This window comes from Drosophila willistoni, chromosome 3R (genome assembly GCF_018902025.1).
Source record: "Drosophila willistoni isolate 14030-0811.24 chromosome 3R, UCI_dwil_1.1, whole genome shotgun sequence".
Taxonomy (NCBI): Eukaryota; Metazoa; Arthropoda; class Insecta; order Diptera; family Drosophilidae; genus Drosophila; species Drosophila willistoni.
Genome location: NC_061086.1, coordinates 9,327,035 through 9,397,855, shown reverse-complemented (window position 1 = coordinate 9,397,855; position 70,821 = coordinate 9,327,035). Strand labels below are relative to the sequence as shown.

At 36.8% G+C, this 70,821-nt stretch overlaps 8 protein-coding genes across 9 annotated transcripts; 4 read left to right on the top strand and 4 right to left on the bottom strand.

Moving 5' to 3' along the window:
* The first annotated feature begins 19,968 nt into the window (after positions 1-19,968).
* LOC6651354 (homeobox protein 5) lies at positions 19,969-22,797 on the top strand. Its single transcript, XM_047009354.1, has 2 exons — positions 19,969-20,546; positions 20,654-22,797. The coding sequence occupies exons 1-2, from the start codon at positions 20,055-20,057 to the stop codon at positions 22,691-22,693; spliced, it is 2,532 nt and encodes an 843-aa protein (XP_046865310.1). The 5' UTR covers positions 19,969-20,054; the 3' UTR covers positions 22,694-22,797.
* A 2,332-nt stretch (positions 22,798-25,129) lies between these two features.
* Positions 25,130-27,011, bottom strand: LOC6651353. Its single transcript, XM_002073385.3, has 2 exons — positions 26,547-27,011; positions 25,130-26,476 (listed from the first exon to the last, which is right to left on the bottom strand). Exons 1-2 carry the CDS (start codon positions 27,009-27,011, stop codon positions 25,130-25,132), a joined length of 1,812 nt encoding a protein of 603 aa, XP_002073421.3.
* Positions 27,012-27,498: 487 nt separating this feature from the next.
* Positions 27,499-28,626, bottom strand: LOC6650202. Its single transcript, XM_002073384.4, has one exon. It carries the CDS (start codon positions 28,624-28,626, stop codon positions 27,499-27,501), a length of 1,128 nt encoding a protein of 375 aa, XP_002073420.4.
* LOC6650201 (kunitz-type serine protease inhibitor A) lies at positions 27,523-29,570 on the top strand. Of its 2 annotated transcripts, none has more exons than XM_002073383.3 (2): positions 27,523-28,814; positions 29,032-29,570. In XM_002073383.3, the coding sequence occupies exons 1-2, from the start codon at positions 28,757-28,759 to the stop codon at positions 29,322-29,324; spliced, it is 351 nt and encodes a 116-aa protein (XP_002073419.2). In that variant the 5' UTR covers positions 27,523-28,756; the 3' UTR covers positions 29,325-29,570. The 2 variants fall into 2 exon arrangements, with proteins under 2 accessions (XP_002073419.2, XP_046865309.1); XM_047009353.1 differs by lacking the exon at positions 27,523-28,814 and adding an exon at positions 28,848-28,976.
* Positions 29,571-29,927: 357 nt separating this feature from the next.
* Positions 29,928-30,918, bottom strand: LOC6650200 (antigen 5 like allergen Cul n 1). The gene is made up of 3 exons (XM_002073382.4): positions 30,756-30,918; positions 30,314-30,705; positions 29,928-30,249 (listed from the first exon to the last, which is right to left on the bottom strand). Exons 1-3 carry the CDS (start codon positions 30,903-30,905, stop codon positions 29,973-29,975), a joined length of 819 nt encoding a protein of 272 aa, XP_002073418.4. The 5' UTR covers positions 30,906-30,918; the 3' UTR covers positions 29,928-29,972.
* A 15,743-nt stretch (positions 30,919-46,661) lies between these two features.
* Positions 46,662-47,898, top strand: LOC111519499 (kunitz-type serine protease inhibitor Hg1). The gene is made up of 3 exons (XM_023180694.2): positions 46,662-46,764; positions 46,824-46,923; positions 46,981-47,898. The coding sequence occupies exons 1-3, from the start codon at positions 46,668-46,670 to the stop codon at positions 47,159-47,161; spliced, it is 378 nt and encodes a 125-aa protein (XP_023036462.1). The 5' UTR covers positions 46,662-46,667; the 3' UTR covers positions 47,162-47,898.
* A 3,624-nt stretch (positions 47,899-51,522) lies between these two features.
* LOC6650199 (ankyrin repeat and SAM domain-containing protein 1A) lies at positions 51,523-59,029 on the top strand. Its single transcript, XM_002073381.4, has 11 exons — positions 51,523-51,592; positions 54,005-54,935; positions 54,996-55,775; positions 55,835-56,075; positions 56,138-57,179; positions 57,237-57,460; positions 57,522-57,842; positions 57,911-58,091; positions 58,150-58,308; positions 58,370-58,501; positions 58,563-59,029. The coding sequence occupies exons 2-11, from the start codon at positions 54,038-54,040 to the stop codon at positions 58,704-58,706; spliced, it is 4,122 nt and encodes a 1,373-aa protein (XP_002073417.1). The 5' UTR covers positions 51,523-51,592; positions 54,005-54,037; the 3' UTR covers positions 58,707-59,029.
* A 5,418-nt stretch (positions 59,030-64,447) lies between these two features.
* Positions 64,448-64,976, bottom strand: LOC6650198 (kunitz-type serine protease inhibitor 2). The gene is made up of 2 exons (XM_002073380.4): positions 64,834-64,976; positions 64,448-64,776 (listed from the first exon to the last, which is right to left on the bottom strand). Exons 1-2 carry the CDS (start codon positions 64,952-64,954, stop codon positions 64,574-64,576), a joined length of 324 nt encoding a protein of 107 aa, XP_002073416.4. The 5' UTR covers positions 64,955-64,976; the 3' UTR covers positions 64,448-64,573.
* Positions 64,977-70,821: the final 5,845 nt, after the last annotated feature.

The following is a 70,821-nucleotide window of genomic DNA, read 5'->3' as shown; positions in this document are numbered from 1 at the left end:
TAACTTTGAAACACACAAACAACATAATAATTCAAATAACTTGCAGAAAAAGCGGCCGCCAAAAACAATAAACAATAGAACAGTGTTGCAAAATTCAAAAAGTAGAAGTGATCAATTTAGAGGAAACCAGCTGAAACTCGCTAGACTTTGGCTTTTTAGCTAGTACTGGCAGCACTCAAACAAATAACGGATATAAAAGATTTCAAATTATTCTCAGCTGTTTTAAATAGCTAAGGAACTTTAAATTATCAATTAGGAAATCCTTGATAACTTTTTATTTGCAATTTTACCGCTTATTGAGATATAAATAAATTAACATTGTATGTCGTTTTTTATGAAACATATTTTTAAAGATTATGCCTTTTAAATTAGGTGGGAGGAACCAAAAAACTAGGATTAAAAACTATTTGGAATATTTGTTTACTAGAAAGAAGTTATAATTATATTTATAAAAGAGTATAAAAGTGTCAGAGTATAAATAAATGTATATTCCTCATAGCCAAACATTTTTATTATATTTTTTTTTACCAATGAAAGTGAAATTTAACAATTTCTATTTCAATATTTTATATCCATTCTAAATCTTTAACACAAAATTGTTTTCAATTTTCTGTAGCATTTTATTAGAAAATTGCCGGTTCTCTCATAGAAATTAGCACCTCATTTGTCTCATTAAGTTTAGTTAAAAGATTTTCCTCAATTAACGGCAAATATTTGCCTAAAAGACTGAAATAAAAAACGAAGCTGTTAATTTGTTGCCATTGGCTTCAATGTGAAATCTAAATTCATTGACTGATTGATTTCGTTTTAAGAGTTAGTGAGTTTTACTATGAGTCTGTTTGTGTGTAGTGTATATGTATATGTGTGAGCGTGTTTGTTGTTTATGTTTTTTTCCACAAAAAAAAAAAAATTTCATTTTCTAATGTTTAATATTAATAATTAAAACTTGATGCCCGTGTTAAAGTGCCAAAGGCATCACGTGAAGAGCTGCACAGATATGCAAATTTGATCTTTTGTGTTGTATTTTTTACTTTTTTTTTTAGTTATGTTCATAATTTTCTATGAAAAATGTTACCACTTGGCAGTTGGCAGTTGTTTGGTGTTGCTGTTGATGCTGTTGGTATTGGTGTTGGCGTTGTTGTTGTTTTCTCACATAAATTTAGCCAAAGGGGCAAAGAAAATTTCACTCAAATGAAACCGGAAGCATGGAATAGACCAAAAAGACTTGGCCTTTGCCTTCTCTAAGGGGTTCATTCGTTTAAGTTTTTTTTTTTTTGTTTTTTTTTGCGGGCGTTTAATTTTAATATACCTTCATCTACATATATGTATTTATTGTATATAGCAATGTGTGTATATAAAAAACACGCACACATTTTGCACAAAACATTTTTTTCTCACTTTCGCATGAGATTTTGTGTGTTTCCCTTTGATTTTTTGTATTCGTGTTTGGCTCATTTTTTGTTGTTGTTGTACCTATTCCACGCTCCTCATGTCAGACACTTTGTCAAAATAGCATTTGTTACGCTGTCAGTACCAGCCACCAACGCACTGGACAACAACAATAACAACAACAGCAACAACAACAACAACAACAACAACAACAACCATAGTAATAACGAGCGTTATCCAAGCATCATCATTATCAACTTTTAACCATCGGTTTATGTTGTTTGCCACCGAAATGATTTAATTTTGACAGACCTTTTTTCTTCAAGTCTCTTTCTCGACTTTTATGTGTGGGAGTTTTTGGCTTTTAATTTAAATTTTTTTCCTTTTTCTGTGTATGTGTGTGTTTGAGTGTGTGTGTGTGTGTGTGTCTGTTGTTGGTCGCCTATTTTTGGTCATAATTTTTGTCGTTGTCGTTGTTGGCACGCATTACTGCTGCTGTCGTTGTTGTTACTGTTGTTGGTTTAATTTTATTTGATATGCATTACCAGGTTGGCTTTCGTCTTTGTGTTATTTCTTCCTCTTCTTCTGCTTCTTCTACAACAACTTCTCCTCTTTTTTGGCATTAAGTGCTTGTAAATTGGGTCAGTGGGAAGTTACACTCAAGTCGTTGATCGTGGTGGTTGTCGTTGTTGTTGTTGTTGTTGTACTCCACATCATCGTCATGTGTCATAAATTCATTTGTTACCTTTATATGTAGCCGAGCATGCTGAGAATTTTTCACAGAACTCCATTTGATTTTCATTTCATGTTTATTTATTTATTTACCTTAAATTGCTTACATATAAAATTTTCCATCAGCATTTTTCTTGGTGTCTTGTCTTTACCAGATTGGAATGCAAAACATGATTACAATCAAAACACGTTGACAGAAATGCACTAGTTTTCTTTTTTTCTATTTGTTTCTCCAGTTTCCGGGTGAGAAATGCTAAACATTGTTTAACTTAGTTGATTCAGACAGATATCAGGTTAAACTTCCTCTTGTAATCATAATATAGAAATTTGAGGTCAATGTACAATAGTTCATAAATCGTCTTAATATAGGCAAGAAACTGTTTGCTTCATAATCATCATTTAAAAAATCTTTATTTAATTTCGAATGACCAATTTCAAATCTAATTTGGAACGAAATGTGTGCATTATTTAAACTTATAAGTTTTTAAACCTGTTGAGTTTGTTGGCATTGCAATAAATAAACCAAAATTGGTATTGTTTATAACTAAATAAGTCGTTTATATATAAGTTATACTGATCAATTAAGTTATCAAAAATGCAATTTAAAATTTGCAAAGCTAATAAAAATAAATTTCTTTGCCATTGCTTAATTCACATGTCAAATTGCATTTCATGGTTTTGTGTAACTTTTTAATCAATTTTTGTGTAAATAAATGTTTAATTTTTAATGTATTATTTGCATTAAAACCTATTCCTTATGTTGTTTTAAATACTTTGTTCCAATTTCAATTAATTAAACAAATACGTGTAAATCTTTTTTAATTACTTCTGGCGCAATTGCATTATCCACATACCTAGGATATATCCAACTGTGGCCCGTTTAAAACAAAAACAAAAAAACCCATAAACAAATTTATTTCAGTTCGATATAAACATTTCAACTTCTTCTTCAACTTTAGTTTTATATCTCTTGGTTTTGGCTCTCGGCATATTTGTAAGCTCCACAGGTTGCTTTTCATCCGTTTTCCATTTTCCATTTGATGTTGTTGTTGTTGCTGCTGCTGCTGCTGTTGTTGTTTTCCTTTGGCAGTCAGGAAGCAAATGCGCAATCTGAAGTGACTTTGGCTGTCTGCTGTCTAGACTCTAGACACTCTTAGATTTTGGCTTGCAATCGCAAACGCACACACAAACTAACAACAGCAACAACAACAACAACAAAAATAACCGACAGCTGCAACATCCATGATGTTGATGATGAGCAGAACAAGTGCAGCGAACAGCAGGCATCAGGTACTAGCCAAATGGATAAAAGTGGAGGCTGGAGAATAGAGGACAGAGGACAGAGAGGATGCCGATTCCACTGCCGATCGGATGGATCTTAGAGGGACTTGTGTGCATTTTGCGGTGCTTTGGCTTGATTTTTATTGACACAAGTCGTTGGCTGGTTGGTTGACTGTCTGACTGTCTGACTGCCTGGTTGGTTGGTTGGTTGGTTGTTTAGTTGTTTGGCATGGCCTGGCACACATTTTGCATATTTTATGAGTTCGTGTCGATGTCGTTTTGTGCAATGAGCTTTTCGTAGCTCTTTGCATAATTATTTGTGCTACGATTTTTTGTGTTTTGTGGATTTTGTTGTTTCCAAATTCTATGTACCTACTTACCTATTAGTAGTACAGGCCAAGAGGCAGCAGCTACTGTTGACTTAGAGCTCTGTTTATGATATTGCGCTTTGATTTTGTTGTGTTACCCATCTGTAAATATAATCCACTGTAAAGTGCATGCATACATCAAATATGTATATACATATACCCAAGGGACACCTGACCCACTTGCTATTGGTAAATGAAGAACAACCATTAATGTGGCAATATAAACAAATCAAAGACTACATCGATGATGGAGAGAATGAGAAGTTAGAGACCCCCTGCCAAATGGGTTTTTGAAAATGTTTAAATGAAGATTTCGCTTGTTAACATTAATAATAACTTGTAATTTGCAGTCGGCTCAACAAATGAGCGACTGAGATGGCATTAGTTGAGGAAGAAGAGAAAAAAACTAATTACAACATTTTTCACATATGTAAATATACATACAAAAAAAAATAATATTTTAAGAAACAACAACACACAGCCCGGACCCAGCATATTGTAAATGAGAAGGAAAATAGAAAAAAAAAGAAACTGAAAAGCACAAAAAAAAGAAGAAAAAAAAACATTCACACTTTGAAGATCTTCCGCTTGGCTTCTTCTCTCTGTGTGTTGTTAATTTTTGTTCATTAAGTTGGTAAATGGGCAAGTTTAATGCCTGAGTGTTTCATTGTGTGTGTGTGTGTGTGTGTGTGTGTGTGTGTGTGTGTGAAGGCACAAAAATTAATTAAACATTTATCAAAATCAACGCCGCATCTATACTACAAACTTGAAACTTGGATCTCTGTGATGACATTTAAGCATTTTTATGATTTCCATTGTTATACACTTGCCAAATGAAAAGGTATATGGATTTTTAGCCCAGGAGCAGTTAGCACTTCCGACTACTGCTATATATTGTTCCAATTTTCTATCTTTATCAACTTCGTCATTTAGTCATTGACTTGTCTTACTTATGTTGCCTTAGACTATAATGGATTTCGCTTGCAAATATCTAAGCCTATTTTATCTACGGTTTACTTAATATTATCAATGGATTTCAATTCAATTCAATACAATGTGTGCTTTATATCCAGTAATATAAATGTTTCATTAAAGCTCTTGTTTAAGTAAGGATGTGTAAGAACAGTGTTTTTAGGCATAGGCTTTCCATATGTGACATTCAAATGTCTGTTCGACTATTGACATGTTATTATATTAGTATCTAGATCCTAGAAATAAGCAAGTCTAAGGGAACATTTAAGGGTTTCTTTGCTTTTTCCTTTATAATAACATGTATCAACGGATTCCAAATTGATTTAAAGCCCTAAGTAATCTTACAATACTTAGGAACTAAATCGTTAATTTCCATTCTTTCTAATTTTAGATTCTCATCACTATTATATTTCTATAGTTTGATTTATATTTCTAACAAATCATTTGTCTATAAAGTTTACTATAGAGAAAGAGTATACATTTTGCGGTTTATTGTCAGTTAAGTTTTAATCGAGCCTGAGATTTTTTTTTCTTACTTTTTTAGTTATTTTAGCTTTATTTTTATTTCTGTCATTGTCATTGCACTTATTGCCTTATTAACTTGGTTTAGTCAAAGTGTGCCGAAAAATAACAAAAACCACAAAACAAAAAAATATATATACATATACGTACATACATATATGTATATGTATGTATACAATAAGTAAACTAAAAAAAACAAAAGCACAACTGACTCTGTACCGAAAATGATGCCACATACCAAGATTCGGACATCAGTTAACTGTCTTTTTGAAAAGAAAAATGTTCAAAATGGTGGGGGATCGGGGGGCAAAAGAGACACAAGAAGAGAGAGAGAGAGAGAGAGAGAGAGAAAGAGACAGAGTGGTAGAGAAACATATTGTGACGTTCTTTTTTACTTGAATCTTTCCTCCTCCCCCAACCTCTGTTGGCATCACTTTTGTTTTTGGTTTTTTTGACTTTTGTTGCTCGCCGTGTGAGTTGAGGGGAGGCCTCGTTTTTTGCCCGCCTTGGGATGCGATGAGATGGCTATGGTGGTTGGTCTTAAGTCTTGGCCCAGCACTTGAAATTGCACTTGAGTGTTGTAAATATTTTTTAAAGCTGCCTGCCTTCCACTCAAGTTGGAAACGAATCTCGAATGCCCTGGCCAAGGCAGATGAGGCAAATCTTTGCCGCTTGTCGCCTTATGGGATTGATAAGCAAGGCTTATTATAAAGACACCGGCGGTATAGTTGTTTTGATGTTGTTCAAGAGGGTGTTCGGGGTGGTCGTCATAAGCATATCAATGTACAATGTATAAGATATATAATTATGATGAAAAGGGTAACTTACTCATGAGAGAAAGAAAGGCAAGATCAGGTGAAACTCCAACGATTCTATATAATCCAATCAAATAGAAAACAATAAAATTGTAAGTTGATACTTATAAATTTAACTGTTGAATATCTCTGGTCTTTCTCAAGTTTTATCTCTGAGTCACTCTTACTTTTAGCTAATTTCCTTAGACACTCTGATCCTCTCCTTAATCAGGTTTATGCTTATTCTCCCAAAAGTTATCCTTGGTCACGTTTTAGCCTGGCTGACCATGGATCCCCGCTTGTTTAAAGAGCATTCCATCCTACCATCAAGAAAATGTTATGTATTCTTTGGTTTTACTTTTAACTGGACTGGTCTTTTTTGGGGTCTCTTTTTTTTTTTGTTTGGTTGGCTCTTGTTTCTGTTGTAACTCTTCTGCGATGTTTTTGGTTTTTATTTTTTGGCAATTTGGGTTACATTGGCTGCTGTCTGAAAAATTATCTGGCACTTATATTCACGCTTAATTGGCATTTTTTATGAAACTCGAGAGCGTGCTGAAAAGTCCAACATAAGATACATACATTCATGCACTTTTGGACTCCTCACTTGCCATCTATCTTAACCCCTCACCTCTCTCTTTGCCCTCTTTCACTGACACTCTGTCTCTGTCTTTTAATTTTTGTGGTCGACAATGACACTGGCACTCAAAATCAAGGGGAACACGGAAAAAAAAAACAAAAAGAAAAGATTTCATACATATAAAAAGGAAAAGAGAAAAATCAATTTAATGAGCAAAACATGTAATAAATTTTAATGCCAGACCAAAAAATGAATTATTCTTTTTGTATACCAAAGAAGAAGAAAAAAAAAACACAAAATTTGGGTCACATATTATTAATTTTTCTTTTTCGATCTTGATCAGGAAATAACTAAATGCAAAAAAAAAAGACAATGCTAATTTTAGGTTTATTAATTGAATTTTTATTAATACGATATCGAAGCAATTTATTTGGTATTCGATCTTTTTTGGCAAGGCGAAAACTGGTTTTTATCTCTCTTGACCTTTTCTTTGTTTTTTATGTTTGATTCTAAAAATGTTTTCCTTTTCGTTATTGAATTTGTTTACCCTGCACATACTTGATGATGGGGTGACAAAGGGGTATATTATTGTCAATAGATGAAAGAAATCAATCAAAACACACAAAAGGCGCCTTAATAGCAGACAATGCAAATTTAGTTAAAAGAAATTTAAATTTGTCGCAAAAATTTGTTTTTTTCCTTCTACAGGGTAACTGCAAATCGATGCCATAGAATAAGTTATAGCAAATATTTCTAACAACAAATAAAATGTAAGACCAATCAAAATAATAAATAAAGCAAAAGCCTAGTTAGCTCCGGTTTTGGTGTCTAATCAAAATGACTGATGAGCTTGCTCCATAAACTAGTTCGACTCGGCTTCAGATAAGCCATGAATGATGAACAGATACCAAGTGACAGGAGGGAGAGAGGGAGGGGTGGGGGTTGGTTATGTATGTGGGGGCGTCTTAGTAGCATTATAGGTAGAAAAACTTTTTTTTTTGTATTTAATTTTAAATGCAAATCGAATTTTTTGGTCGCGCCACAAAACTCGTATATTTAAATTAGACTAATACGTTGTCTGCCTCTTGCCTTTTGTTTTTAACTATTTTTTTTTGTTTTATTGATTTCTATTCGATGAGACGTAATTGTTGTTGTTGTGGCGAATGTGCAGATAACCCGTTCTTCTATATCAACACACACACACACATAGTTAGATAGATGTGATGCGCTTAAGAGTATACGACAGAAATTAATGAATGAGTTGCCCACCGATCACATTATGTGATATTATACATATACATACTAGAGTATAATATAAATACTTAAACCTATAAGTTGCTTGCATCATTGACAAATTGTTTGACAAAAAAACAAAAGTATGTGTATTTTGGTTTTTTTTTTCTTGTTTTTTTGAATGGTTTGTGGATGAGTTTTGGCTTTTTGTGTGATAAATGATTTTTGAATGGCAGTTCGATTATGCTACACGTACATCTGTTTAGAGTCAACACATGAGTTGAATGAATGACTTCCGGAATGAATGGATTTTGAATGATTATCGGAACAAAAACAAAACAACTGTTAGCTAACGATTTATAAAAAAATATATATTTAAAAATCAATTAAATAAAAGAATCAAATTAAGAGCAAATTAAATACAAAGAAATCCTTTGAAAGACATCAGAATTGACTCGATCAGTTGGAAGATATATTGGTACTACCAACTTTCAAGAATTTATTTACTATGATGGACTGTTATGACTTGTAAATCTATAAAAATTTTTGACAAAGTATTTTTGTATACCTTTTAATGTGTTTTTTTTTTTTTTTTTTTGGTTAAGGCCTTCACCTGAAACATTAACGAGATTCGTCTTGGTGCGTTGGCCAGTTAGCCAATGGCTCAATAAATTTTCACCAGTAGTACATAAAAATTTGTCACATAAATTACAATTTGCGTGTGCCCCTGTTGCCTGTCCAACAACGTGTTGCTTGTTGATGTTGCTACTACTGCTGCAGTTACTCGATGTTGTTGTTGGCATTTTGAAATGAATTTGTACAAACCGTCTGAACGTTTCGACCCTAATTGCCTTTGAGTGTGTTGTCCCGATCAAGAGAGGAACACTAATTGTGCGTACAAGTGGCAACTACAACTATGAATATCTCAATTTGCATGTGGAGGATGATGATGATGATGAGGAGGAGTTGCAGTTGGAATTGAAATTAGAGTTGGTGGTGGTTGGTTAGGAAGATGCTATCGATGCAGAGGCAGAGGGACACACACCGTTAGAGCATTTTGGCATTCTAGGCAATTAGCCTGGTAGCGTTCAATTCCATCGAAAAGACTTACAATTTTCGCGAAATGGAGCGCAAGCATAAATGTCAGCTTGAATTTGGCATGCAATTAAAGAAGCAAATCCAAATAAAACGACGAGCTGAAGGCTTGGGCAGACGACGATCAGACGTTCAGTTGGTCATAGAAACATGGTTGGTTGGACAGGCCAGGACATTTATGGGCTAACAGAGATCCGGAGAGGGAACAACTTTATTTACAGCTTAATTTGCAAGACTTGGAAGATGAATGACTTTAGCAGCTGCTTCGACGCGATAAGCGCTACGAAACGAATAGTGATAAAAGCCATAGAGTTGAAGGAAAGTAAAGTAGGCGACTTTCTAAATATCATAAAAGCCAAAAACAACATTCATCGAATGCAAATTTTTCTCGAGATCTCGCCTCTTATATAGATTTCGGTTTTTTCATTCTCAGCTAAATAGTTTTGCCTAATTAATCATTGTCATTTATTGATCAAATTCTGGAAGTAATAATTATTATACATAGAGACAGGATTATACCCAGCAGTTGAGTAACTTTTAATTGATAGAATTTCAGATATTCCAATATTTAATTTGCCTATTTTATTAAAAATTTAGTTAACAAATTTGCATTTCGTTACGAATTGGCAAACGTTAACAAAGGGTATTAAAAATATTGTCATAAAATGTGTGTGTACAGTTGCCTTTTCTGCTGCGGTAGCTTAAAAATTAACAAATTATGCAAAAAACTATATTTAAAAAAAACGAAAAAGAGTCAAAACTAATAGCAAAACCTAAAACTCATATTGGGTTTTATTTTGTTTCTTGTCTCGTATCTTTATGCCGCTCAGCCATTGGTCTACGTCTACTGAATGTTGGCTCATTAGCATGTTTGGCACACGCCCCACCGTAGCAACGGCAGCAGCACACGCCCCAGCTCCAACCCCAACAGGTTGAGAGAGTGAGATGGTGATGATGATGATGATGTTGATGATGATGATGATGATGACTATGATGATAATGATAATGGGCACAAACGTTAGGCATAGGCAAGTCTCAGTCTTTGAAAACAACAAACATAAAGTTACAAGAGAGTTACAACAACAAGCGATTGAGTTATCTTTTAAGCTAGATTACTGGTAGTCAGACTAACTGTCTAGTGGTCTTTGCTGTCTGGCCAGCTTTGGCAATAAATCAAAATTATTATCCACACATTTGACTTTTTAAGGCAGTGCATGCATTTCACCCATTTATGGCAATGGGTTCGTTCGTTCCTTTCCTGGTCGTTTTGGCTAAAGCAAAAGCTAACAAACGGCCTTTGAAAGAATGCCATAGTCAGAGAGACCAGAAGTTATATGTATACAGTGGCGCTGGCGTTGCAGCTTATCTAGCGAACGCGATCTCACTCATATGGAGAGTCCAACAACGATTTGGTGGAGTCAACACATTTGAATATGACGCACGAGTATGCTCCGCTTGGCCAGGCAAAACAGACCGGGTCTAGGGTGTGTTGGCCAGTGTCCAGCTTTGGTTATTTGCGGTTTTTGCTTTTGGTTTTTTTTTTAGCTTGAGCACGCTTGATTTTCGATGGGCGATGGGCGATAGATAAGAAATTTATAGTTTCGGTTTAAAAGGCATTAGAGTGTAATATATTTTGAGTTTGGCATCGTATCTAAACATATTCCTACTTACTCCAAGTCTCGTTTGGCACGTATTTATATCGACTATAAGGCATTGTTGTTGTTGTTGTTGTTGTTGTTGCTATGCCCGATCGGTCTCTAACTGCGCCTCATATCGCCGTGGGTGTGTAAATCTATATGCAAATATTTGCATGCCCAACGAAAGACTTAGGCAACGAACTGGCTCTGATCAGCCTCTAAAATGGGGTTGGAAACATAAAAACTACAACAAGAAAAGACAAAAAAAAATATATGTATAATAATAATAATCGTTGAACTGTCATAACGTTATGCTAGCCAGAAGACAGTGTCTTAGTCGTATGTTTAAGTAAAATATAAAAAAAAAAGGGTAAGCAACTAACTTAAACTGATTTATTTAATTAAAAACTGCTTAGCATTTCATTCTAGATGCAAGTTGCTTTTTGTTTTTGCAAGATTATTAAGCCAGTTAGGCAAATTGTGTTTAAAGGTATTATTAAAATATTTATTACAAGTAAACTTTCAAGTCTTTACTTTATATAGTGACATTAACCTAAAACAGAGAGCAACATTTTTACATTAACTTACATTAAATTTGATTGAATCCGTTGAAAGTGTAACATTTTCTCAATTTTTATAGTCTCGCTTTTAATTTTGGAAAGTCCAAATGATTGTTTTTTGAAAATATATTAATTATATGTATATTGGTACCTGCTTACTGTAAACTGCATAACTGTAAAAAGTTTACTATCATGTTTTCCATTATAGGAAAGGTTTTTTGTAATTTAAAATGCTCCAAGAACTTGTAGGCCGACCTAAAGTAAGGTCTTAAAATCTTTCACACACTTAAAAAATGTCCATAAGGAAACTACTTCCCATTTTAAAAGCCTCTTTAAAATGTTTACTTGGCCAAACATTTTCCTGTATAAATAATAGGGAAGCACTTGCTTTCCATGGCGTTGACTATTTTCTTTTTATAGACTTGTGTCTAATTACAGACAGCTCAAGATCTGGTAGATGTTCATTTCGGCAAATATTACATGGAAATGTGAAAAATTTACACTTCTCTGTTATAATCTCTAATTTACAAAAATATTCCCACACCCATGAGGATTACGATTACTATTAATCCGCTCAGTTCATAATAATTAGCTTTGGATCAACATTACATATAATATACATCTGCATATATATATATGTACATCTGACTGGCGCGACAAACTCTTGAAAATTCATTTCTATGCAAATTTCTTGTATCCATTTCTGTATTTTTTTTCTTTCTTGTTTTTGTATTTTTCTCTTCTTGAGTTTCACTTTCAATTTGTAGTTTTGTATACTTTTTTTTTTTTTGGTGCTTTTGTCGCGTTTGTTTGGTCTATTGTCTGACTATATATACTTATATACATGGTATGTATATGCTTTAGAGGAGTTTCTTTTGTCTAGGCAGCTGAAATTGTTTTATATGGTAAAATGCAATTTGTGCAACTTGTGCAAAAGCGACAAACAGCAATGGCAACAGCAACAGCAACAGCATCCTTTGCTATATATTGAAAGTGAAGTGAAGTCTCTTACAATATTTGTTGCTGTTGTTGTTGTTGCTTGACTCTGTGAAATTTGCATATTTCAGCGCAGCTGTTTGGTTTTTTTTTTCATACCCATACAAAAAGGGTATATTAATTTTGATCAAAAGTGTGCAACGCCTAGTTAAAATTTTTAGATAAGCCCATACATCTTTCTATTTGATAGCTAATGAAATCAAACTTGTTACTTAAGCTTTTTATTGCCCAATTGAGATAGAGTATGACAAGTGGATGGATCTGACCACTAGTGATGTAAAAAAACATCGATGTTCTCTTTCTCGATGTTTACCGATGTTTTTGTCAATGTCGATGTTCAGCGATGTATCGATGTTTCACCAAAACATCGGTTCTATTTGCCACGAAAAGGGGTTTTCACCGACTCACAAAATGTTAACAGATACAATAAATTCAATAAGCCCAAATCAGGTAAACGAAATTTTATTTCGGAAAGTAAAGCCCAAAAATACTTTATCAAACAGTTTTTGAATCATAAAGCAAACAATTAGACAAAATACCAACGGGTTTTAATATTTTATTAAGGTTCATTTTAAATACTATTATGAGATCTTTTAATTATTAGAAAACAGTAAACTTTATTTATTTAGAAACACATCAGACATACATCGATGTATCGAGATGTTTTAAACATCATCGATTACTAACATTGAAACCATCGATGAACATAGACACAGATGTTTTTATTAAAATTTTTATCACTACTGACCACTATAACATAAACAATTTTAGATTCGCTCTCACAGTAAGAGTATATGAAGTTCGATGCAATTAAAGCTAGCTTCTATGATATTGAGAAAATTCTTTTAATACATAAGAATACCCTACGAATATTGTAATATACATAGTTAAGAAGCCTTGAAAATTGTGAAGAGAAAATTTCTTAGAACTGTTAGTAGATGAAAATTATTGACCCGTCCTTCTGTTTGTTTCTTTCTTTTAGCTAGGCACTTGACAACGTTTTATATGGTAAAATTCAATTTGTGCAACTTGTGCAAAAGCGACAAACAGCAACAGCAACAGCAACATCCTTTGCTTTATATTGAAAGTGAAGTGAAGTCTCTTGGCATATTTGTTGCTGGTTGTTGTTTTACTCTGTGAAATTTGCATATTTGAGCGCAGCTGTTTTTTTTTCTACGTTTTTTTCCAGGCTTTTCTTCACTTGCCTACTTGTTTGTTTGTTGTTGTTGCTGCTGCTGTTGTTGTCTTCTATGGCATTAATTTTGGCTTCTGGTTGTTGTCGTCGTCATTGCTTGCTGCTACTGCTTCTGCACGGCAGCAACATGCTCTTTTCTTATATTGTTGCTGTTGTTGTTGTTGTTGTCGTTAATGTTGTGCAGCATTTGTCGTTGCTGCTGCTGCTGTTGTTGTTGTTGTTGTTGTTGCCACATTCTGCATCTCAAGCGGTTTGTAATTAATGGTTAATTAATTGAAACGAAGTAGCTGACAATCTTAATGATCCGTAATTTGTTATTATGGTAATTTATACAAGCAACACCAACACAATGAAGATTTTTCTGTTGCTGCTGTTACTGCTGCTGCTGCTGAGATTGCTCTTGTAAGACATATACAAATAAAAATTCATTAGCCTCTGATATTGACTGCGTTTCGTTGTCTAATTGCAGTCACGAGCAATTTATGTAGCTCAAGCTAAAGAATGAATTATTTAAAGATCAAATATCCATATATGTATACACGTATGATCCAACGCCCTCAGATGTTGGGCTATAATCATAAATTGTACTTACTTAATGTAGAATCAAAACAAAAATAAAAGAAAAGATGAAAAATGAAAAAAAGCAGACACCAGGCAGCAGCCTGACATCATCTTACCCCAAGAGCCCCGCAAAAACTCTTTTCTTCTACCAGGAAGATGCTGTTGCTCACGACACACAACCAACAAAATTTGCATCTTGACGAATTTAATGATGATGATGAAAAAAGCGAAGAAAACAAATGGTTTGGGCAACAAGGGTGGCAGGAGGATAGGAAGGGAGGTGGGAAGGCAGGTAGGTTGGTAGGTAGGTAGGGAAAGCATTTTGATCAAGCCAAAAACAGAAACCACTTCAAGAAGCCCACGGTAATATTGCTGTTGGGATGTGGGAGTGTTGCTGATGTGCAGCAACGGCAGCAACAATTTATGAAGATGCCTATTGGGTGGCATTGCGGAATGTTTGACGTTGCCTGTCTCCGGGTCTCATGTCAAGCACTGTATGTGCATAGGTTTGTATTTGCGTGTGTGTATGTGTGTGTGTGTGTGTGAGTATTGTCTATGTAAAGAGTGAAAATATTTTCATTGCACTTTGACATGACAGCAAAACAAATTGCTAAAAACATGACCGTTTAAATGCCTCTAATGAATGGCAGACTCAGCCTTCAAACCAAACAAAACCAAATAGCCAAAATCTATGTGTGTTTGTGTGTTTGTATGTTTGTATGTTTAAGGGAGCGTCCAAACTGCTTTTGTCTTGTGTCTTATTAGCCAGAATTCTTGATCTTTTGTTTGGCTGCCAAGTGGCGCCTGCAGCGATCACGTCACAGACAACAGCAACAGCAACAGTAACGGAAAAACGGCAAGAATAACAGCAACAGCAATCACGATTTCCTTGGTTTCAATGTCTTTCAGCTGCAAAATCAATAAAGTTATCATGATTTCTATGGCAGAGGCGTCACTCACTGAATGCTTTAATTTCTATATCACTCTCTAACAAAAAATGTTTGCTGTCAAAATTTATTTGACTGAGGTGAACGCCCACCAACAAAACTGAAATAAAAAAAATTAAACAAAAATATAAAGTAAAAAAATCTCAAAAACTCAATTAACATGTCACGCTTAGACAGCGAATGCAGTTCTATTTGTCGTATATATATATATGTATATATCAGTTATAATTGAAAGTACAACAACAATATAGATTGCCGAAAATTCGTGAGCTACTGTTTTTTCAAAAACCAAAAAAAAAACACCGCAAAATTAACTTGTTAAAATGCAAATTTTTGTTGGCTTGGGGTGGTTTATTTTGGCCTTGTTATTAGACAATTCCCTGAATTGATTTTGATAAATGACTAACGATTGTTAATAATGCCATATTTTTTTTTGTGATTTTTCTAATTTTTTGGGTTGGGTTCTGGCAATTGATGTTTGAGTTCTGTCTCATGTTAATTAACACATTAATCAATTTTATGTTGCTGCTGCCGTGAAAGTCATCCGCATTTGGTGTACAAACAAACACACACACACACACACACAAACATATATATATTTTCTCTTTGCTCCTGTCTTGAGCGTGGGCTGCCCCAGATGGACATGTTCTGATACAAGTTTCATAGCAAATTTGAAATTTATTGTGGCATGTTTGGTGCCGCACAAACCACGGGACAGTTGCAGCAGCAGCAGCAACAGCAGCATCATCAGTAACTGGCAGCAGCACCCACAAGCAAGGCCGTTAGCCAGGCCAACATGGCACTTTCTTGGCCTTATTTGGTGCACAAGTATTTATGCAGATTTTTGTCAGCCATGTGGGTGGCAACACTTTCTACTAGACACACACATTTTTATTTAGTTGCAAATTGCAAGAGTCTTCAACATTTTTTACTAGACTTTTGCGGAATTGACTAAATATTAATTGAATTTCAGTTTTACGTTTAGTTCAGCTTTAATGGCTTTATGATCTGTCGCCTGGCTTAATTTAATAATAGTTTTTTACGATACAAAACATAAAAATGCAAGTAAGTCGTTGCACCTACACCAGCAGCAGCAGCAGCAGCATCAATAACACCCAGCAACAATTGCAGTTAGACAGTTGACAACAGAAGACAACAGGCCAATCAGCAACATCTTCGTTTGCCGAGTTTGCTTTTATGGCTTTTTGTCATTAATCAAAATGGAATTGAAATGCTTGGCGTGTACATCACACAATGATGTTGTTCCTACCGTGGTTGTTGCCGTTGTAGAAGCAGCGCCCATTTGGAGTTTGCCAAAAGATCGTCTCCAGTTGATAAAACTCTGCTCAAACTCTAACTTTGACTCTGGCTATGGCCAAAATGATTAATACATCTTGATGCGATTTGGTTTGTAACACGGACGCAATAAAAAAAGAAAGAAAAAAAAACGTGCCTCCTTTGATTGACAATGCCAACAACAGCAACAACAGCAACAGCTAGGAGAAGAGGAAAACAGAGTCTCTAGATGCCCGCACGTTGATTACTTCATTAGGCGGGGTTTTTATTTTCCTTTAGATTTTATTTCTATACATTTTCTTTTGAGAAAGTTGCAGAACTGCAAAGACCACAAGCCATTTGATTCAATTATGCATTTGCATGCAATTGAAACATAAGCCAACAACATAAGTTGGTAAGCTGCAACGGCAGCTGCTGCAATTGCTTATCAGCCGCTTCAACAACTCAACTTTTGAGTTGAGGCTATTGGTCAATTGGTCAGCAGCCGTTTTGGCCATCCGGTTGGTCACTTGGTGGGCGATAATTATCTGGTTGAAAAATGATCGACTGGCTTATAGTTTGTTAACCTGTCTGCCTATAGAGCAGACATGGTCTCACTTCGCTAACGATGACAATTTGCAATAAAAGAGAAATATATACATACATCTATATGTATGCCTTTTTTCACTGCATTTATCTCCTTGCAGCTGCATGTTGCACTATTAGCTTCCGTGCGTTTCTGATGCGTTTTACGAGCTGTATTCAAATGTCTTTTCAAAATTGATTTATCTGACAAGAAATCGAAAGATTTAATGGCAAAGTGAAATGATTACGCTTTTGAAAATGAAAACTCAATTCATGCTATGTTTTGGCGAATTAAACAATTTCCTTACATAATTATCACATTGTTCGCAGTGTGGTCAGTGCGTATACGCAATATGCAAGAACGCCCCATCGTTTATCTTAATAAGTACCTATTATTATGATTATTACTTTATTTCATTTTTTTTTATCATGACAAACTGCCAGCACTTTCTCATCTCATTGATGGCTCCATTTTGGCCAATCGGGGCCAGAAAGCAATTTGATTGCTCCATGGCTACGTGAATAAAATGAATCTCAGACTAAGACTCTGAGACTCTCAGTCTGGCTCTACTTCAGGTTTTACCGCATTGTCGTCTTTTAGCTTCTTTCTTTCTTCCTCCCTCTCTTTTAAACAAAAAATTTCGCTACAATTGTTGAATTATTTTAATTGATTGAGTAAGAAAAATATATTGAGCAAGTGGGAGGGTGTGAGTGGTGACAGGGGATCGAGCCCACTACTGACTGGTTTTCATCTATAGCCTATTGGTAATTGAAACTTGTTAGTGAAGACATTAAAAAATCGTTTAGCACGGTATTTGGGTTAAAAATGCGTGGAAAATCGTGCAACAACAGCAACAACAAAAGTCAATTCAAGCCAGGAAAACTGAAAAATAGAAGAGATAGAGAGAAAAAAAAAGAAGCAACAACCACTCAAGCGTTAAAGCGTGTGATTTTCTCGAAAAAAAAAACAAACCAGGAGAGTTGAGTTTGAGTTTGGTTAAGGAAAATTGTGTAACCACAATATAAAAATTCCTGCACATAAACTAATCTTCAGTGATGATGACGATGGCAATACTAGCGGCACCTTTTGACTACCGAGTTGCATTTTCTTTTCAAGCACTCCCCGCCTCCTCCTGCCTATCTACTGTTGTTTAACACCCACCACATGAGAGAGGCCAAGCAATGAAACTATACTGAAAATTTCATAATTTCCTTGATTTTTTAAGAGAGAAATTTGCATAGAAATTTTGCATGCTTAGACCGCAGATAATGAATAAATAATTTCCATTTGGCTGCAAGGAAAGGCAAAAAAAAAACAAAACAAAACTTTTGTGGTAATTAAAAGAACACGATTGCAAAATTTAGATTTATGGCCTTTAAACAGGCTTCACCAAGCATATCTTTAAATAACCAATAATCCTTTACAAACCAAAGAAAAAAAACAAAGTTATGTGTTTTTCTTTTGGCTTCGTTTGCTTGGCTAAGATGATGCCGCCTCAAGCTGTTTGCATTGGTCAAAAAGCGCTAACAATTTCTACGATTACGATTGCGATTACCATAAAGAAATAAAATGCAGCCGCTTGTCCAATGCATCTTCATCTAAACCTTTGTATCTCTCTCTCTCTCTCTCTCTGTCTCTCTTGGTTTCTCTTTCGCTTGGGAAGAAGATGCATGTACTGGGCACATGCACACACGTCCATGATTGGCCTCCAGTTATATGAGCACGTCTCTGGCTCCAACTCCAACTCGAATATAAACTCCAACTGGCTGACTGGCTGGCTGGCTGGCTGGCTGGCTGACTGTCTACCTGCCCGCCTGGCAACTTTCTTTCCAAATCACAATAATCGTGGCCAAATTAGTCAATATTTGAGCACCAAAATGCTGCAAAACAAAAGCTTATTATTTTATTTCATATATTTATTTTTGATGTAGCACACAGAGGAGGTATAAAGTAATTTTTGTTTGTTACAAGTCTTTTTTTATTTTGTATTTGCGGTTGTTTTTGCATTTTAAACATGATGATTAAGTAAACTACTAGTCCGTAGTTGCCAGCGATTACGCAGAGTTTTATTTACTTCTTCTGGTTGTTTTTTTTTTTGGGTGAAATTTCATTGCCTTGGTTTTTGGTTGTGCCAGATGATTGGAGTCGATAGCGTACACTAGCCAAACGAGCTCACTTTAAGAGCCTTGAATTGCTGCCACAGATGCTGCCTCTAATGGCCTGCTGTTGCCGTTGTCTTCTTTCTTTGGCTGCCGCACTTTAATGTATTTTAGGTGATCAGGTGTTGCCTCCTTCTTTGCAGCAGCCCCATGACTTCTTTGCATTTCAAGTTTGATTTGTTTTTTAGATTGCAGCAGGCATCTCTTAAAAGTTTTCTAGTCTCTGAATCTAAAATATTTTCTCTCTCTTTTCTTTCTCATTTGCCCTTATCTAAAGTATGCAAACGGAGAAGAAGGGGGGAAGAACGAAAATTTCTTAGCACTAAAATTTGTTAAGTCATTCCTATTTGTGGTTCTCACGATTGCCACCTTAAATTCATATGCAATGAACCTCTAGGGTTCGGGCTATACGGTAGCTGAGAGAGTTGTTGTTGTTGTTGTTTAGCTATTCTAAATGCCCGGCTTGTTTTTCGGTATTGCCAAATCTATGCAAATGATATATAGTATTTGATATAGGTGTATATAGACAATAAAAAAAATAGAAGAAAACAAAAAACACAATCCATGGCAATGCCATGACAGGTTCTTGTCCGAGTCCGAGCAGTTAAAGTGTGTGTGTGCGTGTGTGTTTGTGTGTGTGCGCCTTGAAGAGATTTACGAGCCGAGCACGCCAAATGTGTTTACACTTTGTCACCCTTCTGTCAGTTTGATTTATTCATTTTGAGATAGAGCCAGGCCAAAAGCTAAAAAGCTGACCAAATTAAAATGCAAGTATGACTGGAATGCAGGTGGATGGATAGATGGATGGATGTATGGATGAAATGATATGAATGATTAAGTGATCGTGTGATTGACTTATGTGATCAGCAGACAACTTGATTGAAATAATTCGCAACGTTTGTTGCAAATGAAACTACTTATTAATCAGCAAAGCAAACGCGATATGAAAAAATAATAAACCTTTTGCCAATGCCAAGAGAGAAAGTCAGCTGGCCATAATAAACCTATAAAGATTGGATATTAGGGATAATATAACTTTGATTTTCGCTTTACTTATAAAGTTCTCTTTTCTCTATTTTTCAGATTTTTGTTCAGGACTCGAACCGTGAGAGATTTTACAATTTACGTGAAGCTTTTAAGGCGCTGCTCTGGCGCTGCATATACAACAACAACAAATGATTGGCACTGACGATATGTCCGCATCGGCTGGCATGGATATAAGTGAATCCTTTCGTGCCGAGGATCTCTCAAAGACAGACTTCTTTGATTTTGTCACAGCGCCCGATATGGGCATTGGCATTGGTGTGGGTGTTGGTGTTGGTGTCGGTGTGGGTGTCGATGTGGGCGTCAGTCTTCATCATCATCATCATCACCAGCAGCAGCAGCAACATCATCAGCAACAGGCACAGCACCCACAGACACAACTTAGTCACAATCATGGTCAAGTCACAACACAAAACCCGCAACAGGCTCTATGCGGAGTGGGTGGAGCAAGAACCACCAGCAGCATGATACATGATGGCGGAGGCGGTGGAGGCACCGCAGCTGGTGGTGGTGGTGGGGGAGGTGCTGCTGGGGTAGTTAACGGTAACGGAAATATACCAATGGCTAATCGAAATGGCAATAGTGCCAGCAATGGCAATGATCCCACACTACAAGGCTATGAGGTAAGTTAAGAAAGAGTGTGAAAGAGAGAGAGAGAGAGAAGGGGAGAGAGTTGTAATCTTCATTAATCCATTCTGAATTCTGTTTTTGCTTTGCTTTTTCATTGCAGTTTTGGCATCAAGACAAGGATAACAGCCGTTTAGATTCTAGTTCCATTTTCGAGGATCTGGATCGCTATTGTTGGCAGCAACAGCCAATTGGAACGAATGCCAGCACTCAGCCAAGTCGTACATCACCGCAGCATCAACAACAACAACAACAACAACAACATCAGGCTAATACCAATCCCAGCAATTCATCGGCTGCCTCAAGCGCGGCGGGCAGTAGCAGCGATACCATTAGCAGCCTGGATACCACCGATGGCCAGATCTATACCCTGACAGTATTAAACGGAGGCGAGCCCTGGCTAAAACGCACTGAGACGGAACAGTTGCCCAGCTCCCTCGACTTGGACAGTTTATTGGGCAGTTTTCCGGGCTACATTAAGTCTGAGTATCCCTACGATGACAGTGGCTTCAGCACCGATGGCAAAGATGTCAATGGCGTGGCAACAGGAGGTGGTGGTGGATCATCAGCTGGCCAAGATGGCGGCAACGGTGTTGCTGGTCTTAGCAGTATTTCCCAGGTCCAGGGACAAACACTGCCCTCGTTGGTCACTGCCATTTCAATAGCGGGTGGCAATGATTTGGGTCAGCAATTGGCTCAATTTCAAAACAACAACAACGATTGGCATATGGCCGATCACAATGCGGATGCGGAACAGAGTACGGCGGAATCTCTGCTACGCAGTGCTCTGCAAGGCAAGGGCTATGGCAAGGGTGTGAATATGGGCAATGGTCTGGTCATGCCAGTGGTCAAGGATGATGATATGAGGCGTCTGTTATCCTTTACACCCGATGATGCGGCTGATGCTTTGGGATTTGCCGATTCTACGCTAAATGCTGCACAAATGTTTGACGATGCTCAGGTGATGAGTGGTGGGAGTAGTCATTTAAGCACCAATCACAACCAGCAGCAGCAGCAGCAACAGCAACAGCAGCAGCAGCAACAACAACATAATGGCAATACCAGCATTATAGTTGACGATATGTTCCTAAGCCTGGAGAATGCTTTCAGTGATGATTTTGAGAAGATCAAACGCATAGCCAATGAGGTGCAACAGTTCTGCACAGCGACACCGACAGTCCCTGTCGGTGGAGGAGGCGGTGGTGGAGGTGGTGGAGGAGGAGGAGGAGTAGGAGACTATGCCAATGCCAATGATGCCAATGCAATAATGATGCAAATATCAACGAGTCCAGCTTTAGCAGTAGGAAGTACAAATCAATTGCAGCCGCCACCACCGCAGCCACTTAAGCCAGAGGTATCCACATCGACATCACCGACAGGACCTTGCATCAATAATAGTTCACGTCTTGGTGGTGTAACCAAACCCAAAAAGCAGTACAAACGCAACAGCAGCGGCAATAATTCAAGCAACAACAACAACAATAACTCGAATGCTGTCAATAACAACAACAACAACAGTGGTAACAGCGGGAGTAATGTCCTTGGCGTTGTCCTGCCCAGCGGCAGCAGTGGAGGCAGCTCATCATCCAGCGGCAGTGCCAGCAGTACCAGCAATAGTCCACCTGCCAATTCGAGCAGCAGCAGCAGCAGCGGCGGCGGCGGCGGAGGCAGTAGTTCCACTGGTGGTCAGCGTAAAGAACGTTCCCTGCACTATTGTTCCATCTGCTCGAAAGGTTTCAAGGACAAATATTCGGTCAATGTGCACATACGCACTCACACAGGTGAGAAGCCCTTTGCCTGCTCCCTATGTGGTAAGAGTTTCCGGCAAAAGGCCCACCTGGCCAAACACTATCAAACGCACATGACCCAAAAGAACAGTGGCAGCATGATCAAAGGCAGTTCCTCAAAGCAGCAACGCGGCAGTGGCAACGGCGGAGGTGGAGGCAGTGGAGCTGGAGCTGGTGGAGGATCATCAACATCTGTCCCATCATCGGCAACAACAGTGGGAGCCACTTTGGCACAACAACGACAGATGAACATTGGACCCCCCAGCCTGCCTGTGATGATAAGTAATCCGAATACACCACCCGGCATCGGTGGTGTTGTCCTACCACCGGCCAATGGTCTCCTAGCCAATCGGTAATGCAGGTTCACATTAACTCCAAAAAAACAAAAACAAAATATCCTAACTTCATAAACACAAATGAAAACAAAACCAACAACCAATAAACTATTTCTTGTTCCTTACTCACAAAAAAATGAAGAAAAAAAAACCATTTACAACCTTATGTTTACTACTCGAAATACTCTTTGGGTGGCCAACCCCCTGTACCATACAAGGACAGGTCAGCCACGCCCCCTCGAATTTATGTCATTGATGAATTCCTATTTCTACAGCTTTCTGTGCAATTCCTATATACATACATACAAACAAAACATACCATAATATCACAACGAAACTGTCTTTTTATATAAACAAATACTCAATTAATTGTACATTTAATAGCACACACACACACCAACACACACCCACACACACACACTCAAATTAATTTTAAATGTGCCAAATTTTATTAAAACATTTTCTATCCATATCATAAACGAAGCTAATGAAGCAAACTCTACGCGTGGTGATATCAAAATGAGGCCAAACGCTTCCTCTGTAAAACAAATGACAATATCAATTTTTTCTATAAGATATCTAGATATTAAATACTAAAAAAAAAGTTTATAGTATAGTATATTAAGTAAAATGTATATGTAAAAATGAATTTTTGCTACATTTTGTAATCCTTAAAAAGTATTTTGTTAATATCTTTTAATTAGATGCATTGCCCTACCGCGACTCCACAAAAATTAGTGTAAATCTGTTTATTTAGTGTATATACTTAACTATAGTATTAGTTCAAATGAAAACAAAAAAAACTTTACTAAGTTATCTAAACACTAGCCAATCTCTCTGCAGAGTTTCGAAAGTTTGTTCAAGTGAAAATAAATTCTCAATATCATCATCTCATAATCATTTTAAATAACTAGCTTAGCGGCAAGTATTTTCCGGTTTTTACTTTAGTTCTTAAAAAAAACAACAACAAAAAATTAGCATTAAAATCCATATCATCTATAAATCTAGAGTTCTGAAGTTGAAAATATGTTTTTGAATGCAACTTGCCATTAATTTTTTGTATTTGCTAAACAAAAAAAAAACAGAAAAGAAATGATAATTAAATAACTCTTAAGCTAAAACAAACTAATTAATTAGCTGGTAAATGTAATTTATAGTTAAACTGCCAATTACTTTTTGTGATAGTTTTTAATTGAAAATATATATGTATCTTCTATGGTGTTTGGGTTATAGAACTATATATACTATATATATATATATATATGTATAGTAAGTTGATTTGTTATATAAACTGTAGAATTTTTGCAATACGAGTATTTTCTAATTTATTGAATTTTTGATTTTAATTTAAGTAATATGTATATATAAAAAAAATGTTAAATTTAAGGCACATTCAAAAATCAGATTTTTAGTTAACTGTTTGTTAGTTATTATTTATGCACACACACTCAAAACACATACCCATTTGAAGTTAAGTTTTTTAATAATTTTATTTTTAATATTGCAACGCATTCAAAAGAAAAATGAAAAATAAATAAAAATACAAAAAATATAAAGAAGCTGAGATTATTGACAAAGTGACGGCCTTTTGGGTTAATTAGTTTGCTCGTTACTGGTTGAGGATGAGGATGAACGATGATCTCCACCTCGTCTTGGTCGTTGATGTTGTCGGGTGCATAGAAATAATTTTCTCCCATAAAGGAAGTGCATGAAAGCCCATGCAGCTGCTCATGTCAACAACAGCAGCAACAACAGAAGATGCAACAAGGCGGCACTTGTCAGTCAAAATCAAAGTGAACAGCAGCAACATCATTTGCCGTAGCTTAGGTCGGTGAGAGGATCAACAAATGCGGCACGCATGTGCCAAACGCCAGTAAAACTGGCCAACCAACCATCAGTGGAGATTAGAGAAAATTTTTCACTCGAAACGAATCGCGGCAAGCAAACTCAAGAGTGGATCTAGAGTCGGAGACGGAGTCAGAGTCGGCAAGTCATTTGAGATCGAAACATGTCGATTAGGGAATTTCAAGAGGCGCCAGTTGCCGTTGCACAGGTGGCTGTTGCGTCTGTTCATCGTGTCGTGGCACCTTGGGGGAGCCTGTTATGCTCCTACTGTTCAACAGAAAAAAAAACTGAAGCTAACCAAACAAGCACGCGTCTTAATTGCATTTGATGTTGAACTTTGAGCCACAAAGCCACAGAGCAAATATTTGCACAATGAAAATCGAAGAAAAACGCCAACAAAAAGAAAAGTCAACAGCCATCATACAATCATTTTTCTTATCCTCCTGATCTTCATTTCGTATGATTATGATTTGCGCAATGACAAGACAAGAGTTTAGTCATCATAACTAACATATGTACATATGCTAAAAATTTATATTCGTTTTAGATTTATTTATAGCATTTATTTAGCATATGTAGCACTTTAAGCACTTTAACATTAGTTGGTCTCTCTTAAAGTGGTTTTGTGAGCATTTTTAATTGCCATCTGCGTTTCAGACGATGCCACACAATCTCCATAAGCCATACGGAAGTGGAAAGTATTGCCATAAATGCAAAACCATACCAAATATATTGTAAATCCATTAATTGCATGGCCCGAAATTCTCGATGCGGACTTAGATCAACAAAAGCCAATTCACCCGACTTGATCAGTTCGGTGAAACCCATTTTACGCCAATGCGATGGCAAACCATTGGCATCTAATTCCATTATTAAATTCATTATCGGTTCCATATAAATCGAATTCTCATGGACTGGAAAACCAAATGGTATATTGTTGAAGAAACAGAAATCATTACGCAAACGAAAGAGGGGCTTGGTAAAGACCTTTTGCTGCTCATTGACAATCACCCATTTGGTGCTGGTCATCATATAACCGAAATTCGTATCGAATGAATCGCGAAATTTTAGATATCGACTAAAAATGGGCTCGACCAGAAACATATGTTCATATTTACGAAATTGCTGCAGCCGTCCAATCAATTCGCCATACTCGGGCTTCCACGCAAGAACTTTGATGTGGGCAGCCATTACATCATCATAGCTGTTATAGGGCATCTGTTTGGGGGCAGTTGTCACATAGGTGGAGAAATAGGAATTGTACCAAGCAGTGATCAGGATGCCCAATACACAGATTTGCAGATAAATGCCACGCACCAAAATGGGAGCTCTGAATACCTCACAAAACGATTGCCCCAAAACTCCACGCAGACAGGAATCGTGTAGAAAGAACTCATATTTGTACACCGGATAGCCATGAAGACGCAACGAACTGGCCAATAGACAGGAGATACCAATCATGGTGGCCAAAGCCAGAAGAAATGCCTGCAATTCGAATACTCTTGTGTAATATTCTGGAGTTGGGACATCTGCCTCAACGGGTAGCATCATGCACCAGTTCATCTGCTCATAGGGATAAGAATAACCGAATGGCGGTATCGTGGGAAATGTCAAAGCCATGGACATTTCCACAGTGAGATTCCGTACTGCGGCCACCGTTTCCTGGGATGGGGCAAAGGCATTGCCCTTAGCTGGCAGCGGTTGGTAGAATCGACAATTGTATTTACGCTGAAAGGCATCCATAAAGTGACCCACTGCACCCTCGTATACAAATTGTCCCAATTTATTGAAGTAGGCTATAACTCGGGGCGTACTACCACCAACTATAATTGGTAATCTAAAGCCATGTAAGTTCTTCAATCGTTCCGGAAATATGGCCATAGATGAGCCGTGTACATATTGCCTTTGCTCCAGTTGGAGAGTCGGAAAGTTAGTATAACCATAAAGAGTATTGGTAGTCTTTATTGAAACAAAAACAAAAGAATTAAGATTTATATAGATATAACTCAACACTCGATTGCTTACTCACCTCAAAATCCTCGAGCAAGGCCAATGCATTAAGTAACTTCATTTTCCAGCAATAAGAAAATAGTTTATACAAAATTGTTTCATCTTTTGCCAATTCCATAGAAATCAGAAATAACACTCTCGATGTGGTCATATGTCTGAGATTTGCCACCAAAGCATTTAGGAGCTGCAACGACTCCTCAAACTTCCACCCACCCAGGTAGACCAGAGATATCAAATTTTTGCTCATTTTATCATGCAAAAAGTATGAAACTTTGGCATCCAGTTGGAGCACCGGTAGCTGCAGTTCACCGAGTACTAAATTCCTTGACCAACTGCTACTGTTACCACTTGAATTTGTGTTCTCCATCATGAGCATATAATGAAAGTCCGACTGATGTTTTATGTCCAATAATAAATTTTGAATTGTGCCACCATTTGTCATCCAGATCGGACAAAGGCAAAGGATTAGCCAAGGACAAGCCATCACCATTGACGAGGGACAACTGCACGACACTGATTAATGTTCCTAAACATTTAAAGGGTTGCTAATGAGCGTCCAACGAAGTGGCTAATGGGTACTGCCAATTAGCCAGTCCATGTTAACTAGACTCGAACATCATCAACATACACAAAAATACAAGAGCAAAAAAATTGAGCTTTATTTATCCCAAGAGACAAAACAAAAAAATAATAATAAAAATAAATAACATGGCCCTCTAGTTAATTACTTGGCGCTTCGATAATTATCAAATATGTGTGTTAAAGACTAATGAATATAAATAACTATAACTTTACTTTATACAAATCCCAAAGATAATCATAATCAGTCAAGAACTATATCAAGGATTATATATTCTTAAGATATACTGATAAAAAACTTTAACAATATAAAGCCGAAAAAAATTGTTAATAGTTTAATAAATTCTGATTTATTGAAAACAATAAAGTAGGCAAACAAGGAACTTTATTATTTAAACATTCTTATTTGATTTTCGTTCAATTATGTTTCGAATAAATTGCCAAATCAATTCCAATAAAAGCACTACGAAAGCCAAAGTAAACATTGATCCACCAACGAACCAAACGTACTCCAAATCCTGTAGTTGCATGGGACGAAATACTTTTGGTTTACCCAAGTCCAAAAGACTCAATTTGCCTGCCTCAATCATCTCTGTAAAGGCCATGCGCTTCCAATGTTCCAATAGTCCCATGGCCGTAATCTCCGATATCAAACGTTCGAATGGCTCTCGAAAGACACTATTATCGATAATGGGAAATGCAATGGGAATGGTGTGATAGAAGCAAAGATTCTCCTGCAAGGTGAAAAGCGGTGAACTGAACACCTTCTGTTGTTCCGTAATGAGATTCCATTTCTCCAGGGGCATCATATAGCCGTATTCAGTATTGAAAGAGTCCCGCAGTTGTAGAAATACTTCGTAGTTCGATATGAATTTGAAAATTGAAGAATACTTAACAATTGTCTCAGTGTATTGAAGGAGCACTTGATATTCCGGTGTCCAGACGACAACTTTTGTCTTGGAATTAAGAATGCTCTCATAGCTGGTGAACGGCGGAAGTCGTGGTGGACTTGTCACATAGGTGGAGTAATATGAATTGTACCAAGATGTGATCAGTATGCCCAGTACACAGATTTGCAGATAAATGGCCCGCACTAAGATCGGAGGTCTAAATGGCTCACTGAAAGTCTGTCCAAGGACTCCTCTGAAACAGGCATCGTGCAAAAGAAACTGTGCCAAATGAACGCGAAAGCCATGAAGACGCAGAGCCACAGAAAGGGTCATTGAAATGACTATCATGGCGGCGAGGGTTAATAGAAAAGCGGAAAGATTGAATACTTTGGCATAGAGTTCACTTTGAGGCACCTGCGCCGGAACTGGCATCATCAGGCACCAGCTCAACAGCTCAAAGGGATACATAAATCCTGTTATAGGCAAGGATGGTAGGGAAGCAGCTAAAGCAAATTCTACGCTACCATTACGCACCGCTCCAATGACTTCTCGAGCTGGTGGAATAGACGATTCATTTAACTCCCTTGGCTGAACCAAATGGCAATTGTACTTTTGCTCGAAACACGACATTAGGTGACCCACAAGGCCGGCATAGACCAAATGACCATTCGTCTGACGGCGAACAATTAGGCGTGGGGTGGAGCCACCCACTACAATGGGCAACTGATAGCCGTTGAGGTCATCCAATCGGGGCTTAACTATGCGAGTTGGAACCTCATTGTCCAGGCGTCGTTCCACAAATTGTAGCACAGGGAATGGTGAGTAACTATAGATGAGTCCAGTTTCCTGTCAAATAGAAAAACATTCACAAAGTAAACTATAATTATATTTAACATAGAAAAACATGATATCATTATATTCCATTAGTTGTCTTTGTCTAATAATATTAGCAGCTTACGCTGATAAGTCACCCAGACCAAGTAAATAAGTAAATACTTCTTGCTTTAGTCAACTATAATTAGTTATTTCCTCTAGGATTCTGCTCTTTTATGGCCAATCCTGGCCCGTGTGATTCTCAAATCAAAATGTATGCCTATGACCCATCAATTGATAGCTGCATGGATTTTATTTACAGCGGTTGTGGAGGTAATCCCAATCGTTTCGAAACCGAAAAGGAATGTCAAACGGTTTGCAATGCCGACATCTTTATTGAAGAAGAGATAGTTTCTCTACCGCCAGGCAAAAGAAGATTTGTTATTGAATTCATAAAGCCCGAGCCACGAGACACTGATCCAGATCACACTTGTGCCATAACAAATCCCATGTAAGAGTATATAGTTACCTCGAAGTTCTTGAATATAATTAGCACATTGAGTAGTCGATGCTGCCAGGACCACTTAAGCAGAGTTTCCATTATTGAATGATCGTAGACCTTATCCACTATGATTAACAAGGGTTGAGTATTTAGCATTTTAAGATTTAAACGAATCAAGTCCAGTAAGACTTGATCCTCTTCATCATGGACACAAGCGATGCTTAATAAATTCCTTTTGTGATTGACTTGTAACTCATAATTGACTGTAGTTGTTTCCTTATTGATTTGTATTACGGGTATTGGTAAATCCCACAATAGTTCAATCAATCTGATGTCAGAGTTTTCTATGATTAGAGCATAATCGAAGGCTTGTTCTTGGTTCAATTGTTGTACCAAACTCTTAAGTGCTCCATCCGAACTTGAAATGCGAATTAAGAGTATTTGCAAGATAAATTGCAATAACCACAATCTCATATTGACCACTTAGAATGCACTTCTGGCCGCAAGAGGCCCCTTCACAGTTCTATTTATGCGAAACTCTTCAGCAATTGTAATTGGCCCAAGCTCACTACTCGAGGGAATGCTGACCAGTTCTGATTTATGGCACAATGCATGCTATATTTATTTTTATTTATTTTCTTTTCCTTTTTTAAACCAAGCCCTAATTTAGCTCCATTAGTAGCCTAGAATCAGCATATTGGCGATTCTCAGAGTAGAACTCGCCCACGGCGCAAAGGTTTGAATAATCCGCATCGCGATTCTTGCAATTGGCTCCTGGTTGCCTGGCTGGTTTATATATGGGTTTCTTCATCAAATTGACCGTTGAGAAGGTACAACTCAATAGAAAGTTATTGAAACGATCAGCTTTATATTTGATGGCAGCACAACCCATGTGAGTATTGTGTTCATTCATCAGGAGAGCTGGTCGAAAGACAGATCTATCAATAATAAAAATGTGTTAGCAACTTTAATTAAAATTTAAAAATCGCACTATTTACTTACCTGCCATCGGCACGTTCATTCAAGAAATAGGCTTGCTTTCTGGTCACATAGCGACTATCAAGTATCCATGATCCAATGATATCCTGCATCACAGTCAACTCATCCCGCCTGTCACCAGGATATGAATGATGCATCGAGATGCTACCAATATTGGGAAAATTCGGTGATGTCATACAGGGTCGGGGTAATTCCGTGCAACGCAACACATCGAACTTAGCAAACTGAGCCAACTCATTGGACCAGGATATGCGGGCCATGCGACCGGCTGGCAAAAAGTTTGGTAATCCAGCAGCCACTTTATTGCGAAAATCATTGATCATGAATACCAAATCGTTTTGATAACTTGCCATTGGCACCACTCTGGCATTTCGATCGCATGTTGGGCTTAAAGTCTAATAAAGAATATAAATTTTTACTAAAACTAAGCCAAGTATACACTTACGCCGGGATTCTGGCAGACCAAATTGTTCATCTGACAATATGGTAGATTACAGTAGGCAGCGGCTGGAAACGAAAATCCCCATAGACTAGTCAAGGAACAACTAATCAATAGAAGTAATTGCAAAAACATTTTGCTACTTAATAGGGACATTAACGGCCTAGGCTGCGACTTAATACTTAGTCTGTAATTATAATGTGACTGCCTTTTATATGAAAATTAGCAAAGGTGTTTTATAAAATAAAACAGCTGACGATTAGAACAAATTGACTTAGCTGTCTTGGAAATAAATCCATGAATAAATATCAATTCATATAGTAGAAATACTTTGAATATAAATCATAACTTTGCTGAATATGACTAAGTAAAGTAGAAGCACCAAACAAAACTTTATAATCTTTTTCAACATTTCATATAGAATAACATATAAGTATATTTGGTATATTTCGATATCATAATGAACCACCAAAAGTCAAGTCAAAAAATCTCGCCCAATGACAGACAAGACAGTTTTTAATGATGACTCTCATTATTTTTTGATTATTTTTATGTTTTTCTCTTTTTGTTTTTTATTATTTCTTATATTTTTTTTGTTTTGGTTGTTACAACTTTTGGTGCACTTCACTCGATTTGGCAGATGCATCAGCACTTGACCCGCACCACACAGACTCCATTCATACATCCATCCAACCATCCATCCATCCATCGCCATGACCATTTGCGAAGCCAATGCCCAAGTTCCCCAGTGTCCCAGGCTTGTTAACCGCCAAATTGAGTTGACGTTGACGTAATACTGCTGCCACTTGAGTTGCTATCACACACTGTATATATATGTATGCACATATATCTGTATATATATTTGATTATTGCTGATGAAGTGCCATATCTCTCCCTCTCTCTCTCTCTCGCTCGCTCTGTCTTTGAAGTTTGAGTCTGTCGGTCAATTAGCTGTACAGTCAATGATTGGCAATGACAGAGTTGAAAACTTTAAATACTTTATGGTTGCCTTTATGTCTGATTAGCTGGCGCAACACCCTCATAAAGAGATACTAAGTAATATATTTTTAAACGAACTTAAAGTATTTAATTGCCAAACACATATAAATCATGTAGTCCTTATGACTCATAACCGATTGATATGTTTTAAAGACAAACATTAAAGATTATTAAGCCTTCACTTTAATTTACCATTACCTTTCTAGCAAGTCATCAGCTTATCCTCAGCCTGGCTCCTTGGGCTAAATTATGTCTATGTCTATGTGTGTGTGTGTGTTTTAAAGGATTCTAACATGGGAAATAATGGGATCCTATCGATTTTGTTTTTTATTATTTAAGACTGGGCAACATATTGCCAAAGATCATGCCCCCATTTCGTATACAGCTCCCGGCAACTAACTTAGAAAATCCACAATTGGAGTTGCAATGCAAGTGTTTTGGTGGCTCATTCGATGGCCAGTTATTGTTGCAGGCCACGAGACATGCACGAGCCAAACTTGCATATCCAACAACAAAAAACTAATGCAAACAAAACTTTGAGGTAGAGGTAAAGTCGATTTTGTAAGTGTAAAAGTGTGAATACCCTTGCCTACTTAGTTACTGCAGATCCAAAATTGATTTTATGTTCACTAAGTTGGTCTTGTCTTCTTTTTTGTTCTTTAAATATAAACATTTTGTACCTTAGCAATTTAACTATGAATCAGATTGTTTTCCATAGAATTTTCGAAAAAAAGATGAGGCTAAAAAAGTCTAAAATATATTCTAATATAGATTAGAACGACAAAAAGTTGAGGATTATTTTCTATACTTGGCACAACTTCGCGAAAAGCAGAAGCAGAGATGTGAAATGGATGAAATCAGCCCCCTTAAATATGCAATACATGAGCTATTCTACTTTAAAACATCCCACAATATATCCAAAATTTATTCAGAGTCAAACAATGAAATCTTTCATTTCTTATTGCATACTCAAAGGATTAAATTTCCTTCATCTCATAGGTAAATAAAGATTTTTGTAGCATTGCTCATGCTATATACTATAAATGACAAAACTATATCACAACTAAATATACCCTTTTATGCTAGAGTATAAAACAAAAAAATGAGAAAAGATTATATGCATATGGTTTGTATATACAGTAGCCCATTTTTGGGGTTCTTCACAACAATGGAATAGTTTTGGCTTGAAAAGCGAAAGATATAGAAAATGGTGAAAATGGGCAAAAGGCCAAAAGCGGAGTCGACTGACAAAATATTTTTGTATATATGATAAATGGCACAGTTTAAAGTAAGTCGAGCACTTGCAATTGTCCAAGCACAATGTAAATTTTCCCCCAAACAAAACCACTGACCATTTGGGAGTGTGGTTTTTCATTTTGTTTGCTGCTTTTGTTTTGATCGAATTTTTTTGTTTTTTTTTTCTTTTTTTTGGGTGTTTCTCGCTTTGTTGGTGTCGGTTATGGCCACTAATAGGGGCCACAGTCATAATCGAAAGCCAGGCCATACTAATCTTCTGGCATTTTTAGCTAGGTCGCCATAGGATCGAGGCATTGATTTATGAAAGGGTTTCTCATAATTTACCACAAATATGGTCATCATTTTTGGCTTTTACTTTTTTTTTGTTTTTCTTTCTGTTTTTGTTTTATCATTATTCGATGTTCGGGGGCTGCTAATGAAACGGGGGCTCAACTTGTTGCCATTATCGTTTGTTTCCTAGCAATCAGCGGACTAAACGTATCATACTCCCCTTTAGAGAGACAGAGACTAGGACCAGAGACTATAATCATCATCAACATTACCTGGCCTGGTCAGCAGGTATGGCAATGTGGAGCAATCGGCAATCACGTCCTGGCCACGGCATGAACGGTGCATTCGTTTGCGTTAGCTGGCCGCTGGCCCACCGTTCCAGCCACGCTTCAATAAATGTCACTCCTCAAGCTTTGCATCTAAAAATTGATGACAATAATTTGTTGCATTTGGCCCCGAGGGGGTGTGGCCGACTGGCCAGCCAGCTAGCCAGCAAATTGTCTTGGCAGACAGTTGGCTCTGAGCTGTCTCTGGCCGCTGCCGTTTTCAAAACAATTTATACAAAGTGTCGCAGTTTTTGGCGCTTTGCATTTGTTGCTGACAGACTCGCCCGGATCTATTCCCCCAACCTGATGTCTACTGTGCCCCCCCTGTCCACACCTGATACCTCCTACCCCTTGCAATGGTTTGCACTTTGCGGCAAAATAAAAATGAAACATAAATTTCGTCATTTTGTCACAAGTCGTTAGGTATTTTTAGTGATGGTCACGTGATCAAAAAGGTTAACTCACGAATTATTTGGGTTAGTAGAAAATTCATAGAATTATTAACCAGAGAAGCTCTCAAATCGAAGTAGTTACATCTTTATTATTAACACGATTTCATCTCTAAGTTCCATATACCCTAAGTTCGATGGAGAGGGAGGCGACAAGGCGGGGACCAAGTGCTGCCGCTGCTGCCGTTGATTGCAAAGCACTTTTATTCCGCGCCCGAATTGTTTTTTCACAATACCATGAAAATCAACACTTGGTCCCGGTACCGCATCGCTTCGCTTTGATTTGATTTCGATTGCGCATTTTTCAATTTGATAAATTTATTGAGTTTCTCCAGTGAGAAATACGAAACAAATCGCCAGCAAGATGGCAGACCAAACGATAAGCAAGAGTTCAGGTAATTTAATACGAAAATATAATGACTACGAAAAGTTCTCCGATTTGGGGCTGCTCCTTCATGGTCATTGCCACAGTAGTTCGACTCCGACAGGCTCCTGCTTCTGCTATCGTCTTGTAAATGGCATCAATTGCGACCTTTTGGCATTCTTATGGAAACATTTCGCTAATGAAACCGATACCTCAAGTGTCAGAGCTGGTCCAAGCTGGCCTGTGGTCGCCTGATCGCAGCTCCCGGTCAGTGGACGTGTATGTACCACATTCTAGTTGCAACTTATGGCAGCCATAAAAATGTTAAGCACAAAACATTTGCCACATTGCCACCTTTTCGGTTATAGGTACACATACATATACCCGAAAAGGAGAAATGGAGCACGCACGTGGCAGGCTCGATCCTCTCCTAACGAAATTGGATGCTGCTTTAACTACTGATGGCTATGACTACTGGGTAGGGGGCTTCTCTATAGGGAACGCAGCTGCAACTATGCGGAAGCTACTTAAGCAATCATAATCTGAATAACAACTCTTAAACTCCAAAGTCATAGTTTGGAAAGGAAGTTTCAATGGCTTAGCTTTAAATTAAAATTTACTATAAATGGAAACATTGATCACTTAATTTTCTTACTCCCCCACCACCCCCCAATCCAGTTGTTCCCAGCAAATGAATTTTCTTACCACAAATAAGTACATCCCAAATGGCAAACAAATGGCAGATGTGTCAGGAAAAAATTCCACATAAATTTCGTGTGGGGAAAGAAAGCCAAACAACCCACCCACCCACCAACTGTTTTAATTAAGCCGCCATGCAAATGAGTTTGCCAAGAGTGGGAAGAGTCGGAAAGTGGGTACAGAGAGAGAGAGAGAGAGAGACAGAGAGGGCGTTAGGCGTTTTCAAGATTGGCCTTTTGCTATGCCGATTAATTGCAATGCAAAAAATTGGCTCACGGAATTTCCATACAAAATGCGAGACAAGTGAAAGCCAAAGAGGAATCAGGCCCGGTGGCTTCTTTATTTTTATGGCATCAATGGCAAGATAAAGATCCAGATGGCCGAGAGAGACGACAACTACTGCATCGCGATCGATTGAAGGCAGGGCAAACAGCCATGGCCCAGCGAAAAAGCCAAATCACTTAACAATCAACTTGCAGCTGCGACACTTTTGCATTAAAAAAAAAAACAACAACACACAGATAGGCTAAAAAAAAAAAAACAAAACCCGTTTGACAGCGATCGATGACGGGCACAGAGACCCAGTCCCAGTACCAAACTCAGTCAACGTCGCCGTCAACGTCAGCGTCGCAGTTGCAGTTAAAGTCTGTCTATCTCCTAGTGTGTTAGATTAATTTCCAAAGGCTGTCATTAAAATTCCAGTGCACTGCAATTTATATGCCACACACATGCCAATGGACTTCGTCTAGGCATCGTGCAATTTTTAATAAAAACAGATTCATATTTATTATACACACACTCACACACACACACACACACATACACATCATAGAAGAGGGAAAATAAACTGAAGGAAAACTGCCATCGAACCAACCACGCGTCGCTCGTTAGGCCTCCGTTTTGGCCAAGACAACACAACACAACACAAGAGACAACATCATCAACATTTGCGACTGTTGAAATTTGCATGACAAACTCAAACTCATCCATCAATCATAGACCAATGTCTCCACAGTTTATGGGTTGCAGTTGTAAAAACTCGTTAGGACCCCAATGGCCGCAAAACAATTTCACTTTTAATTATATGGCACGCGTTAATCCCTCGAGCCGATTTATATAATACCATAGCCTCCCCTCCATCCCATTGACTAGTTTACACGTTGAGACTTAATCGTGATGAAGAATTATTTTTTTTTCCCGTTTTGGTATAAGCAGCAGGAGTTGGAAATTTGTTACACTACAAATGGCGCCCAACGTGGGGGCCCAAATACATACATTTTTGAGAAAGTGAAATTCTATTGCCATGTCGAACATTTTTTCAATAAGTAACGCCCAACAAATGCTGGGAATGTTTCCCATGGTTCATCATGTAATCAACTTGCCAACTCACTTCGTATATACGATAGATGTCGGGAGATAGAGAAGCATAACCGCTTAACGCACAATTTTCACTTGTCTTTTGCATAATTTAGACAACCTGGATGAGATGAAACGACTGCCTTGAGGGAAACTTTGTTGTTGGCACGGGCGGCGCCACAAAATCAATTTTCAGCCACGCATCTTTCCAAGTCAAGTGCGTTATCACAGAGAGATGGAGACGGAGATGGAGTTGGCAGTGGATCGATGGCAGGAGTTAGAGCGTGTTAGAGTGAGTATGGCGATTGAGTGACTTAGTAGGGGCGGTTGTGTGTAAAAGAGATGGAGATGGAGTGCACGCAGCGGCACTTGTCGTCGCTCGTTAGCGTCATCGTAAATAATTTTAGCAGTTGCGAAATCTATGCAAATTTATGACTGTCAGCAGAGCTGGACACCCGATCACGGCATAAGGCCATATAGCATACGGCATGCAGCATACGGCATATTGGTATACGGCATCGTTTCCTTGTTGATAACGAAATGACCATAATGGCCATTAGGAGCAGTTGTTGTTGTTGCTGTTGCTGGTTTGCCTTTTGTTGTTGTTGTTGTTGTTGTTGCAGCACACGAATCATGTCCCCATGTTCCAGGTAAGCATTTTGGGCCCGCTGTGCCACGAAATGCATTTCAACTCCTATTTCTCTTTTTTGTGTTTCTGGTCAACCACCAAAAACAAAAAAAAAAAAACAGAAAAAAAACCAAAAATAATTGTAAATCGCTAGATTTATGACCAAAAACACAAGCACGAATTATGACGCCGGCCACAGGTGGAAATCGCATGCTGATTTCTACTTGATTTGCTTGCCATATAATTGCAAATTGTATTTGTTTAAACACGTACAATATACTAGATGTATGTATGTATAGAGTTTGCCAAAGGCCTGCAAGCCTATAAGATCTAGGCAACATTGCATGTTGCTTATATATACCTACATATATACATACATATATATATAAATGTTTCTTATCCATTGGCTAGCCCGCCCACACTAAACACTCCAACCAGCAAAACGCAACATGGAGCAAACATGAAGCTTTGAATGATTGCTTGACATGTTTTCTATGGAGCTCTCCTTTGGAGCTCTCAGTATGCAGCATCATCTCATCTCTTCATCTCCTCATCCCATGCCACATCAGGTCTATAATTTCGTGTTGTTCACAAATTATTTTCATTAATTTCTGCTTTCTTGATTTTTTTCTTCGTTATATGTGTCTTATAATGAATTAATTCCATAGCCGATAAGTGAATAATTTAGAGGATTTACCAAAATCAAATGTTTCGTGTAGGTTGATTTGCTCAGATTGGCATGGCTTTCATTTGGGGAACACTTTAATGCAAATTTCTACATATGTATTCAGATTTCCATCAGTTAAAGCCCTAGAAAAGAGGAAAACTCTTGCTTTTGAAATGAAGTTCAGAATTATCAGAATTTGCATTGCCTCATATTGATCGAACGGAGCATTTTGGTACTCTCAAAACTAAAAAAAAAATTTGTCTACTCTTAGTTTATTATTTACTCAGAAACGTATCCAGGCGGTTAGCCATGGATTCCTGACCCTTCCGAAATGTAAGTCTTTGGACTCCGTGTTATTAAACACAAACGTATTACTGATAAATTAAAACAGTTTCTCCTTTTTTAATGGATCATGAACGCAACAAGATATATCAACACTATATATGGACTATATTGACTTTAAATTTATACGCATTTTTCGAATAGGCAAACCGCAAAATGTTTTTCTGAATATATCGCTGTTATCACATGTTTAGTATTTTAGTATTTTTAAAATAAGTTTTCTTATCGTGGACTTACAATTAGATCTTTATCAGACATAAGGTACGTTTCACAAGTATACCGCCACCCATATATTTCAAATATTGGTCTAACGGTACAATTCTCGATGTTACAATGTTCTACCGAAATACTTGTTGGGGCACAACAACAACATATACGAACTTTGGGATCAATAGGAATAACGCTACTTTTCTATTGACGCAAATTTTGATTTTGAGCTTGTTTCATAATTATAACGCCACTTTCAATAAATGAGGTTTTTTACTACAAATGTTAACAGTTAACAATTTTTTTTATGAACAATTAAAATTTCCTTTCCATGTTTAGAAATGAATTAAATATTAAACATTAAATATCCTTGTAGGCGTCCTTAAAACTAAATTTTTTTTAATAACATCTGGCTCAACCTCCATCCAAGCCCCGTTTATCGCATCTTTCAGTTCTTGTACTGTTTTAAACTGCCGATTTTCCCTGGAAACCTTACGTACTAAGATGCTCCAGAGCTTCTCAATCGGATTGAGGTCTGGGGATCCTGCTGTCCAGTTCATAACTGAGATTTCCTTGGAACAAAACCATGACTTCGTCTCCCTGCTAACATAGATTGCGGCATTATCTTGTTGGAAAGTCCAGTCTCTACCATCATTTTCATTCAAAAATGGGATGAGACTATTTTCCAACACCAGGATGTAATCTGCACTCTTCATTCGTGAAGATTCAAACTGTAGCTTCTAGCATCCAGCCAAGGAAAAAGCTTCTTATCCCACTCACTACACTGAGTGGCGGATCGCGGGCTGTATAATGGGGGGAACTTTGCCCCCTAAAGTATAGAATTAGCAGTTAAAAATTTGTCGTTTAAAACATAAAAATAAGTTTTAGACTGTTATTTTTAATGGAGAAATTTTGAGCTTCAAGGCATTCCAAACATAATCAATTTGTTAAACACAATTATGTAATACTTCTGCGGCGTATTGCATACTTTCTGGGGCAATGCGACAGCCCTAAGTGCGATTTTGCAATAAGCCACAAATACATATATTAGAGAATACAATATAATAGAAATCAAATATAACATTTGGAATCTATCTACTGTTAATTGCAGCTTGGAGCCATATTTATGTATTACAGTGAACATTATGGATTGATTTATGTACCCAAAAGACAATAATTTATAATAAGTACATGTATATACACTTTGTATACAGTCTAATAGATTGACCATCGTTAATGTGACAATTGGCATGCTTTCAATTTGATTTCAATTTTCGATCGTAACCGAAACGAATTCAGTGGCAAAAGCCCCCACAAAGTGGTAGAATGACAAAGAGCGAGAGAAAGAGAGCGAGCGAGGGGAAGTGGTAAAGTCTCAACAAGTTACTTGAAAGCGACAAAAAGAACAACAAAATCGAATCAATAACAGTGGAAACAACAATAACTACTGCTACAACAACAACAATAATAATGACGATAACAACAAGAAAACACAAACAAAAAACGTTGTCAATTGATTTTATGCACTATTTCAATTGACCTCACAACGGTAGCCAAAAAAAAAAGACAGAAAACAGATATAACATTCGATTTAAAGCCAGTGCAGAAAATGAAACGAATTAACAATTTGATGTAACTGTGATTTTGTTTCTGACTTTTAGTTATGTTGTTGTTGCTGTTGCTGCTGTTGTTGCTGCTGTTGCTGTTGCTGCCTGCACACGCCCTCAACGAAGCAAATTCAAAGAAATGCTTATCGTGCTTCATAGAAATCCAGCAAACAGCCAAAGACAGCAACAAAACATGAAATTGAAAATGCCAAAACGCTAAAAGACAACAACTAACCATCCGCCTACCCGCCCCCAACTACTCCGCCCTCCCACCCAACTAAGCCACCTAAACGCCTCCCTGCTATAGCCCCCCTTTGGTTTTCCTTAAATCTCCTTCAATATAGAGTTTATAGTAAAACTGTAACGAAACCCGATTGAACCCGCCATGGGTGGCTTTGCTTTTTTTTTTTTTTTTTGGTTTGCTAGGCCAGCAACTGGCGACCAATGGACCGATCGACTGACAGACCATGGAACATTGGACAATAACATGTAAGAAAGAAAAAAAGAAACCAAAAAAAATTCATTGCTGGTGTGGTTTTTGTGCTTATGTTGTTGTTGTTGTTGTTGTTGCTGTATTTGCTGCTCTATGCCCTGGCCACGACTTGCCAACAACAACAACAACAACAGCTACAAACAAAAAATCTCTGCCAAAATATCGCTAGCGGGCAGCTGGCGGGCCCAGCCCAAGCACATCCTCACGAGCAACAACTACGACGACGACGACAACGACAACAAAAGTCCAAAAAGCAAAAAAAATCGACGGGGGAGGGAAGGGGGTCAGAAAAAAAAGAAATAATTAATATGCCTCAAAAATATCCCGGCCACTTTGTATGACAGCAGGCGGCGGAAACTAGAGTGGAAGGGGCAGAAGTGGGGTATAAAAGACTTTGGGATGCAGCTGCATCCATGGACATTGGCCGCCGGCAACAGCAGCAGCAGCAGCAGCATCAGCAGCAACAGGAACGGCAGCAATGGCAACAGCAACGTCAGCAGCAGCCACAGCAGCAGTTTAACTAACGGCTTCTGTGCTTGTTGTGCTGCCGTTTCCGCATCTTGCTGCTGCTCGGTGTCGCTACAGAATGTGCACGATTTTCCTTCAGATTCAATTTCAAGTGCAGCAGCAGCAGCAGCAGCGTCATCAGCAACAGGCCGCCAAGCGCCGCTATTAAGTCGACGACAACAACAAGCAATAACCCTAACCGACAGAGCCGCCAGGCTTTCGACTTCTCGACTTCTCTCTTTCAGTGTTTGCCACTGTCTGCCGCTTCTTTACCGAGATTTCTATCTTTGATCTCTTACTCCACATGAAGTTGGTTGCTATTGCTGTTGCTGTTGCTGCTGTCTGCTTGTTAAATTGCTCATTTAAACCATAACGAAACGCTTTGCTGGTCTAGTAAGTCCAAGTCTGGCCTAGACTATAGCATATACCGCCGCTTGTGCTTCCTAGAACACTTGTCTTTTGGGGTCGATAGCGCAGTGCAAATTGACCAAATGGCCCCACGACTTGCCCAAGGCACTTTTAATTACCATAAAAAAATAAAAGAAAAAAAGTTATACTTTTTTTACTTGCCTAAATATCGAAAAACCATTTAAGCACTCCCATCAAATGTCACGGCAATTGTTCGCGTCATAAGCCTGCGTCATTATAAATTATAAGCCTTTTGCAATTGGAATTTATCGGTGACATTGCGATAACGAGCATTGTCTAAGCCCGACTATTGGATGGTGGTGGGGGGGAGCAGAGAGTAGTAGGGGGCGGGGGCCAGAGAGACAGCTTCTCAAGTCAAGCCGACATACGCAATTATATTTGATATGTTTATGGCGTATACTGTATTTATCTTTTTGCCATGTTGACGTACAAATCTGAGTGTGTGCGAAAGTTTATCGTCTTATTTGTTTTCTTTTTCTCCTTTTTTTTTTAATGTGTAGAAATTAAAAGAATTTTGCCCATAATTAGGAAGATTGTTAGGCCTTATGTCAGCTTAGGCACTCTGACATTATTCAGGAAGCTAAAACTAATTAAGCCATAAATAATATGATCAAATCGTTAACTTCAATAAGTGTGTTAAGTGGTTTTCAGTGAGTGAGCTTAGAGGTTCCATGGGAAATCATTAAAGCTTCTATTTTATAGGCAAATTTAATTAGGTTTAATTAGGTTAAAGAAATAAGGAAATTTAAAACTGATCCTTAGTTACACAAAATCTAAAGTTTAGCTGACTGACAAAATGTTCCACTGATGTTGAAGCAAGTTCATGGCAATAGTTTTCAACTCTCTATTAATTAATGTTATAGGCCAAAATGACAAGTAGATATATTCAATTAGTTGTAGCCAGTTGTAGCCAATTCTCATACAATCTCCATCACCTGCGGGGCACACTTTTGGCATTCAAATGTTTTGGCCATAGCCATAGCAACAATGTCAATGGGGTGCATGTGCATGCCAAATTGATGTCACAGAAACCAAATCATAAATCAAGCAAATTATAGTTATTATTGCATACGAAATCAAAGAGATATAAATACATACATACAAACAGTATACATATATGTATATAGAAATATATAGAGATATCTTGGTATATATATATATATATAAGAACAAGCGCCGCCGCCAAATAGCTCTCTTTCTATCTCTTTCTCTAAGAAAAAAGGCCATAAATCATGGCAATACTATTGGAGTTTCTGTTGGCCAGCAGCAGCAGCAACAGCATTCGGCATTCGGTATTCGATATCCACATCGACAACGGCATCCTCCATGCTTGACTGGACAATCATAATAATCACAGCCAGGCCGACACACAGCAAACAGCAAGTAAACCAGGCAACAAAAGCTACTTACTATGTCTATGTCAAACCGATATGCAACTGATAAAAGAAGAAAAGAAATAAGCAAAGAAAAAACTTTACAGAAAATAATAAACTATAAAGAAAAAATTGCCAAAGATTTAAGAAATACACTAAAAAAATGATGCCGCTGGCTACCGACAAACAAAACGAAAAGCGTATTGATGAATAAAATTATTGGTTAAGTCCAATCAAGAAAGTATTAGTATAGTTACTTTGCCTAGTTTTCCATTTCAAGTGTTTGTCAAAAGTTTAGTTAGAAGAGCATTTTATGATCGTTGTTTATTTTTACCAATTTTCTTCTACACCTTGATTGTTTTTTTTTTCTGTTGTTTCTTCTCTCTTTCTATTTATATCTATCTCACTCACTTAGCTAAGAAAATTGACAATTGCGCACCTGCTTCATTTTCTACTTATTGCTGCTCCTTAGCTTTGGCAAAGAGGCAGCAACAGCAACAACAACAGCAGCGGCAACAGCGGCAACAATGAATGCCACTGCCATGGCCATCGTCTGGTTAATGGCATTTAACGGTCACCAAATGTCCGCTTTGTAGCAGTAAACTTTGTGCTTAAAGCAAAACTTTCCCAAAACAAAACAACAACAACAAAAAAAAAACACACACACACACAACCAAACACACAAAACGCCAAAAACTTTTTTTAAAGGCTTGATACAAAGTTGTTTATAGTTTTCCTACAGCCAAAAAAGAACAGGAGTGGACAAAGATATTCAAGAAAATTATTATTTATGAATTAGTTTTAAATAGTTTCTTTATATTTTTGCCCCAACCAGGCAAGCCCATTTATTTCCTCTAGTAGATTCTCCCGATAATATCTATGTAATTATCCAGAAAAGGTTATCAAATAAATGAAGTTATGCGATCGGATTCCATCGCAATCCATTTTAGTATATAACCCTTCAACAAGATCTTTTTCAACTGAATCTGAATATGATCCTTATTTTAAGTACTGTCGAAATATTAAAATATTGTTATCTAATTTTGCACTAGGTCGGGTTTTTTACTTTAAATTATTGTATGGTCATCAAGCTTAAAGATAATATCTCAATGGTAGGAAAAGGACTAAAGTGTGCGAAGCAATGAAGGATAATAATTTAAAACAAGATCATTGAAATCTAATCCTTTCTGTACTACATAAAATGGAGTAAGAACTAACTAAGCGATCGAAAGTGTTTTTTTTTTAGCCTTATAAGAAACATGTTCCCTTATGCCCGGACTAACAGATTTTTTTCTAATACACAGATAAACTTAAGTACTCCCTTTCACCCCAAACGTTTCGTTTTATATAAAGATAAAATAAGAATAATAAAGACAAAAACGAAACACAATAATTGTTTTTCTTTTTAACACCTTAGTAACAAACAAAAAATAAAAATAAATAAAAAATAAAACTGCATATTGTTGTGTTGAATATCAAACCTTGAGCCGGCTATAAAAATTTTATTTAATAACAATCAAAAAGGTTGCCAAAAACAACCAATTGTAGAGTATTAAAATTTTTAAATTTTAACAATTCGGTTCGGTATTTTTGAGAAATTATGGGCACCCATTTGAAAAACATAAAAAAAACGTTCTTAAAGCTTAGACAGTCGCCCCAATTCCAGATCTATATATCCCCTTAAAGTTAGTCTTCAAAAGAAGATAAATAAATATCAAAGAAGCTAACTTCATGCTGGGAAGTTTATATACCTTTGCAGTCCTTGGCCATAATATTTTTACATGTTCCAAACTCTTTTTCTGCATCATCAATTCATCAATGCACAGACAAAACCTTCCAAATATCATTTATCCGATCTGATTAAAATTTCGGGATCTGATGTTTTATATCCAAAACTATCATATTAGTAAATTTCATGGGGATACACCAATTTTTATGAAAATGTTACTTCTAGAGCTATATGACATAGTAGTCCGATCTTGATTTTCATACTTGATCTGCTCCAGAAAATAAAAAGCGCAGACAAAAAATTTCATCCCGATAGCTCTTAAGATGGCGGCGTGAAGTTGATTTGCACAGACGGACGAACGGACGGACGGTCAGACAGACGGACATGGCTATATCGACTCAGCTTCTCATGCTGATCAAGAATATATATACTTTATAGGATCGGAAACGTCTCCTTCTGTGCGTTACAAACATCTGACCAATTTTATAATACCCTCTGCAATAAAAGATGAACCGTTCTATTGTCAGACTTTGCTATAGAAGTTCTGGAGATCTGTCAAAAACATCGTTAAAAACATAAGTATCTATTGATATTTTCTTTAAATTAATATTTGATTTCTTAATTTCCTTCAAGTCTCGATCAATCTATTAAATGTAGCTGATACCTTTTTTTATTATTCACTATCCCAATGCCTTTTTTTGGCCAAGTCCAGCCCTGTTTTTACATGGTTATTGTTGTAACTGATATTTGCATTATGCAAAAGTTATTTATAAATATTTCATAAATTGCGAGGCAAGCATTTGCTCTAATTGTATGCTAATAAACAAAAATAAATCAAAGGCCAACAATGAATTATGGGTTTTGGTTAAATTTTTACGACTATTGCAGCTGGTTCGGTATTCTTTTGTAGGGATTCTAATTAAATATGTTATGGAAAAATGAGAAGAAGAAAAAAAGTATGCTTATGAGGCATATCATTTGGCCATCACATTTTAGGCCAATTAAGCAGCAAGGCTTAGGCTTAAGTTCTAGCCTGACCAAAAAAGATCAATGAGTTGTTGTTGATGAAGTTGTTTTGATAAAAGTTAGCCCTGCCTTTTCGAAAACGTGCGCAATTTATCTAAATCAGTGCAGGGAAAGAAAATACTTGACAATTGGCATGGCATGGTCTTTTGGCTACTAACTGGTCTCCCAATAGATAAACATCATAAATGCATTGAAATGTCATTGCCGAACTTCTGATATCACTGCTGCCGCCCGTCCAAAAAAAAGGAAGCTGGCCAAATGCAGTGTAGTGTACTCAAAAAACAAACAAAACAACTAAAAACGATTGGCGATAATGCACCGATGCACCCATATCCATGCCCATCGATGGCCAATGAGGCTTGGCCGGACAAACGGAGACAGCAGTCACAGGGATAGAGGAATAGAAAAGATAGATAAATGCCGTTACCCTTTATGCAATTACCAAGTACGTGCAATTGCCGAAGCTTAATTAGAAACACATAACCAGGGGGCTGGCAAGGCACTTGCTCTAAGAGACTAAGCGACTAAGAGAGTAACCAACCAACCAACTAACCATTCGAACTTGGACTGATGATTATTTATCACCGACGTCGCGTCGTCGTGAGTCGTGCGACAATGACACGAGACCCACTCGACCCAGTCGAAGTACAAAGACCAAAAGCAAAACCAAGACCCAGATCCCGACTTTTTTTATGTTTTTTTTTTTTTGCTCTGGCACATCGTTAGCAACATTTTGTCTGCAACAAGTGACTTAAAACTCCAACTGGATAACCAGACAGACCAGAGACCTGACACTGACTGGGCACTCAATCTTTCAATGCCTTCAATCAGGGCGACGGCAAAACATCCACAGCTAACGTCAATGTCAAATGCGCATCATCATTTTCCTTTGACGTTCTGTGAGAACGAAATTAGCTTCTCATAATCAAAATAAAGTCAAATACCGCTACACTGAAAGAAAAAAGGGGTGTATATACTTTTCAATCACTCATTAGATGTTATTAATTAATGGAAGATTTTCAATTAGCTTCGTTGTCATGCCATGCTTCTATAAATCTGTTGATAGGCAAATCAAAACTTGTGATTTTCATTTGCTCTCAAATTACTTTGGGGTTTTCCTCCTCGTTGAGTATATAAATAGGAAAACCTGGTCAAGTCTAGCCATTAGTCAGTCAATGTAATCGATTGGGATGCGGCCACTTTGGACCATTTTGGTGATTTGCTCTCTCTGGAGTTTAAACGAGGCCGGCCATATCGACTATGTAGGAGATTATATTATAAGAAATGGTAAACCTTATGGAAAAATGTAACTAAACACATATAAATTAATTAGTCTTTCATTACAGAGCTTTGTCTATTCGTTCCTTCTTATGGCGTATGCAGGGGCAGATTTCGAGCATTTGGTTATGATTATAGATCAAATCGTTGCATATTATTTTTCTACAGGTATTATTTTTCTATCCTTTCATTATTTTGTTTTTATCTTTACAAATTTTCAATTAGCGGCTGTGGCGGTAATGCGAATCGATTTCAAACTGAGAATGAATGTCGTAGACGTTGTCGATATGATCAGGAAGATGAGGGCACTGTACCCAATTATGATTATTCTAGTTCAAGTACAACCGAAGATTATTATGATCTACAACCCACAATGGAAATGGAGAACTATCCAGATCATCGTTAATACACACATATAATTGAATTGACAAATAGGTAGAATACCTTTTTCTCTTTTTTATTGCGGGAAATTTCCTTCAGCAATCTTTCCGAGGGTCGATAATCAGCAGAATATCAAAACATGATACATATTCATTCATATTCAACACTTGATATATATATAAATAGACAGTAATTTCACATTTTATGAGGAATACAAAATTGGGGGAGTTGAGATATGTAGGTTAGTCCTCTCTATGTGGAAGGTCCAGGGTATGGTGGTTAATTTGGCTATCCAGTCGGTCCAAGTACGCTCTTGTCATCATAGCGATCTCATCCTCCACCAATGGGATTCTTAGTACCGTGTGGATCTCTGAATTTAACTGGTTGCCATTTGTCACAATTCTTTTGAGCGTTTTGTTTTGGAATCGATCTATTATTTCCCTGCAGTGCACTAGATCGGAAATCCATTGGTTCATACTGGTCTAAGAATGGTCTTACATATCAGAGTTTTAGGGTTGATTTGCATTCCACCATCCAGAGGAACTTCTCCAATCTTGTGTCCAGTATTTTCTTCTTATCTATGATGTCAGATCTCTAAGTAAGCCACTTATTTTCATTTAGGTATTTTTATTGATTTAGAACTTAACACTCTAAATATTTAATAATGATAATATTAATACTAAAGAACACCCAAAATTAAGAACAGAATTAAGAAAGCTATTGTAAATTTTTAATGCTAATTAAAAGCCTTAAAACTGCCAAGCGTTGCCATTTTTCCTGCCCTCATAATTTTATGTATTTCAAAAGGAAGTTAAAAATTTGTTCTGTTTAGTTTGCAAGTAATAAAGAAATTTATTTCTCCTGCACTTAAATCACTCACCTGTAAATGCTTACACACATAAATCTACATTAGGAACTCATATGTTCTATGCGGAAATGGTCTGTAGATTACCCAAACGCCTCGCTCATATGTACGATTCAGCGGAACTAAACTATTAACGCCCCTAAAAAACAAAAATATTTTAAGAAAAATATAATAGTAACAACCATAACGATGAGGCGCGGAAGGGGGGGGTAGAGGGAGGCAATATTGTTGTATGTACATTCTAATGACTTTATTATAAGCAATGCAGGGCAATACCATAACTTGTGGCTGCTGCCTGGCTGCACCCACCAAAAAAAATGACGTCAGGGTGCGCCGTCGTCGACGGCGGCGGCGGCTTTGCCTCAAATGGCTTTCAAGCTGAAATCTATACCTGGGAATGGGCCTGGGCCATGACTGTATATCAGTTGACTTTTTACTCCAGCGTTGACAATTATTTATGGTAATAAACAGTTCCGCTAGTGTCTTGACTTGTTGGCTTGTCTTTAGATCCCCAAGTCATATCATATCATTGATACATATGTATCTTGTACATACATAGATTGATACACATATACATATATGTGTACATGTATCTGTGTAGTTAGTAAATATCGAAATCGAAACAAAAATAAATAAATGAACCCACATAATGTGCCTCTAATTGCCGACACAAGCAATGTGTTACAATTTCTATAAAATTTTATGGTTTCAACTAAAAGTTGAGCATGCAAATTGCAGTCAGAAATTAGAGATGATTATTAAAAGAGTTGAAAAGTCACGAGTTAAAGTATTGATAACATATAAGAGATCCCAATAGTTGAAAAAACTTGCCTAATTGAAATGGTTACACGGAAATATACGAGAGTCAACGTTGTAATTATTGATATCTAAGCCTAAGATGCACTTTGCTCACAGATTCACCACATTTGTCTAATACTGAACTAATGATTCAAGAAAATCCCAAAGAACTAAGGCAAAAACTGTATGAATTTGTGAAAATAAACCTGAATTGACTCACGTGAACATCACTAACAACATGTTTTGTTTGGTGTGTTGCAGGGCAATTTGTTGTATAGGCAATGGCTGCGGGAACGCTAACCGCAGTTTCATTTTCATTGTCGGCCAAAATGGCAAACAAATGGCCAGTGTCTCATTAATGCCACACAATGGAGTTGGAGTTGGAGTTGGCCAAAAAGCAGCAACAACAATAAGACAAACGTAGTCCAAAATATGCAACATTCATCAATCACACCACAGCCAACAAAACCCAGAGAGGAATGAGAATGAGTTCACGCGCTGCACTTGAGGTCGTATGGACAGCGAACAACGGATACGGATTCAGATTGATTTGCTTTGGCGCATTTTCAAGTCAATTACACATTTTTGTGGCATTTGCGGCAATTGAGTATGAAAACTCATGTGGTGGGTCGTAGGTGTTGGTCGTCTGTCTGTTTCGCTATGTTTATTTATTTGTAGTGCTGTATGTGTCCATGTGTGTGTGTGTGTCTATGTGTACTCTGTGGCATGCCACAACAACGCCGCATGTGTCCGCCCACAATGCAAGCGGTGGTCAAACCAAAGCACAGCCTTACAAGTGAGTCACGTTGCCAGTCATGTAGAGTCATAATTCATGTCCATGTCACTGAACAACCACATCTGCTCACACGGCTCGAGAGGCATTTAGAGGGTCAAACTAAGGGTTAAATACCACACTAGCTCTTATCAGTAAACAGCTGTTCGGTGTAAAGCTTCTTCAATAACACAGCGAGAAAAGCTTCTGATAAGAAAGCTTTCATAATTTCTCTTTTCTCTTTTCGATAAAACGCATGTCTAAAATGTGTAAGAGACTGAGACTTCTCTTTCATTCCGATGAGTAAATGCTGTAATATCGGAATACTATATAAAGGAAGAAAAACAAAAGACAATTATTTGCATTACTCATTGAGATTGAGTTACACTGAATAAAGTCAGCTGATTAAGCTATATCATTGCATTTATCGGCTTAACATGGATTTTATATTGAATTTCCTTTGATACTCAACTCAAAAAATGTCAGCTAAATTTTTAATTTGATTTGACAGTTTAAAATAACAGCTTCAACAGGTATATTTATGTGCTCTATATATAGAACAAAGGCATTTTTCAAAATGAAGTATTTGTGGGTTAAAGACATTTATTTTCGTTTAATATTTTTATGTCTTGAAAGAATTTTTCTGCGTATATATTTAGAAAGCTTATCTCTTTTAAAAATTTGTCAGAATATTCAAACAAAACATACATATGTATGCCATAAGAATTTATCGAGAACTGAGACTGAAACTAAAAGGAACCAAAGAAATTTACTACATTTATTTAAAAATTTATCTTTTAGGTTTACGTTATAAATAATAATAGGTATTATATCAAATTTATTTTTAAGGTTTATTATTTGAACATAAGTCAATATATACAATAAATAATAGCAAGTCATTATTCAACTCAAACGGTTCGTATGTCTTTATATCACGAAATATATCAATAAATGGTTATAAACATAAACATTTTATATGATTTCGTCATGCTAGCTCGTTTGTTATCAGATTTTCACTTTTTACAATGAACTCTCAGAACCTTTGGCAATAATTGATTTTGTTTACATATATGTAATTGTTAGTTCTTATTAAATTTCATGCAAATATTGTGTAAAATTGTATTGTATCGTTAAGTAAAACAAAATAAAGGCGTTCCCTTTGGCCGATGCATTCTTGGTCAGTGACAGCAGCTAAATAACATAAACTAGGTGCAACTATTTTTAACAGATTTATATTCTCTTTCTATTTTCAAATTCTCTCTCAATCTTTCTTTCTCTCTCAAACTCTATCTCTCTCTCGATTTGGAGTCGCTCTGAGTCTGTCAGTTTCGCACATCAAAATATGTAAACAAAAGCATTATTATCGTCTATATAAACACAAAAAACAACGTTTCATTCCCAACACTTGACTCTCTTGTCTGTCTCTCTCTCTCTCTCTCTTTCTCTCTCTTTCTGTCCCTTTGCTCTTTCGCCCGCACAAAATCATCAAGTGAAAGCGTCGAGCATTGTATCGAAAAGAAACTTTCATTGGGTTCCCACCAGATACTACACTGCAATACCACAGAGCCAAAGTGCACGGCGCATAGAGAGCCGAATAGCTTCAAAAAAAGGCGGATGAACGGAAGAGCGGGAGAGCGGACGGAACAGAAATTCTTACGGCATCCACAAATCCCAGAGACTATATACCCAGAGTCGGATTTGGAGTCGTCGCCAACGGTTGTAACGCAGTTGTCGTCGTCGTCGTCGTCGTCGCAGTTTTGCCATCAACCACAAAATACAACAAAAAAATAATAATAATTCAAATGGAAATGTTGTGTGACCGAGGCAGCTCAAAGTGAATGAATGAAATGAAATTTATTAAATTAAACAAGACGTGAAAACTGTAGAAAACGAACGGAAGTGAAAAGTTTATGTCTATCCATCTATCTATCTATATAGTCATCATACATATATCTACTTATATATAAATAAATATATGTATATATGAACATTCCCAAATAAATCTAAACGCACACAAAAAGGTACGAAAACGAATTGTTTTTGTCTTGAAGCTGAAAATGTATCTGATTGAGTGGCGTACGTGTGTGTGTGTGTGTGTGATGTGTGTATATGGCAGTACACGCCTTTTAGATTTACTATATGAAAATGCCAATAAGAAATTTTGTGTGTCTGTGTGTGTGTGTTGAAATTTGTTCTGTATCCGGAAATATGAAAACGTCAAGCTGTCTGGAAAATTAAATGACAATTTTCCTACGCATTAAGCCTCACTCCTCTAGCCCCCTCCCCTTCCACTCCATCTTATTTGTAAAGTAGGAAGTCTGGCTCTATGCCAGTGGCCTCGGGTCAATATCCTTTGACCCAATTATGTGGCAACTATATACTTATAAATGCAAAAATAATATAAAAACCATAACCAGCCAATTGACATTATTGTTGTTGTCCGACAACTGACAACTCAACTCTGTTTATAATGTCCCTCAATTTCCCTTTTTGTCCTTTTGTATTGGAGTCTAAATGGATAGCCAAGTTAAGCCTTACCTTCCTCTTCTCCTGCATATACATCTACGACACGCCTCAGACTTGTGTGTTGGCAAAAAAAAGCAAAAAAAAAACGTTGTAGTAAATGTAAGGGTTTGGGCAGGGAGTAGTAGAGTTTACTGCAGGCAGTAAAGGATACTTTGGAGCATGCCAGTATAAAGTATACACATACATACATACATATATGCAGAGGCAGTGAGCCCAGTTTGGTGGTGGGCGCGGCATTTAGCAGAGCAAGCGCACTCTCTCTCGTTTCTCTCCCTCAGTGATTTGCTCTTACAATAAGGTCTCGTTGTGGACTCTCCTTTACGTTAAAAAGGACATGCCTAACCTACCTTTGGCTGAATTTTATAGTAGTCTGATAAATACAAATATATGTATGTATGTAGAGAGTAAAGCAGTGTATGTGTGTGTGTGTGGGTTTATCAGTGTCTTTGTGAGAGAGCGCGCGTGTATTTAAGCAGGTGATTATCTGTTGCAGTTGTGTTGTATTTATCTCATTGAAGACAAAAGTGACAGCATAGCAAGCTTTTAGGCGCCACACAACATGTGATATCCCTAAGCGACAGGACCATGGGATAATTTCTGAAATTCTTATTAAAAATAATTGACAACAGACATTTTTTAGCAAATTAAAAGAGTTTTTGAAATGCTTTTTATGTGATTTTAAACAAAAATAGTCAAAAAATTAGTTGGAAAACTCTTTGAATATATAAGAAATACATTTTAGTATAATTATTACCAAGAACAAGATTAAGAAATTCAATTTAAGATTTACAAACCAAGCTTAAGTTGTATTTTAAAAATTGTCTTAAAAACTTAAAGAAATATTTAGATCTAAAAGAGTTTTAAAGAGTCTAGTTCATAGATATTCTTATAGTTAAGTTTTTATTTATTAAGACATAGACAAGATGATTCATAAGTCTATTTCTTTATATGGCGGTGCGACGTATGATAATAAAAATTCCATAAATCATATCCGCTTTAAGACCTCAATGCACTTGTTCAAGTCTCGAGCTCACTTAACGTATAAAAATAGTAAATACTGACCTGATGATTAAATACCTAACGATACATAGGTACATATGTTAACACATATAAGTAGCTTGATTTTAATGTTAATTTTGTTTTTATTATATTATTTTACAACCCCTTTGAAAACTTTATATTAGAAACTAAAACATAAGCTGAGTTAATTAACATTTACTACAGTAACAAAATGTTTCTATATAAGTATTCTAAAAACTTTCATTTTCCAACTGACCTCGAGCCTGTATGAGAAAGGAATGCTTGATAAGACAAAATTAAGTCCAAGTCAAATATATATATTCATATATGTAGAATCTGTAATCTGCGGTTTTGCTTGCCATTGTACGTATGTATGTACATATATAAGTATAACTTACTCAGTCGAAAACGTCACGTACATATCAAAGATACTTCAACGCGTGAAAAGCACTTCATCAGGAGTAAAGCAACACACACCAACCAACCACCCAGCCACCCATTTCCCAACCTCTTATGGTCTGGTCTCTTCATCCAGGGTGTCTCATTGTGCAATTTTTTTTAATGTCAGCAGCCTACAAGTCGATTCTGATGTCTATGGCAGAGTGGAATAGGTTGGTTGGGTAAGAGGGTGATGGGTGTTCTTAGTGAAATGAAAAGCTGGCGAAAAGTCATTAGAGCTAAAAGAAGAAGAGTGAAAAAAAGGCCCACCCCCCTTTGTCAGTGAAAGCCAAAGGCGTTTTAATGAAGCCCACTTGACACTCATAATTCATTTGCAGCGAATCAACTCAAGGCAAAAACGATTAAAATTATGACAAGAAAAAAAAAACATAAACTCCATTAAATTACGACCTTTTCCCTTTCCCTTTATCGTCCTTTATTCCACTTAGGTATTCAGATATTATACAACACAGTACGACGTCATGGGCAAGGATCAGGAGTTCCTGGAGGCAGCACGAAATGGTAATATCAGTCATATTGAAAAGGTCTTGACTCAGAAGGCCAAACGGGCGGGTCCTTTGGCCAGCTTACGTCGTGGAACTGGTGTGAATGTTCAGGATAGTGGCGGCTACTCGGCCCTGCATCATGCCTGTCTGAATGGGCACGAGGATATAGTCCGTTTGCTGTTGGCTCATGAGGCATCGCCCAATCTACCCGACTCAAGAGGTTCTTCTCCGCTGCATCTGGCCGCATGGGCCGGCGAGACAGAGATTGTTAGGTTACTGCTGACGCATCCGTATCGTCCGGCGAATGCTAATTTACAGACCATTGAGCAGGAAACACCGCTGCATTGTGCCGCCCAGCATGGACACACAGGAGCATTGGCCCTGCTGCTGGCCCACGATGCCAATCCTGGTATGCGCAACTCTAGGGGAGAGACCCCCTTGGACCTGGCTGCCCAATATGGCCGGCTGCAGGCAGTACAAATGCTGATACGGTCACAGCCCAAGCTGATTGCGCATCTCAGTCCAGCTGCAGTGGAGAGTAGATCGGGAACTGGTACACCATCGTCTTCATCGCCATTGTCAGCGTCGCCCGTACGCAACATTTTTCCGCACACTTGTCTGCATTTGGCCAGCCGGAATGGCCATCAGAGTGTGGTCGAGGTTCTCTTATCGGCTGGAGTCAGTGTCAATCTACTAACACCCTCGGGAACAGCCCTCCATGAGGCAGCTTTGTGTGGCAAGGAGAATGTGGTGCGCACTCTCTTAAGGGCCGGTATTGATTTATCCGCAACGGACAATGAGGGACGCACTGCATTGGATATATTGAGAGAATTTCCACCGCATGTAACCAAACATATTGTGGCTGTGATCAATAGTGCGTATGAGTAATATTTCTGCTAATGTTAGCGAGAGTTAACCTATTATTCTTTTCCAGATTTTCGCAATCAAATGGATACCGATGACGGCGATGAGGTCATCTATAGACAACACATGCCAGGCCCTGCATCGGGGCGTAGCCAAAGCAGCAAATATAATCAATCTCAGCAGCAACAGCAGCAGCATCATAGCAATCATTATCACTTCAATTCCAACAATCATTTGCTCAATCACTCGCACTCAATGCAGCAATCTGCCTATAGCAAACAGCGTCTGTCGGCGGGCAATGGTGGACACTTCAATGGTGGCAAATCCTTGGACAGTGCCCTCCAGCCCACTGACGATAGAATCTACCAGGATCTCAATGCTCATTCGCCGCTACATGGTCAGAGTGATCCCATGGGTGGCGGAGTCAGTCCTTCATCTTCATTGAGCAGTTTCGAGCCAGCTTCTGTGTCGCCCAGATCTCGTTGCTCTACTGGCGCCCCGGGAGGACAACCCCTGCACATGAGCACTTTCGCTCCGGCTGGTCCACCAAAGAAACCTCCGCGCCGCAATCTGGCTGTCTCGCCCACTCATGCTGGTTCTGGACAGCAGTTTAGCTACAGTTCACCCTCTAGTCAGAGTCAGAGTCATGGACACGGTGGTCAAGCGATGTTACGTCGTCCACCATCCTCTACGGATAGTCCCTATTCGCATCAGAGTCATGGCAGTGTGGGTGGCATGAGCTTCGATGAGACACAGCTGAGGGAGAGGCAACGTAGTGATCGTCTCTATGCCAGTGCCAGACAGAGTACACGATCCGCCACAGTGGGTGGCATGAGCCTTAGTTCTAGCAGTGAGTAGCTACTGAAAATTCTCAATCAAGTGTTCCTTACAATCCTTCCAATTCTTTAGATGATATGCTGGATCGCCAATGCAGCAGCTCGGATTTGAATAGTGAGACAAGTGTGCCAAATTCCAGTGGCGAATCGCCAGCCCCCACTTCGAATGCGACAAATTCAATGAAAAGGCCTATTCCAGCACCACGCAACTCCACGACCACAAAACTTTCCAAGGAGCTACTCAAATCCTGTGAGAATGCGGCACTCAAATCGTATAATCCAAATCGAAAACTAAAACGCAATCGTAACAGTGGGTTAGTAGAAATCAAATAACATTTGTGATATGAATTTTAGTTAATTTTCCTTTTTATTTTAGTTCGTCTAGTGTGGTTGAGAAATCCAATGGCGATGGCGATGAGAACTGCGATGCCAAACAGCAAATTCCTAGCAGTCCCACACATTACAAGCAGCCGCCCACACCAGATCATCCACCGCCCAGTTCTAGTCAGGCAGAGCGAACGATCCACGAGACAATTCGTCCTCTCAGTCAGGAGTACAAAAGGCATTCAGCCCTACTGCAGCTACAAGCGGCCCAACAGCTGATGATCGAGACGGGATCATCGCCATCGAAACTATTGCCCACACTGAGTACGCCTGGCTATGATTACGATGATACTGTGACAGTTGTGCCCCGTTGTCCGGCTCCATCATCCGGTTCGCTCAGCTCAAGCATATCTCTGTGCTCCGATCACAGTTTGTCTCACTCAACGGATTATGTTGAGGAGTTTGTCAGCGATGTTCCATTTGCTGGCCTACTCAAAGGCGCCTCAGTGCAGCCAAAGAATGACAGGGAAATTGCGGAGCTAGTGAAACAACCACAACCTGGACGTGCGCGTCCTCCCATCCCAATCAAGCCAATGATACCAGAACGAAAATTCAGCAAACTATCACCAACCACACCCACCCAACAATTGCAACAGCAGCAGCAGCCGCCACAACCACCTGTTGAGATCACTGCCGAGGCCAATGGTAATCCACAGTTGCAAGAGGCAACTCCTCGCAAGTCTTCTACTTCGAAATCATCATCGCCTGCCAAATCGGCAGGCCGTTCTCCGGCCAAGTCACCGGCCAAATCACCTGCTGGCAGTGCCCATTCGGGCGGCCGCAATTCCAATTTAAATCTGCTTAGTCCCTTCAATGCGGAAGAGGCACGTAAAAAGATATCCGAGATTATTGAGAACTTTGGCAGTGGCATTCTCAATACCAATATAACACCTACACATGATATTGAATTGGATTTCGAGGATATGGAAGTACCGCCAGAGCGCAAGGAATTGGCAATTCGTCTACGTCAAGCTGGATTGCTACATCTCGAGCGTATGCTTTTCGAGAATGGCTACGATAACTATAAATTTATGGTAAGTTAAGACAAAAAACATGATAAACGATCAGGAGAATAATTGAAATCATTTCAGAATAATGTGTTTGAGGAACCAGACATTCCCCTGCTACACATTCCAGAGCGTGATGCTCCCAAATTGCAACGGTTCGTCCAGACCTTACCTCCAGCCGAATTTCAGCCACAAGTTCAGGCACCACACAGCAGGACACAGCAGGAGAATAAACATCAAAGTGGTGTGGCCACCTTACAGCAATGGCTCAATAGCATTTCTTTGCCGGAATATTTGGAATTTTTCAAGTAGGTTTCTTCTCGAACCAATAAAAAGCTTAAAGTAATTCAAAATCTCTTCGATCTTTAGCAAGCATCTGTACAATAGCATTGAAAGTGTTTCCGATGTCTGGGATGTGGAACTGCAAACGGTGCTGGAAATCAATAAATTGGGCCACCGAAGACGTATACTACAATCTCTGGCCTTTATGAGACAAATGCGTGATTGTGAATCAAAGTCCCTGAAGACGCCTCTGGGTGAGAACAACGAAACCAATCAAATGACAACGAACGGCAATGGCAACACCACTAATGGCAATGGCAATAACAGGGATGGCGATAAGACTAGTGCAAAAACTTCTGGCAATGTGGTGCATCATCGAAATTCCATAACAGGTTATCGCAAAAATCGGTAAGTAATGGTCAGAAATCAAACGTTCAAACGTTCTTAATATAACTAAAATTGGTATTTTATTGCAGTCCTGCACCACAGCCACCAACTGCACCATCTCCACTACAAAAACCTGTGAACCCAACTCAACCACTTCATATACGGGCACCCTCTGATCTCCTATTGGGTTTGCCTGCCAACTTACGCACCACCGAATGGCGCCATTCGGCCCAAACTCTGCTCAACGAGCACATTAAATACGAGGTCCAGGTAAGTTTTTTATACAATTTATATCAGCTGATTCTAACTTATGTATATGATTTTGTAGTATCTCGGCTCAACGGTTGTGAAAGAATTGCGTGGCACAGAGTCCACAAAAAAATCAATACAAAAACTCAAAACCTCGGAGGAAAGTCAAAAAACTGGGGCTCCGCTCTCGCTGGCCATATGTCATCGTGGCGTTGAATTTATCGATGTGATCAGCAAAGTGAGTTATCATTTAATGGCTTAAAGTTTACATTTTGAATTAAAATCAAATTTCTTTGTAGAAAATTATTTGTGAACATGAGATTCAAAATATAAATTGCGCCTGCCAGGATTCAGAGGATCTACGTCACTTTGCCTACATTACCAAGGAGCAAGATTTGCATTATTGTCATGTCTTTAAAGTGGAAAGCACAGTAAGTACTATATCCCTCTAATATCATAGACGGACAATTCATTGTAATTTCATTTGTTTAGGATCTGGCCAGCGAGATAATCTTAACTCTGGGACAGGCTTTCGAGGTTGCCTATCAATTGGCGCTGCGCGATGGAATTGCCACAACGCCAGCGCTGATCCTCGACAATGGCATGCTTCAGGGTGAATTTTGTGGTGGCAAATAGAGCCAAGATGGGGCCACAGTTGCGGCCCAAACATCGCTAACAAAAACCCAGACTTTGACTACATCCAGATCGAATCATAATCGCAGTCGCAGCCTATGCGCTAAACTATTTTGCCTAACCAATTATGGGGCATTGTTCAAGTTGTAAGTAGTTTAAAGGAAACTCAAAAATCTAGTCTTTGAGCATTTGACTTTTTTATACAGACGGTTTTTTTGTATGGCCAAAAAAGAAAGAAAAAACAAACAAATAGACAGAAACAAAGAAACAAACAAACAAAATAGAACAAAAAGACTTTTCACAGAAGGCACAATTTTTGAAATGAAACGCACTTAAAACTAAATAAATATAATTATATTATATATATATAGAAAATGGATGCTTTTTTTAAAAATTTTTTTCGCTCTAAAGCTAAATAATACTTCCAAGAGTTGGGAAAAAGCACAATTTTCATTTTGCCATAAATAAGTTTCATTGATTATACATAATTATACATATATACATACATATGTATATACAGCCATATGTATATCTATATCATTTAAAAAGCATTTGAATTTTTATCACACAAAAATAGAATTGCATTTACATATTTAATGAGAATATTAAAAAACAAAAATAAAAACAAAAAATACAAAATGTTTTAGCAAATTTTAGCAGACGATGGAAAAACAAATCAAATTTAAAGATACCAATATTGGCCCATAAATAATTTTATTGATGTTGAAAGCTATACATATATACATACATATATAATAAACAAAAATATATATAGAGTATATACAAAAGAAATGCTAAAATCATATCCCACAACAATTTATAACTAAATTGGCTATATATACAAAAAACTAACTCTAAACTAAATAACTATATTAATATATTTAATATCTATGCGTGTTGTTATATAATTTTAATTTAAAATATTACAAAGCAAACGAAATCAAATCAAATAATAAAACAAAAGCATCGAGTTATAAGCAATTTATGCTTACAAAATAAAAAATAATAATTGTACGATGAAAACGAGAATTCTTTATGTTTCTGCAAATGTGTTTTACAAGAAAAGAAAATTTTTACAAATAATTTTTAACTAGTCTATTGGTTGTTGTAAAGAAGAAGAAGAAAAAAAGTAAGAAATGCAAAAATGAAAACTATCAATTAAAAAATGTTTTAGTTTAAGGCCAGGCCTTAATGTTGTTATACGATTTATCATTTGTTTTTAGTTAAAAATTGTTTATTATTTTGATTTTTTAGTTTGTTTTTTTTTTTTTTGATGAAATGTATAATATTTATAAGAAAATTTCAATCTATCGATGTATGCAAAATGCTTTAAATGTTAGCCTGCTTATGGTACAACAAAACATTTTCATAAGTACCTATCCATACCCCCATCCCTCAATCCCCCTTAACTATGGATCTACATAAAATACAAACAAACAAAAAATCAATTAAAATCATCCCAGCATTTTTCTCTAGACAATTCCAAAGTTTATAAATTACTAAATCGATTTTGAATAAAACTATATATATATATATATACATACATAGATACCATAGCCGATGAAATTTCAAATACAATCTATATACATAAATCATGAAAAATCTATAAACCTAGATAAAAGTTAAACCCGAAAATTGTGAAAAATCGAAATCTACAAAAAGCATGACAAACAACAAGAAAAATAAATAATACAAAATAAAAAAAACATACTAAATAAATACATAATTAAATGAAGTTATAAGTTACCTTATTTGCTTGGGGTCAGGCCACCATTTAAACGCCTCTGGGATGTCAATTAAGTTGGACTTTCCCACAACAAGCCTAAGACTAGGCCGCCAACTTGGGAGAGATCAGTTACATACACACACACACACTTAGACAGAGAAGACCAAAAGCCAGCGAGCGCTTAATGTGAGCCGGTTTTAGCCAAGACAGAGATTTCTTGTTGGTTTATATACTTTTTTTTTTTTGCCCCCTCTCAACTTATTTCTTTCTCCTTTTTTATAAGGCTAAATGCGTTAAACATTTGATCATGCGAATATTAATTGGCAATGTGGCCAAAACACCAAACTCACTAATGTTGCCGGCAGCAAGTTGACCATGCGTCAAATCCACACACACACACACGCACACACAGCTCGTTCAATACCATCTCAATATTTGCCGCTTTAGCCATGAGTCAAGCCAGCCAGAATGACGACGCATCGTTTTGAGCGACGATATGCCGTAGTCAACCCGCTGACCATTGGCTATCATCATCATCATAGTCAAAGTCATCATAAAGTGGTGGATACGTGACACGAGTGGCAACTAATCCTTAGCATTTTGCGTGGCAAAAAAACTTCTGTAATCTCTCTAAGGCTCTTCTTATTCTTATTTTCCTTATTTATATCACTCATACGACATGTTGTTCCTTAGATCTAATTCTAGCTGGGGAATTCTGCATATGGGGGGAGTAATCGAGCATTTTAGATAGAACATCGTAGATTCATAGATAAAATTTTGTTTTTGGGGAAGGTTTTTTCTCGTTTTTTAACTATTTGTAGTAATGATTACAATTGCAAGCTCAAAAATATACAAATAACAAGATATGTAGACTTGTTAATTATTTAATTATCCAAAAATCAAAGTTAGAAATCAAATATTTAAAAGTCAAAGTTGATAACTAAATCTAAATCTGTCTTCTGTTTCTGAATAAATTGGTTCATTTAATTCGCTTATGATATTTTGTAATTTAAAAACGCTTTAAAAGGATTCGAAAACAAAAGCAATTCTGATTATTGCATACTATTTGAAAATCATATATTTTGTATTATTTCCACCCTCTCAGATCTGTTGTAGGTTTTAAAAACCTTTAAAAAATATCATCTCTTAATATCTTTTGTGAAAATCTTTATATGCAATCTAATGTTAACAAAGTATTTCGCACTCGAATGGGATATCATTTCCGGTTGAGTTGGACCCATCTCTAGGCGAACTGCTTTGTCTGATGATGCCAGCAAGTTGTGGTTAACGGTTTAAATTATTGTCTCTATGTCTCTGACTCGCGTGCAATTTGTGGCGCGCAGCTTATCACAATTTCATTATTATTATTATTACTATTATTATTATTATGGCTGTTGCTGCTCCTGCTCCTGCTGCTCAGATATCTGTGTACATATGAATAGTCGCCATTCTCATCTTTGTCTGGCATTGCATTGCCATGTCTTTGATGCGTTTATTTGTAATTGAAATTGCGTGACTTTATTCTTTGATTTCGCCATTTGCCATTGCAAGCGAACACAACCTGTAAACTTTGCACATTTTCCGGCTGATTTATGCTCTAACGGCGCAATAAAAACAGAGAAAACAACCAAAATGAACGCTCTTTTCTACGTATTTTGTGCGAGCTTTCATTTGAACAAAAGAGACCAAGCGCATTTCTTGGTGCTGTTCACCTATTCCAAATGTGAGCAAGCAGCTAAATGTTTGCCTACTACACATATATGTACACTATGTGTGCATGAGTGGGTGTATGCGTGTGTGTATGTGTGTGTAAGCTTAACAATGAAATTGTGCACAATCATTTGTTCAATGACCGCAGACAATAAAAGCTCTGCAACTACCCAGCTACTACAGCCAATGCTGAGAGCCTGTTCAATTTGTACCAAAAAACCGTCACATGCCAACAAATTGCATGAAACAGGTGCAAAGCACACCTTAGTACTACAACAAATATGCCAATCTAGACCATTGCCCCTCATTTTCGATAGGTAGGGTGGGGCAAACACAATCAATTTAAAACGCAGTCGTACTTAGTCATCAGAGACATGCTGTGATGTCTCTGATTGAAATTTATAAATTTATATTTTTGTCTCAACAAATTTAGAAGAACCCAGCAAATTTGAACTTAAAACCTAAAGGAATTAAATACTAGATGGACAGTTTACCTGTGACGTTTATGAACTTAAAATCGATGGATGAATTTATCCTCTTATCACTTGGACTTAAAGGACTTAAACGAAACTTCATAAGTTTTCAGTACAATTCGGGTTCAAAGTAAGCAAAAATAGAAACAACTCTGAAATATTTTCCGAATTGCCTGCTCATTTTCTTCCTTTTTATTAGTTTCCTCCTTCAGTCAAAGCATTTGCAGGAAAATACTCATCACCCTTGTGGCAAAATAAGTTTTGAACAAAAAATTAAGGTACATACACAAATTTGTTTAATTTTATAGTGAATAAATTTTATTTGAAACACAAATGTACCTTTGGTTCCCTTTCCTGTCGGCAAATGCAAGTAAAAACTGTGGGTTAAATAGCGCTCATTAATTCAAGATACCTCTTCGTAATCTGATTTAAATCAAAAATGCCTTATATGATGGGAATTTAAATTCTGCTTCTATTGTAGTTAAAAAAATAACTCTTTAGAATTAAGGTGTAATTAAAAACTGACAATATGTTTAACAAAATTTAACATTAAGCATCGTGTTCATCTGAAATGGCTTCACCAAATCAGATGTAGTAAAAAAATATACAAAACGAAACAAAAACACAAAATAAACATGCATCCACACTCTATGGAAAACATTTATGAATATACAACGGCACGATATCAAGTGGCCAGAGCTGAGCGTGAAATATAAACAATTTTCAACCCCCGAAATATGGATCATTACAATAAGTATTTTAAATATATATATAAACAACACATTTGTAAATAAAATCAGTTCATATTTGTAATTCATCGAGTGAAGATTGAAGGGTTATTTTCATTCTCCCTGGAATCCTTATTCAAAATTCTTATTTTTAATTGCATCCAAATTAGATTCTGAGGATAAATTAAAGATGCAGTTTATGTTAGTTTTACTAGATTTACAACTTTCTCTAAGGGTTCAAGAGTGTATTGCATTCTTTTTTTTTAGTTTTAGATATGTATATTTTTTTTGGTATCAGTACCGAATTCGGGGCTTGGTCCAAAAACCAATTGACGCGGGAAACATTTCCAGACCCATAAAATACCAACTCATAATAATAAATTAATACATTCCAATAAAATCACATAAAATTTAAATTAAAGAATGAATGATTCATGTATCAAATCTTTTGCCAAGCACTGTATATGTAATCTAAAGGGGTTATAGATATTGAAAACCACATTTTTAATATTTTATATAATTAATTATTCATATAATTAAATTAGTCAGGATTAAGAATTAGTTAGTGCTTTTTCTTGCTGTTTCTTTCAATATCAGTTTAAAAGCACTTGAAATCAGAATAGAAGAAAACAACAATCACTATTCACTTTCACATACTATTTTTTTATGTTTTTGTAGTCTAAAAGCAACTTTAGTGTTTGCCTATATATAAGGAAGACTTATTTTGGGTTTCTCTGCCACAGGACCTGCCTTCTTATTCTTAGTGCAAAACTTCATGCAGTCTTGCTCCTTAAAGAAACGATTTCGATTGCCACCACAATTGGAGTAAGTGAATTTTTCACAACGTTTGCGATAAATATTGAAAAACCACATTTGACGTTTGCCCTGACAATTGCCATAAGCTGGACGAGATGAGCATATCTCTGGAAAAGAATGCCCTTTGAAAGAGTTTATTAGATCTAGGAAAAAATCTTACCCACTTGTTGTTAAATCCCGCGACTGAGTTGCATACAAAATTAAGGATAAAAGTGTAATAATCGAGAAAATAAACTTCATTCTGAAAGCTGAGTGTGTTTGAGGGTAATGCAAAAAGTAGACTAATATATATTTCAGCTGGTTAGAGTCATTTTTATTGTTGCGAACAGAGATTAAATTAGATGGACATATGTTTTGTCTCGAATGACTAACCGATTAGGAAACTGCAGTTGTAGCATTTACACAGCCTGATTTGCATTAGCCCGACAATCGAGGCAGAGGTTTGGTCAAATTAAAAACCATGCAGTACTCGGCACATTGAGGTTTGGTAAAGAAACGATTTTGATTGCCAGCACAATTGGAATAGATGAAGGTTTCGCAACGATTTCGATGGGCATTAAAATACCACATTTTGCGTTGTCCACTGCATTTGCCATATAATGGTTTTTTAAAACAAATATCTATAAAAAATAACAAAAAATTTGAAATTCAAATTCACACTTTATTAGTTTACTTACTTTTACGAATTTTATATTCCTTCTTTAGGTAAATTTGTTCATCCATATCCAATTGTCCTTGTATTAAAGACAATAGCATAATGAACACAAGGAGAATAATGGAAGTCACTAGAAAACGCATGTTGGAAGAAGGAACTCGGAAAGCTAACTGAAGAATTTGGATTAATCCACTCCAATATATATAGTAGGTTACCATATGAAATCCAAATGAAAGTGACATATGTTTTAAGGGGAAAGTTTGATAAGCTAATTATTTAATGGCCAATGGTTTTTGATTTCAGTTCAGTACAGGTAGAATCTGTGTTGTTACCCAGGCAATTGAATTGCTCAATCTCTAATCAATGGCCAAGAGTTATGTGAACTGGTTGCCAGATGGAGGCAGTTGTTGGCCAGTTAGCAAGCGAATTCAATTAAATTTCTCAATAAATTACAAGTGCGCAAAACGCAAAACGCACGCGCTTCACTTAGTTAGTTCATATACAAGTACATAGATAGATAGATAGATGCATAGAAGAAATATTAAAAACTACGAACTGGTCTGCGGTCTGTGGCCAGGAGTTTTGTGATATAAACCGGTACTTAGTAGCACCCCAAATACATGATTACGTAAAAAAAAAAACAAGCCCAAACGATAAAACAAATATTTAAAACGATACATAACTACAGGCAATTTCATTGCTTCTATTGCATTCTGGATATACATATGTATGTATATATAGCTTTCAATGAAAACGAAATCTTTATACACAACAACAGCAACAAGCCAACTGAAATTCTAGATCAAGGCCAAGTCAGTCTTACTAGCCAATATATTGCACATTGATATCACGCAACATGCGTAGACAACAACGAGAAATTGAAGGTAAACTTGTTTTGACTCCGAAAAGGAGGATGTCGACTCATAATAATCTGGGCCAAAAGGAAGCATTTGCTTGCAATAAATTGTCATGCAATATGCACATTTTGTCACATTTGAATAGTAATAAAAACAAAATAAAAACCAAATAAATAACAAATGCATTTGTGAATAACAAGACAAAACACTTAACAGAGTGACGAATTCAAAATTTTCGGGGCGGCACCCCAATTATCTATGAAAATACGATTGTATATATAGAAATACGAGTAAATGTGCATATTTTCTAGTGTTTTTTGTGATTGTGCCGTTCGATAACATTTCATAAAGTTTTGCCTTTTGGTGTTGAAGGTCACAGTGCATTGATTAAGATATTTTTCCATATACCCCATAGAGTAAAAGGGTATATCAAGTTTGGTCTAAAGGACATGGCAGATGGATAGGAGTGGACTAAATCAAAATATATATTGAATTGAAATCTGTACAATCAATATATACAATTGTATAGAGGGCATAACCATCTAATGAAAGATTTTCAGCCCTTTTTGGAGGAAAATTTAAATTTAAATAAAAAGGATAAAAGACTATATAATTGTGTTAAGTTGTTTTGGTTTTCTTTCTTGTTCATTAGTTTTCATATTATATCCTTAAAGTTTGAAGCCTTTTTGAAATCTATTCATCTATCTATTCTATCTATTTAATCTTTAGTAAACTTCTTGTGGCTTAACAATTGGAAGACTTATTTCTGACTAGTTTGAAGCCTCTTTGAAATCTATTCATCTATCTATTCTATCTATTTAATCTTTAGTAAACTTCTTGTGGCTTAACAATTGGAAGACTTATTTCTGACTATAACTGCATCTAACTAAGTTATAGATCAGATAATAAAGTCAAAAGTTACCCAACTATCCTAGCAGTCCATATACCCAAAATCAGTTTAACAAGCTATCCCAAAAGATTGACTTATAGAAAGGAAATATGATCAGAAATACAAAGTTCCCCTTACACAATCTTCTTCTGGATCCACCCCTGGAACATATAAGGGTATAAGGTTCTAGACTTTTGGCCACTCATTTATCGAATATCTTGTTTTCAGACATAATGTTTCAATCAATAAAATCTTTTCAATTGCTATTCTTGAATTTGTGCAGGGTAACTCAAAGGTCGTTAAACTAAAAAATGCAATAGAGTGCTGAAAAACTGAAGCGAACAATAAATATTAAATAAATAAATGTAGTGACAAAATAATATGATATACAATATCTTTGAAGTTGTTATTTCAACCTTCAATCAAAAAAATATATTTATATATATACTTATATGTATATTAAATGAATTATAGATAAATACAGTTAAAGTATTATATCAACTTTAATTTTCAGGCCAGCGGCAAAACTTGAATTTACTTTACAATTGCCCCCAATCGAAGTATTTTTGTTGCTGCCAACTACTATTAAATTATTGATTGCACATAATTTTATTTATTTAAATGTAGCAAACTCATTACAATTATCATTATTGGTTATGTTTTTTTTTTCACCCTTAGGGGGAGGACTAGCCAACCATGTCAAGGCTATGACAGGGATAGTAGATCTTGATCTGATATTGTTGAAGAAAAAAGCCAAAAATGAATATCACACTTAAGTTGCACGCAAATTTGAAACCTCAAACGCCTGGAAAATTGTGCAATTATGGCTAATAAAAATGTTTATAAACGTTACCCCGATGACTTCTGCTATTGAAGCGATATGAATCACCATAAATCTGAAAGCGGTATAAATATTTATCGCAATTTTATAATCATGAGCAGTCAAAAAGTCAGAGATTGGGACTAGGACCAAGACGGAGCCAAAGAAGTTGGCCAAGGGAAACGGGGAAGGAAATCGGAGTTGAAGTCGCACCAAACTGACCGCAACAAGCTTCGCATGCGTGAGAATTGTACGCAACGTAAAATGGATACGATCCTTATTTCTTTTTTGGTGCACAGTGGAACAAACATGATTGAACACAGCTTAAATTAGTGCATACCTACAATTAGTACCAATAATTATTTAAAACAGATAATTGTAAAGAAAGAATTGGCATTGGTCCCTCTTAACATCCAAAAGTTGTGTAATTTTAAGAAAATTAAATTTTGGAATAAATTGATATAGTTACTAGTTATAGCGTTGTAGATTGTTTCTTAACTAGGGGCTCATCTATAAAATGCCCCTTAAATAGGCAACCAACAAATGATTCGCTTTTAAAAACATTTAAATAAATTTTGGAACATTTTTAAGAACAATTTGTATACCATTATTGAGGGTATAAAACAGTTGTTTGTAACGCAGAGAAGTAGAAGTTTCAGACCCCACTAATTATACATATATGAATAGGGATTCCCGGAGAGAAGGAAAATAACCCAATCTTCATTCGTTGAATTCAAAATATGAACTGATTTTATTTACTAAAGTACGGAGTTTATATAGGAAATCTTAGGCTCTAGGAGGTAACAATTGTTCTTAAGGAGATCTTATTCTAGTACAACTCACACCCACGCATTCGGGGGTTGAAAAATTATTATTATTTTGGGCACGGCGTCGGCCACTTGACATCCTGCCGTCGTGATCGTTTGGGTTAGTTTACAATTACAAGTGTTTTTCCCACAACGCGTGTGGCTGATTGTAATTCTAGTCATATGCTAGGTTAGTTGTTTGTGCCAAAGTACAGTTGTATTATATTTTCTTTAGTGCATCTGATTTGGTGAAGCCGCTTCAGATGGACACGATGTTTATTCTTAAACATATATATTCTTGATCAACGATTCTTTATATCTATGTCCGTCTGTTCATATTACTCTTTACGCTCTCAATTAGAAATCTACTGCAATGAAACTTCATATTTAAGTTATTTATTACCAGTTTAGCATTAGCATATTGAAAAATCTTGTTAAAGTTGGCATAGTGGGGAATTAATAGAAAAATCTTACAAAACACACATAATTTGGAAAACAAGGTGTTTAGGGAATTTTATTGAAAGAATTAACAATTTTAAGATGGTATGCCACACAGAACTTTATTTTTTTCATATGAAAAGTTGTATTATGCAAACTATTACTTACTTTAGGGGGCAGAACTCAACCTCTTAACAGCCTTAGATCCACCATTGGTTTTTTTTATCAGTGAAATTTTTAAAACTAACTCAAAGTTCAGATGGGTATATCAATTTATCCACCAAAACTTCATAATAACAATTCTAGTAGTCTCTATAATTATTTTTTTTTTGACTAACTATAAAAACATAAGAAAAACAAGAAAAAATGTACTAAACTTGTATTGTAACTTAATTTAAATAAATTTGATTTAATTTTCCAAATTTTTTGCCACTGTGCAGTTTTTTTTTTCGTTTGCTGTTAAATATTTCATCTTTACATGCCAGGCTAAAGCTCCAGTGATTCGAATACAGCTGATAAAAAGGTCGAAGCGGTCTTAGAAAGTGGGTTAATTAGATAGCTTCCATGGCAAGGCAGTTGGTTTCTCTTGACCATTGCAATTGTTTCTGAAAGCTGCATAAATATGCATAATGCATTGGATGGGTAATTGCCCAAAAACTTGACCTTAAAAACTTGGTCCATATGTCCAGCATATGCAGCTCTGCTCTGCTCTGCTCCTGTGCACGTCATGGTTAATTGGGCATTCAAATGTCAAGTTCAATTTTGGTCCACATTAGCGTTACCTATAAAAGGGCCTGAATTCGTTGTGTGCTGCATAAAATGAGATTTATTGTTGCATTTTTTCTGGTCAGCCTGAAGGGCGGGCGGTGAGGGGGAAGATTGCAACATTGAATCCAATTGCAAAACTGTTGCTGGTGGCAATGTTACAATTTCGAAACCAAAAACGACAATTGTCCAGAAATATTTGAATAATTTTTAGCACAAACTTCGTAACGTTTATTAAAATTGGTATGCCATTAGCCAAATATTAAGCAAAAAACATAAGTAATAAAAGCCAAAAAAAAATGATTTTTTATATTAGACATTTCATTTTCATTCTGATGACTTTGACAGCCAGCTTCCGCTTTTTAGGCTAAGACCAGCTCAAATTGGACTAGTTTTTTTATCAGTAAAGAAACATAAAATAAAAGTGAAAAAACGGCAATTAATTTCAATTAAAAATGAGCAGCTTTAAAATATTTTAAGTGCAGGCAAAAACAAAATCACCAAGCTCTAAATCATAAGCTTTATATATTAATTTATATACTTTCAATGGAGTTTACCAACTTTGACAAGAAGTTGGTAAACATAAAGAAATACTAAAGTGTTAATTACTTTGTAAGAGTATAGGACACTTCGTCTTGTTTCATTATTTAACTACAAACATTTAGTTTTCTTTTTTGTTTTATTGGACATAAATCAACGATAAGTAAATTAAAAGCCATAAATTTGTCAATTAAATTGTAATTTGTGCAAATTGATTGAAGCGAAAATCAAGTGAACTACCCAAATAAACATAAATCAATAAAATCAATTGAAAAATTTGATTAGATTTAAAAAAAAAACAAGAATGGGTTTAAACATTGCTGGGATTTATTGAGAATTATGGAATTGTTATAGATTAAATAAGAAATTATAGTGGGACTATTTCTCTCACTGAATTGGCTTAAAATTTGTTGCCACTTCTTTCTTTCATTAGCCATTTTTGATGGTATTACTTTTCTTTTGGCAGTAGTAGTTATCATAGTGACAGCTTTAGGTGTTAAACTTTAACAAAATGCTAACAATCAAATTGCATTAGCCAAGTTAGTCAGTTGGCCAAGTCATGCATAGTCTGTAAGGAGTCTCAAGCCGTATAAATTTGCCTTTGGCTACAACCTACGCATTGTGGCCAATAAATTTGTTGAGCAGTTAAGAAAAAGTGTGAAGGTCTTTGGTGAAGTGAACTTTTAACCCTGATATTGCTGTTTGCTGTCTCTCGTGGTTGTTGTTGTTGTTGTTGTTGCTGTTGCTGTTGCTGCTAACCAACTGTGCAACAGGTGATTAATTATGCTGACATTAAATCGGCTAATAGAAATATATCTCGTTGGGTATTTGGAAAATGATGTTGACGTGATTGTAATTGAAGTTGCTGTTGATGCCGTTGATGCCTATAACCCTG

What these genes read in the sequence shown, in the direction of transcription:
- LOC6650202 (XM_002073384.4), bottom strand. Translation starts at nt 28,626, where the DNA reads ATGTCGTGTTTCGAGCAAAAGTACAATTGCCATTTGGTTCAGCCAAGG.
- LOC6650199 (XM_002073381.4), top strand. Translation starts at nt 54,038, where the DNA reads ATGGGCAAGGATCAGGAGTTCCTGGAGGCAGCACGAAATGGTAATATC. An exon ending in AAACGCAATCGTAACAGTGG is followed by an intron (nt 56,076 to 56,137) that starts GTTAGTAGAAAT and finishes TTTTTATTTTAG; the next exon opens with TTCGTCTAGTGTGGTTGAGA. An exon ending in TTATCGATGTGATCAGCAAA is followed by an intron (nt 58,309 to 58,369) that starts GTGAGTTATCAT and finishes ATTTCTTTGTAG; the next exon opens with AAAATTATTTGTGAACATGA.
- LOC6651353 (XM_002073385.3), bottom strand. Translation starts at nt 27,011, where the DNA reads ATGGCTTGTCCTTGGCTAATCCTTTGCCTTTGTCCGATCTGGATGACA. An exon ending in CCTTGCTCGAGGATTTTGAG is followed by an intron (nt 26,477 to 26,546) that starts GTGAGTAAGCAA and finishes GTTTCAATAAAG; the next exon opens with ACTACCAATACTCTTTATGG.
- LOC6650198 (XM_002073380.4), bottom strand. Translation starts at nt 64,954, where the DNA reads ATGCGTTTTCTAGTGACTTCCATTATTCTCCTTGTGTTCATTATGCTA. An exon ending in GGAATATAAAATTCGTAAAA is followed by an intron (nt 64,777 to 64,833) that starts GTAAGTAAACTA and finishes TATTTTTTATAG; the next exon opens with ATATTTGTTTTAAAAAACCA.
- LOC6650201 (XM_047009353.1), top strand. Translation starts at nt 28,901, where the DNA reads ATGATATCATTATATTCCATTAGTTGTCTTTGTCTAATAATATTAGCA. An exon ending in TGATAAGTCACCCAGACCAA is followed by an intron (nt 28,977 to 29,031) that starts GTAAATAAGTAA and finishes TATTTCCTCTAG; the next exon opens with GATTCTGCTCTTTTATGGCC.
- LOC111519499 (XM_023180694.2), top strand. Translation starts at nt 46,668, where the DNA reads ATGCGGCCACTTTGGACCATTTTGGTGATTTGCTCTCTCTGGAGTTTA. An exon ending in AGATTATATTATAAGAAATG is followed by an intron (nt 46,765 to 46,823) that starts GTAAACCTTATG and finishes CTTTCATTACAG; the next exon opens with AGCTTTGTCTATTCGTTCCT. An exon ending in TGCATATTATTTTTCTACAG is followed by an intron (nt 46,924 to 46,980) that starts GTATTATTTTTC and finishes ATTTTCAATTAG; the next exon opens with CGGCTGTGGCGGTAATGCGA.
- LOC6650200 (XM_002073382.4), bottom strand. Translation starts at nt 30,905, where the DNA reads ATGTCCCTATTAAGTAGCAAAATGTTTTTGCAATTACTTCTATTGATT. An exon ending in TGGTCTGCCAGAATCCCGGC is followed by an intron (nt 30,706 to 30,755) that starts GTAAGTGTATAC and finishes ATTCTTTATTAG; the next exon opens with ACTTTAAGCCCAACATGCGA. An exon ending in AATGAACGTGCCGATGGCAG is followed by an intron (nt 30,250 to 30,313) that starts GTAAGTAAATAG and finishes TATTATTGATAG; the next exon opens with ATCTGTCTTTCGACCAGCTC.
- LOC6651354 (XM_047009354.1), top strand. Translation starts at nt 20,055, where the DNA reads ATGATTGGCACTGACGATATGTCCGCATCGGCTGGCATGGATATAAGT. An exon ending in CCACACTACAAGGCTATGAG is followed by an intron (nt 20,547 to 20,653) that starts GTAAGTTAAGAA and finishes TTTTCATTGCAG; the next exon opens with TTTTGGCATCAAGACAAGGA.